At 42.7% G+C, this 60,948-nt stretch overlaps 4 protein-coding genes across 5 annotated transcripts; 2 read left to right on the top strand and 2 right to left on the bottom strand.

Annotated features, from left to right (window-relative positions):
- Positions 1 to 1,899: 1,899 nt before the first annotated feature.
- On the top strand, positions 1,900 to 18,728 carry FBXL3 (F-box and leucine rich repeat protein 3). Of its 2 annotated transcripts, XM_059492624.1 has the most exons (5): positions 1,900 to 2,128; positions 6,230 to 6,593; positions 8,618 to 8,740; positions 11,732 to 11,903; positions 16,816 to 18,728. In XM_059492624.1, the coding sequence occupies exons 2-5, from the start codon at positions 6,231 to 6,233 to the stop codon at positions 17,457 to 17,459; spliced, it is 1,302 nt and encodes a 433-aa protein (XP_059348607.1). In that variant the 5' UTR covers positions 1,900 to 2,128; position 6,230; the 3' UTR covers positions 17,460 to 18,728. The 2 variants fall into 2 exon arrangements, with proteins under 2 accessions (XP_059348607.1, XP_059348614.1); XM_059492631.1 differs by lacking the exon at positions 8,618 to 8,740.
- A 3,588-nt stretch (positions 18,729 to 22,316) lies between these two features.
- Positions 22,317 to 29,638, bottom strand: CLN5 (CLN5 intracellular trafficking protein). Its single transcript, XM_059492644.1, has 4 exons — positions 29,481 to 29,638; positions 26,672 to 26,837; positions 25,291 to 25,516; positions 22,317 to 23,509 (listed from the first exon to the last, which is right to left on the bottom strand). The coding sequence occupies exons 1-4, from the start codon at positions 29,606 to 29,608 to the stop codon at positions 22,998 to 23,000; spliced, it is 1,032 nt and encodes a 343-aa protein (XP_059348627.1). The 5' UTR covers positions 29,609 to 29,638; the 3' UTR covers positions 22,317 to 22,997.
- Positions 29,639 to 35,331: 5,693 nt separating this feature from the next.
- LOC132087535 (glutamine amidotransferase-like class 1 domain-containing protein 3, mitochondrial) lies at positions 35,332 to 41,396 on the top strand. Its single transcript, XM_059493867.1, has 4 exons — positions 35,332 to 35,579; positions 38,078 to 38,249; positions 40,033 to 40,237; positions 41,108 to 41,396. Exons 1-4 carry the CDS (start codon positions 35,472 to 35,474, stop codon positions 41,298 to 41,300), a joined length of 678 nt encoding a protein of 225 aa, XP_059349850.1. The 5' UTR covers positions 35,332 to 35,471; the 3' UTR covers positions 41,301 to 41,396.
- Positions 41,397 to 41,698: 302 nt separating this feature from the next.
- On the bottom strand, positions 41,699 to 49,863 carry ACOD1 (aconitate decarboxylase 1). Its single transcript, XM_059493866.1, has 5 exons — positions 49,809 to 49,863; positions 47,848 to 48,009; positions 46,673 to 46,762; positions 44,480 to 44,685; positions 41,699 to 43,915 (listed from the first exon to the last, which is right to left on the bottom strand). Exons 1-5 carry the CDS (start codon positions 49,818 to 49,820, stop codon positions 42,961 to 42,963), a joined length of 1,425 nt encoding a protein of 474 aa, XP_059349849.1. The 5' UTR covers positions 49,821 to 49,863; the 3' UTR covers positions 41,699 to 42,960.
- Positions 49,864 to 60,948: the final 11,085 nt, after the last annotated feature.

Raw genomic sequence — 60,948 nt, 5'->3', positions numbered from 1 at the left:
TATATTGGAGTGTACCACATGCACAAAGGACATATGATGACAAGGCATTTGCAGCCCATAGGAAATGTCACACATCACTTTGTCTTCTTGTTATGAATAAGAAGCTTGACTAGGCCAATATTCAAGCAGCAATCAATTTAGTATTTAATATGGTAAAGTATGAGCAATACAGCGCTGGGTACAGTGGGGGAAGTTTTCCCTCCAACTGCACACCAATAATTGATGGTTACAGGTATTTATAGGGGTACTTATCAGTTTTTTTCAGCAGTTTCTATTTCCAATTTTTTACTCATCAGCAATTTTTATTCCAAATTATTACATCACAATTCTATACACTATTGTGATTTTAATCTCTCAGGATGTATTTCAAAGGCGTATCCCCAGATGGTGACGGTCCAGTTTCCGAAAGAAGAAAGACAACTCCCATCTGGTGGGGTCCAGCTCCCCAGATGTGTGTTCACCTTTTAATTGCAGAGACTATAAATCTCATAACAGTGATGTCCAGTTTCCCTTTGGTCGAAAGCATAAATCCTTGAGGTGATGTTCATCTTCCTTTCTCAAGCTGTTTTTCTCTGCTTCAATAAGGCATGAGAGAAGCATATTTCCTTTATATATATTCCAAAGCTATAGTTTCAAGGATACAAGTAATATTCTACAATTACACTTCAAAAGGTTATTATTGCAGAGCTTTTTATGGATTAAATGCAAGCAAAAAAGCAACATCCTTAACACCTTAATTCCTATGCTCTTAAATTAACCAGGGTTAATTGCAAACAAAAGATAGGTTCAAAAGCCTTTTTCCACGCTTTATTTTCCTCAGTTATTATTAGAATTCACAGCTCTCCAATTGTCGGCGTCCACACACTTCGCATTCACAAGTACACACGTCGCCTGTTTGTACTTGACACGAAACACAGCTTTGCATCTCATATTCTCTGCCTGGCAAAATCCCAAGCACATCATTCCCAGTGCCCATCGGCCCCAGGACACTTTGGTGGTTTGCTTTCCCTCTTACATCTACTCCTAAGGCCATCCTCACGTAGGGCTTCCAGATCACAGGACACGACGGGCTGTACTGGTGATGAGGATCCAGCTCCATCGCTGGTAACACCCAGCGTGCCCAGGGGGCCGAGAAGGCAAAGCACAGCACACAGCCATGTCAGCCGTGGTGTGGCCACCAGGGCCAGGCAGGCATTGTCCCCGTGCTCGCACTGGGGAGGCCACACCGGGAGTGCTGTGTCCAGCTCAGGCCCCCACGCTGCAACAAACAAAGTAAGGGGCTGGAGTGTGTCCAGAGAAGGGCAACAGAACTGGGGAAGTGCTTGGAACCCAAGTCCTATGAGGAACAGCCGGGAGCTGGTGGTGTTTAGCGTGAAGACAAGGGAGGGTCTTGTGGGACCTCGTCACTTTCTACAGCTCCTGAAAGGAGCTTGTAGCCAGGTCGGGACCGGCATCTTGCCCCAGGTAACCAGTGACAGCACAAGATGGCATAGTCATAAACCGCACCAGGGAAGGTTACGGTTGGATATTAGGAGGAATTTCTTCACAGAAAGGGTGACTGAGCACTGGAACGGTGCTGGAGTCACTATCCCTGGAGGCATTTGAGGACAGACTGGACGCGGCACTGAGGAGGCACTGAGTTCAGTGCCATGGTGCAGCTGACATGGGGGCGTTCGATCATAGGTCGGACTCGAAGATCTCGGAGGACTTTTCCAACCTAACAGATTCTGGGATTAGCCCCGCTACGTCTCTAGACTGCACGGCTCCCTTCCTGCCCGAGGCGGGACGCGCCCAGCCCCGAACCGTGGCGCAGACGGGCGGGAGGAGGAGCCGGCGCCGGCCGTAGCTCCGAGGCGCCGCGGGCGGGGGCGCTGAGGGGAGGTGGGGCCGCCGCCCGCCGCCATTTTGGCTGGTTTGCGTCGCTTCCGCCGCTGGAAGTAAACAGAGAGCGAGGCCAGGGAAGGAGCGAAGCAGCGACGCGGGCGGGACGGGACGGAACGGAGCGGACGGTCGGGCGGCGGAGGCGGCGCTGGGGTCGGCTTTGGCGGAGAGAGCTGATGTGGCCGGAGCGGAGGCGCCAGCGCGGCCCGAGCCCCGGTTAATGCGAAGCGCAGCAGGGAGCCGCCAGGTGCTGGGGCGGAAACGGGCGGGCGGCGGCGCAGGGCACCATCCGCGGGGTCCCGGGCCCCAGGAGCGGGCTCCGAGCAGCGGGGGCGGCGCAGCTCTGGGCCTGCCGGGCTGTCGGAGCCCCGCGCCCCGGGCCGGGGCTGAGCCGGAAAGAGCTGACCCTGAGGGGAGCCTTCTCCAGGAGTAGCGAGAGATCCTTAAATTCTACTCGGTGTTTGGGGTCGCTGCCTCGCAGCTTTCCCCTGATTGCGGTAATCAGTCGTGGAAGCCTCGTTGTGTCCAGCGGAGCAGGTTGTTTGCGGCAGGGAGGGGTTGGGCTCGCCCCTTCTGTCAGCCCCTGCTGCCCTTCAGCGCATTCCTGGTGTTCCATGAACAGCGGGGCTGAGGCACAGCGAACTCGGTTGGACAGGCTCTCGGGAAAGCCTTATCAGTCGGGTGCAAACAGCTCTGCACAGTTTGTTTTGTTTGGTTTTGGGGTTGTTTTTTTTTTTTTTTTTAACTGCCGTTGTGTTCTGCTGGCTGCACCTTACTCGGCAATAAAAACAATGTTAAGCACGTGCTTTGCTCCTCCTCCTGCTGCTCGGCGGCTGAACTGTGTGATTAGGGTTGGACATGACTATTGCAAACAAGATAGCAGCCTGGGTTGCGCCCAGGTGCGGAGTTCAGAAAGGAGACCTTATAACAGGCGGAGAAATTTACTTGGAAAATCTTAGAGTCAGGCACTCACCCGGCTTTCACCCATCTCTCTGCCCCCATAGAGTTGGGTGGTTTTGGGGTTTGTTTTCCTTACTGGCAAAATCTTAGCTGCTAAAGCAAAGTTGGTTATAGCAGCAGTTTGAAAAACAGTGATATGTGTGTGTCCTAATTGTGCCAGAGAGAGTTAAAAGCAAGATTGATGGTTCCTGCGTTTCTAAGAAGTGATAAGCAATCATTCCTTGAAAAGTAGGTTTTACTCATACAGTAATTTGCTAGTATGGAATTTTGCATACATGTCTTCCTTGTTGAAAGTTGGCCTTGGGTTTCAAGTGGTCGGATCTTTAAATTACTGGATACATAAAGCAAAGTGAATTGAACTTCTAATTCCATTGCCTTCTTATGTTAAATGTCCAGAAAGGTTTACTCTCTTAAGCAGCCTTTTAAAAGTAAATATATTTTCAGATACCTCTGTAAACTTCTGCAGGCAAATATGCATTCTTTAAATTTCATATTTTTTATTGTTGGCATATGAAGAGGTTGAAAGCAGTTACATTTTTAAAAAAGTATTCTGATACTTTAAGTTCTAAAAGGAGAACTCAAAAAGTAGATTAACAAATTGGTTAAAAATCAAATGACAAAACAGTCACACAGTTCTTAAAATAATATTTTTTAGTCTTGAGCTTAGGCACTTTTTTCCTTTGGAAGAAGCTTGCCAAGGAAATACTTTTGAAAGGTTTCAAAAATCTTAATCTTGACCTCTTTAAATACAGTAACAAAAAAAGTTGTCTGGAAAGGTGGTTTTTTTCCCCCCCATCCCTTGCTTTAAGTAATGGCCTTTAGAACATGTAACTTCTTATTTTCTTGGAAGAAGAAAATATCAATATACCTCTAAGGACTGGCTGTTTGTCATTTTGGTTTTTAAGTTGGCTGTTTACAGAAATGTGGGACAGTATCCCACAACTTCCATGAGTGGGATTTGGTCTGTAACCAGCACATATTAACTACTTAGAGCTCATCCCAGGTGGCTCAGAGGTGCACAGTGAGAGCTGTCATTGACCTGATCCACTCCTATCAACACATCCCACAGGCTTTTTCCCAGAAGAAAAATGAATGCAGTTTTGTCAGTGGCAGCTCCCTCCTGGCCTTCTCTGAAAGGAAGACAAAAAAGAGGGGAAAAAACACCCAAACCCTACCTTAATGCAGTGGTAGAAGTAGCCTACCTAACTGGAACATTTATGCAGATTTACTGCCTTGCTAGCAAAAGATGAGACAGGATCTCTGCAAGGAGGACTTGGAGAGCCCAGTCTAACAGTACCTTCTGTAGCTTTTTCCAGATGGCTTTGGAAATACTTGCCCATCAAACAGGCAAGCCTGAATTTGGCAAGTTAATAGCTTGCCTGTGGTGAATGCTCCTTGTAACCTAGTTGTTTGGAATATCTGTTTAGCCTAAAGCTTAAACTAATGTTGCATTTCAGACTAGCTTATTATAAATATTATTCTTGCACTATGCTGAGTTATTATCTCTAACGGCAACACGACAGGCTTGCAGTGGATTTGCCAATTAATTCTTGATTAATTTTAAGTTGAATTCCATTTTCATGGTTGCAAAATCCAGTTCCTTTATATTTTTGTTAGTTGCAGATGGTTCTGAGTCACTGTGCAGTTTTCTTGCTTTTCTTCACTGATGAAGTGGCTCAGCAGCAGAGCTCTGGCTCTGGCAGAGAGCTTGTTCCAGCACAGGAATTGTGTTCTGCACAGTCCCATAGATGGGAACTGGATCACAGAAAACAGTTCTCAGGAAGCAAGTAGAGATGTTTGCCCAGCACTGTTTTCATCCTGTGCTTGCCTCCAAGTGTGCTGGGAGTAAAAATTGGAGCTGAAAAAAGGGAAGACAAATTTTCTTCATCAGTCTTTCGTGACCGTGTGTTCAGGTTTGTCTGCATCATCTTATGAGTGGCATTAGACCTTATGTGATAGCTTGCTTCTGTCATGTGAGTAGCTAGGATTAAAGCCTTTGAAAGGTAGGTAGGGAGGTGCTGCCTTTGAGAAAGTCATCTGTGATGCACTGGATTATGAACAGTATAATTTTTAGCTGGCATTTGTTTTAGGAAGTGCTTCCAGACTTAGTGGCAGTACATAGCAGGGAAATGTAACTTTCCAGATCCCAGTAGGGATCTGGGCATGTGATAACCCTAGACATATAATTGTGCTTGAATGTTAAACCAGGATGATTTTGCTGTGTATGAAGTCCTTTTTATCTTCTAGAAATCGAGGAGGCTGGGGATGCTTTATGTGTCAGGCTCACCCTGCCCCTGGATTCTCAGCTCTTTGGAGACTGGAATTGAGCACATTGTAGTTCAGTATGAGGCAGCAGAGCCCTTTAGGGCATGGTGTGCATCACACTGAAGCTTTTAAAAATAAATGATCAGATGCTGAGTTCACTTGTAAGGTGGCATGTACAAAAGAACATGTTTGGATTAAAACCCAGTGAGCCCTGGATGTGTTTCAGATATATGTAGTGATAAGGGTCTTTTTCTCTCCAATAATGTAATGTAAGGTAGAAGTTGTTTAAGTGATGTAATTATGGCAAAAGCATGTGCTACAACCTTTTGCTGCAGGCTTGCTGAATTTAATACAGTTTTGAAGAATTTTTTCTGGCCCTTCTCTAAATTTTTATTGCGGGTTGAAACTTCCAGGTTGTTACTGGAAATCTTCTGTGATGCCTATTTACTAGTTAGCTGGAAAAATGAAAGCACACGAATGGACTTGATGAAATATATTTTCAAGGATACTGATTTAAAAGAGATGCCTATTAAAGCAATGTATTTTAAATAAATAAATTTTAAAAGAAAATATTCTTCCTTTATGAGAAAAAAAATATTTGGTCTGATGCAACATTGCAATATGCAGTGCTTGCAAGCATACATTTAGTAATTATTTACTTCCTTGTCTGATTTTTATCTCCACAGTTTCAGGTGTAGTTCCTAATAAATAGGACTGGGCCAGGAATATTTATGTCAGTGTTCAAAAAATTGTTTAGAGGATTATCCTTCCATTAGTAGAACAGTAGAGTAATAATCAACAACACAGTAAAACAAATTAGGTTCAAAGTGTTCTGAAACACACAAATGAAACACTGAAAAGAGAGTGACTGTTATAAATGGGTTGGCACTGTAAATGATTAAAGAAGTAATAGTAAAGATATCAGTTTAGATGATAATGTTATTTCTGGACTGCCATTTTGGTTTGTTACTTGGGGTTTTTTCCTTTATATATGGCAGGAAAAAAAAACTCTGCCAAGGTGTTGTTGCATAAAATACCTTTTTCAACTCCACAGTTTCTAGTAATATTGTTCTCAGCTCTTTTACGTTTACAAAATAAATAATTTTTTTTATTACTTCTGTAGAATGAAACGAGGAAGGACAACTAATGAGGCCAACAGCAGTTCATCTGAAGACACAACTGAGAAGGAATCCAAGAGACACAAGATTGTAGAGAGGAAGAGCACAGTTGTGCAGAGTCCTGACTGGGCAAACCTGCTCCAAGACATTATCCTGCAGGTGTTCCAGTACTTGCCACTTCTGGATCGTGCTCATGCATCCCAGGTCTGCAGGAGCTGGAACCAAGTGTTTCATATGCCTGATCTCTGGAGGTGCTTTGAGTTTGAGCTGAATCAACCAGCCACGTCAAACCTGAGGACTACACACCCTGAACTAATCAAGCAGATAATAAAGAGGCATTCCAATCACCTGCAGTATGTTAGCTTCAAGGTAGTGTGTTTTATAGGCTTTTTAAAAGGGGCTTTTATTCTAAAAGAAAGAGGGCAGCTGTCAGTGTGGTAGGTGGCCTTGTTTTCAGGCTTAATAGATGGAGGAAGTGGATTCTCTAAATGAACATGTAGGCATGGAGGTTACCTCCCAATTAATTTGTTTGTGTATCTTTTGAGGACCAAAATTTGGAATAACAGTATTGAACATAACTTTTCATTGTCTTACTTCTGTTAGATGGGAATTTTTTTGACTGGTGCTGTGGTTTGTTTGGGGTTTCTTGTTTGTTTTTGTGAGTCCTTTGTTGGTATGTTTTTTGGGGTTTTTTGTGAGCTTTTTGTTTGGTTTCAGCTTTTTTGGTTTTTTGAGGGTTTTTTTAAGCAGTTCAGCTGCTTAAAATTCTGCTTCATAGAGTGGACTGAAATAGTTCTGATGTGACTGCATGTGTGGGTTACTGCCTCAGAATGAAGTTCAGCCAGGATGCCTAAGTTGAACGTTTCCCCATTTCATGTCCTGTAGGTACTTGGCTCTAGCATTCATGGTTAGAAAACATCTAATGCACACAGAGTGACTTCTGTACTGCCAGGCATCAGCTAGCAGCTTAGTCTTAAATTGTTTGGGATTGTCTGTACTCAGTGCAGCTGTGTTTCAGGGGACTGAGAAAGTATTTGTGGTTTGCATAGGATGGTGCATGTATTCACATTGTGGAATTATTTTCAGTACATGAAAACTTCTAATGTGGGCTTACATAGCAGTGTGTTTTGAAAGGGTGTTGTGAATCTCCTGGCTGCATATGCATCAGCTGTGTGAGAAATTTGGAAAGGAAGTGTGTTCTGCAGCAAGTTCAGCATACTTGTGTCTGAGATCAGGCAGTTCTAATGCTGGAATCATCAGCATGTGAGGAGCTGAGTCACCTCTAGCTGATCACATGTATTGCTACTGCTTGCTTGCAGTACCAGATACAAACTGGTGGTTTGCAGGGCCTTTATCAGCATCCAAATAAAGAAAACCTGGGGCTGTAGTGGAGTGACCTCCCAGTGTCTTATCTCCTGTCTGTGTTGCTTTACACCCAAGGAATTTTGGGTGCCCTTTGCTGGTAGGGTGATCCATCATTTCTTTCATGTGTCACTTCAGTTGTTCCAGTGCTGCAGAATGCACAAGGAAGTGGGTGTAACACTCACCTGTCCTCTGTAAAGGCTGAAAACAAGAGAGGTGTTTGCTGTAGGCAAAGAAGGATGAGATTGTTGAAAATCAGGGTTTTTCAGCTTGTGTTTGAGCAGAAAATGAATGTGCATTTAACTTAATCTGTTGCTGCCAAGGTAGCATGGCTTACAGTGGAGTTAAATTTGATTCCATGTGATCAAGCTTGATACGGTTCTGTAGGTCTGCAAAGCTGTCATGGCTGCTGTGCATTCAGAAAGCACATCTGAGTGTCAGGGGAGGTCCCCTGGAGACACTCTAAGTGATTTTGGTGGGCAGCAAGCTGACTAATGAAGGTTTTGGGATTTCTGTTGGTTTGCTTGGTTTGGTTTGGGTTTTTTAGAGTATCCATTGCATCTCTTGTGGTTTTAACCGTGAAGGGCCAGTCATTTGTGTACATATGATAATGCACTTAACTCTCCAGCAGCTCAGTTTTATGAGCTGAGCCACTGTAAAAAGAAGTGGCTTTTACACATAGTAAAAGATTTATAGAATTCTTGCATTTTGGTAAGGAGGAATGTAAAGAGGAAGTGGAATAGGCTCTGGACCCTCCACTTGCTTGTTGTTTGATATGGAATGAGTACCTTGGAACACACTGTTTAGCTAACCCCTCACCATGCTATATTTTACTAAAGTGTTTAGAAAAGTAGTAAATTTATAGCAAATAGTCTTGAATTTTTGATTCGTACTATTTTTGGGAATAAAGTATGATGGATTCACAATGAGAGGTTTTTTTTTTACATCACATTTCAGAAGGTAAAGTAAAAAAAAAGTTAAAAGAGTGTATTTGCAGTGCATTCTGAACACAAAATTCGTTTTGTTTTAAGGTGGACAGTAGCAAGGAATCTGCAGAAGCAGCTTGTGATATTTTATCACAGCTTGTGAATTGCTCTCTGAAAACACTTGGGCTAATTTCAACTGCCCGGCCAAGCTTCATGGATTTACCGAAGGTATTTTATTATGCATATTTTCTATTGCAAAGTATTGCAGTGTTTCATACAGTACTTCTGTAACTTTATGAAAAGCTCTATTGTAGGAATATGAATCTTGGATAAAGAAAAGTTTATTAGTGGTCTGGCCTGTAATAAATGGAGGAACTGATTTGAACAGTGATGGATGTATGAAATTCCATTCAGTCTGTGAATCATATGAGAGCGTAGGCCTTACCTTGTTCTTTCAAGTCCTCCTGTCTGTTGACCTCAATGTAGTGGTGAGCAGTGTGGTGCAGGTTAGACAGTTCAGGTCTGTGTAATTGTGTTGGGGGGTTTGTTTAGGAGACAGTTACAATCAAATGATTGGTAGAGTTTTATCCATGTGGACCTGACATAGGGCTTACAAATCTCTTCAGAAAGAAATAGGATCATGATTTGCAGGGCTTCACATGAGGCAGTCAAGCGTTAACATCCTTGGTGAAGTGCACTGTATTTCTGAAATTTCCAGTCAAGATTTTTGCCTTGCATGTTTACCAAAAATCAGATCTTGTTAGAAAGCATTTAATCTGGATGACAGATCTCTTACATGTGCTTCTAGAGAAACATTCCTGCTAGTGAGGTGGAACTGTAGTATTGCTGAGGAGCAGGGGAGTGGTTGTGAAGGGCCAGATACAAATAGACTGTTAGCTAGATCTCAGTGATGTCATGGCTGCTGATGGCAGTAAGGACAAGGAAGAACTAGAGACAGCCTTGGAAAGGGAACGAGGCTGCAGGTGAGGTTAGCTGCAGAAGGGTTATCAGTTATTATCCTTGCAGTGGTTACTGCCATGTCATGTAGCTCTCTTGAATATGTGTTTTTAACTGATAATTTTCAAAGAGGCTTTTCAGATATTTAACTAGTTTTGCTCTGATCTTTTTCCTTTCCTGATGTTCTTTGAGGTGTGATGATAAGAAAACCTGAATATAGTGAAAACAATCCAGTGTGTTAAAAATACTTTGTCCTTTCAGCCATTTCTTACTGCTTTCTTTATTAATCTGAGTGCTGCTTTAGATCTCTTAGTTTTCACTGGAGGGATATATTAGGGTCATGTCTAGCTTGCTGAGTAATTACTTGTAATTGTTCATGCTATGTTCTTATTCAGCTTCAAGGCTTATAAAGCACGGGCTTCCTTCTTTTGTTCTCAGTAAGTTCACATTTGGCCTTTAAAAAAATAGATTCAAAATAAGCCAAAATTAGCTCTAAGGATAAATTGCCTTTTGATGCTTACAACTTCAATAGTTTTGTCACTTGCAAAAGGGACAACTAGTGAAACTAAAGAATTTATTTTGGCCATGACTGAATTCTTGTGGGAAGCTGTTAGTGACAGGTCCATTTGATGAAAAGCAGAAAAAGATGAATTAATTTCGAAAGTGGTTAATACTTTGCTGTGGTTTGAGATTTTTTTTGGTGTGGTGGGGATTTTTATTGTTATCAAGACTGAACTACTTGGCATTATCTTCATCAGTGCTTTCTTGTTGTTAAGTGACCTGACATGTGGCAAATATCTCTGACTCATATTTAGAGTTGTGTTGCCTGTCTTTTCACTAAGTACATTGTAGGTGAGTAGAATCTTTAAAAAACAAGGAATCATACTGCAGACTACAGATGTGGCAATACTGAAAAGACCAACTTTTACATGTTGGGATATTGCCTGTTTCCTGTTAGCTCTTCAAACTAGAAGGTTCAAGTTGCCTTTTTAAATAAGTGTGGTTAACTTGCTTTGCCTTTCTATTTAACAGCCTCCTAAATACAGAGAATAAAAGCACAGTACTAACATTCTCATAAGAGAGAATTGAAATAATACTAAAGTATCTTTTCTGTACATAACACATATAAGCATACTGTCAGGATAGTTGCAGTGGTCCCTAAAGCCAAAGTGTGTAAAGATTCTGAGTTGAACTTCCTGTTTCCATGTGCATGAGCTGACTTTAAAAGTTTGTGTAAACATGAAAGCAGTAAGTCCTACTCTAAATCTAATTGTGTGTCAGTTTTATCAAAAATCACAAATATATCACCTAAAAACAAATACTGTTGCCAGGCCTTCTCTCATACAATTGTATTCAGGATATGTGCCCGTGGCTCAGAGTGAAACAGGCTTGAAATCCATGTAGCAGCTCAGTTTTTTAAAGATCCTTAATGTATCACACATAGAAAATACTTTTTTAAAGTCTTCTATTTGGTCAGTCTGATAAGAAATCAGAAGATGAACTAACTGTTCACTTCATACCACCAGTGGTTTTTACAATCAGTGCTGTATCTGCTCCTAGTCTGTTTCTCAAGTTCAGGTTCCCAGGGCTCTGTCTTTAAAGATAAGTTTCAGTGGTTATGCAAAAATGCTTAGCACTTGTCCTACCTTATCTATGCTGCTTATTCAGTAATTACTAGATTTCTTGTTCCTTGGCTCTGTTTGGACCACTCCAGTTAGCTTTCCAAGAAATCCATCCAAAACCTAAGTACTCCTATGTGGTTGTTTAGGCAGGCAGTGCAGTCTTTTGGCTTTGGATACAAACACTCCTGACTATGTTTGCATCTCACCAGTGCAGCACAACTTGCCATGAGGGAATTCCTCTTCTACAAGATGCTTCTTTTAGAGTGTGACCTGTCTCATCTGTTCAAAGGACATAAAAAAAATCCCCCTAAAATGAGGGCTTCTAGGCTTTCCCTTTGCTTGTGGTCTTTCTGCAGATTTAAATTTGTGCAGTGGATTGCCCAAGGTCAGGTTCTTGATTACCATCTAATGTTACACATTCTGATTTGCCAAATACATAAACAGATAGCAAAAAAATATTACACTTCCTTTACTAAAAATGTCAGGTTTAGTATAATTTTTAAATTATGCAATATCAAAAGAATGCTTTTTCAACAAATACTGTCAAGAACCAAAACCTAGGACTGTTGTGCACATTGTGAAACCATTGAGATTTTTACTTCACGTACTACTCTTTCATTTAAACTTCCTTTTTTTTCAGTCTCACTTTATTTCTGCACTGACAGTGGTGTTTGTGAACTCCAAATCCCTCTCTTCACTTAAGATTGATGACACACCCGTGGATGATCCATCTCTCAAGGTTCTGGTGGCTAACAACAGTGACACCCTCAAACTGCTGAAAATGAGCAGCTGTCCTCATGTTTCTCCAGCTGGTAAGCTGCTGTGGTTTTGGGGTTAGCCTCTTTGGGACTTTTTAGTGGGTTGATTGGGATTCTTTAATGCATGCATTAAATTCTATCTGAAACCAGTGCACCTCTGAATACATAGGAGTGGAGTAAGAGGGAAGATGAGTATGGTATTACCAGCAACTGTCCCTGAATAAAGTACTTTCAGCTGGTGGTCAGTCCATCTATCCTACCACTTCACAGTGACTACTGGGGTAATGATAAAATAATGCATGTCTCTTGTGGGCAAATAGTTAACCTCATGTGGAACTTAATGAGAACATACCAAATTGATTGTGCTCTATTTGTGCAATGACAGAGTATTCCAATATAAGGAAGTTTTTTTGGAATACAAGTTTCTTTTCCATACTTTGTTATGTGTGGGTTTTGACTGTTGCCATGCCATGGCTTAGGAAGATGTTGGTTTAGTAATTCTGATACAAAGTCATTGCTGGAGAGAAACTGCAGACAGCATCAAAAAGGGGAGATGAGACTGAACTGTGCAAAACTTCTACAGTCACCAAATGTACTTCTCTACCACTCTTAAGTGTGTCTGTTACAAAATGAAGCCAGCTCATACCAGAACAAAATCGTTCAAGATTTGTGGTAGACTTACACAACACACAGCAAATTTAAGATTTATTCACAGACCATCAGCTTAACACTTAGAGTTTTCTGAGAAAGAGAAGAGGAATTGTAAATGAAGTGCTGGCAACTTAGTGTGATTTCTCTTTTGAGGTTGAGTAGAAACTCTAGAAACCATAGCACCATAACTTTCTCCATGCAAATACATTGCAGCTGTAAATGCTAGATTTATTATCTGTCAAATTCACCAGCAGGATTCATACAAGGGAAAAGCACTACTGTTGCAGAGGGCGTGTTATTGTAGTGATAACAAACAAAACAAACTTAATACCTTTTGTAAGTGTAGCTCTCAGACAGAGCCTGGTGTTTGGCTTTGTATAAAGAAGTCCTGAAAATGCAGGAGTGGTGTTTTGCAGCAGCCTGGTCCAGCAAAGTGTTTGTGGAATTAACTGCATAATTGCCTCCTCCAAGCTTTCTAGTTGTAGATGGAGTTTGTTTAAATTGGCTTGAGGGAATGGCTTTCCCAACCTAAAATTGTTTTTTGAGAATCCTTGTGTCTGAGAAGTGCAAGAGCTGTAACAGCTGTGTCTGTTAAGAGGAAAAGGCTTCAGCAGTAATTTGTAGCTAGGCAGGGAGAGTCATTTCCTTGGACTTGGATTGAAGAGTTACCTGTCAGCTCTAGCAGAGTTGGCTGGATTGTGGATAATCCTTGCTAGAAGGCTTCATTGGAACATCATACACTTGATAATTTGGGAGGAGACATGGGTGTGTTCTGATTGATGTATCTTGCAGGGTTGTAAATTGAAGGAACAATGGGTAGGAAATGGTCGTGCCTGTTAAAGGACATGTTCCATTCTCCATGTTCTTCGTGGAGGATGAATAGACTCTGGGGTAAGATGCATTAGTAACAAAACCAGGGAGTGCTGAGCAAACAGTAGGGGAGTTTAATTGCTTAATTCAGATAAGGGTGTGCCTTGAGATGGAAAAAAAGGTGGATGCACTGGGTTTGCATGGCACTTGTTTTGTGGAGCAGTGAGGGGGCTACTGGAGTGGTTTCTGTGAAAACTGCCAGAAGCTTCCCCATGTCCAGCAGAGCCAAGGCCAAGCCCATCAGTGACAATGGTAGTGCCTCTGGGATAACCTGTTTAAGAAGGGGGAAAAGGTACTGCAGGAGACCAATTGCAGCTGGAGACAAGAGTGAGACTACATGAGAGAAACAACTCTGCAGACCCAAGGTCCATGAAGAAGGAGGGGCAGGAGCTGATCCAGGTGCCAGAACTGAGATTCCCCTCAGTCCATGGTGCCAACCATGGGGAGGCAGCTGTGCCCCTGCAGCCCGTGGAGGGCCACGGTGCAGCAGAGGTCCATCTGCAACCCATGGAGGACCTCATGTTGGAACAGGTGGGTGCTGGAAGGAGGCTGTGACCCTGTGGGGAGCCCATGCTGGAGCAGGTTAATGGCAGGAATTGACCCTGTGTGGAACACTGGAGTCTGTTCCTGAAGGACTGCATGCCATGGAACAGACCCATGCTGGAGCAGTTCGTGAAGAACTGCAGTCTGAGAAGGACTCCTGCTGGAGAAGTTCATGGGGGACTGCTGCCCTGTGAGGGACTCCATGCTAGAGCCAGGAAAGAGTGAGGGGTGGTCTCCCCCTGAGGAGGAAGGAGTGGCAGAGACAATGTCTGAAGAACTGACGACAGCCCTCATTCCCTGTACCTCTGTGCTGCTGGGAGGGAAGGAGGTAGAGAAAATCATGAGGAAGTTAAGCCTGGGAATAACAAAGGAGTGGGAGGAAGGTGTGTTAAGATTCTGTTTTATTTCTCATTACCCTACTCTGATTCAAGTGATAATATATTGATTTCCCCAAGCTGAGTCTGTCTTACCCATGATGGTAATTGGTGATCTCTCCCTGTCACCCTTATCTTCACTCTCGAGTTTTAAACTGAATTCTCTCTCCCCTGCCCAGCTGGGGAAGGGAGTGATTGCACAGCTTTGGTGGGCACCTGGTGTCCAGGGAGGGACGACCCACCAAGTGGAACAAAGAAAGAAAGAAGCTGGTATGTGGATAGCTGGCTTCAAGAGCAGGCAGGCTGCAAAAATGAGACTGTTGAAGGAAAAAGTGACCTGGATTTTTTTTTGTAATGGGGATATTGTAATTAGCAGGCTGCTATAAATATAGAAAAACTTTATGGAAACAAAAGGGCTGTGAGTTGCAAAACTAATTACTTATAGATGCAATTAAAATGTCTTCAGATTGGAGGAGGGGGGAATGTTCATTACTAGGTCAGTTCTCAAGAAATTTTTTAGTGAAGGACAGAGAAGGGTAATGAAAGTAGAGCAAGAGAGACTCCACTACTGCAGGGATAAAGGAAAAGGGTTGATATCAAATAGTGAATTGATTTAAGTTACTGTGTAAAGATAAAGAGGCACGTTTGAATTTGGGCTGGAGAAACAAAGGCAGTAATGTATTTCTAATCTTTGTGAGCTTCTCTGAAGTTACTTCTGTTTGTTGTTCCCACTCTGAAACACCAACTGTTGGAACAGAGGGAATGGAATGCACTTGAAAAATGCCAGTTTTAATATGGTGTTTTTCTTTGATTTAGATTAGTAGTATTGGACATAATCATATTTGATCTTAAAAAGCCAAGTGAAACCCCACCAAAATTGCATGTTTTGTTGCAGACTGTAGCATTCCTGTAAAGCATTACCTTCCTGTAAAGGTGGTATTTGTGCTGTGGCATGGGGTAGAAGGGCTGCTTCTCTTGGGGTGGGAGTTGGGAAGCAGAGCAGGTGTCAGGTGTGCCTTTATCAGAGACATCATGAGTCAGGGATATTTTTGATGCAACTCTGCAGTGAGATCAGAGAGCAGAGCTGTTTACCTCTCAGTGACACAGAGGTGTGGGCAGTGCCTAGGGGTGTTCTGTGAAATACATGGGCTCCAGGCAGGCGCTCCACTAGCTGTCTACACTGTATGCATTGTCAGCTCTTTATATAGGATGCATAGTTGCATTGACAGACCATGTATATCCAGTTCTAGACCCATAAAAATCACAGTTAGTTGTACCCCAGCTCTTCCCGTTTTGCATTGCACTGGTCCATAGTGTACCCCTAAAGTTAACAAAGATTTATGGAAGGATGGCAGCCAGGACAACAAGCTGTTTTTGGATGAGCAAATGTATCTTGAAACTGCCTAAAATACTATATATCTCAACAGACCTAGGTATTCTGAAGCAGCTTGTCTGTTTCCTTAGAGAGTGATCATAGTGACCCTTCTGATTCATGCAATGTTTTTGCAGTGATTTTTTTAAATGTTTCTATGCTCAGAATAGGCTTCCCTAAATTTAATAGCTGCACTTTAAAATAACTGCTGTTTTCTGAATTTCTTCCTGTTGCTTCAGTGCATTGAGCTCAGGTTTTTCAGTTTCATGTTAAATGCTATGTTCTCATCCCTTCTCTTAATGGAAAGGCCGTATCCTACATTTCAGGCAGTTTTCTGGGTCACATGAAATGCAGAGGACTGACTGCTGTTCTTAGTGCTTTTTTTCAGTATTGTTACCAGTATAATACCATTGCTTGTATCTACAAATAGTGTGAGTGGAAACCTTAGACTGACCCTGATTCTCTTTTTAATATTTTGTCTTCTGTGAGCTGCATTGAATATTGAATCATTAAAGAGAATCTGAAAATTGCTGTTTTGGAAATTACTGCTCCAAATTTCTACTGTTTTGCCTTTTTTTTGCTGTAGCTTTTCCAAATTTAAGCATTTATACTTTCCTAGAAAAAATAAATATGACAGCAGAAGCCTCTCTATTGAATTAAAATCTAACATTCATTTTACTTTTGCTTTACATTTGCTTTCTTCAGATGACAAATTTCACTCACGGTTGCTTTGTCAGCCACAGAGCACTCAGCAGTTCTTCCAAGCTGGCTAAGGAAATAGTTTTATCATGAGTAAGCACCTTTTACAAAAGTGAGATTGAGTATATGTAGTCTTACAACGGAACAGTCAGAATATGCTATTTATGTATTTGTCACTTCTGTTTATGTGTTTGTTCACTTCTTTCTGATTCCCAGCAAAACAGAGATGTAGTCACATCGTGTATGTCTGTCTCATATGTTGGTACAAAGAAGTCACAAGATCCTGCCTGTGAAAAAGATTAGTGTTCTGGTTGTCCAGTTTGGTTTTGATTTAAGGTCTTGGTTGCACGTTTGCCCATAGCACCCTCCTGCCACACATAAACAATTCCCTCCCACGTTATGTTCAGTCATCAGTGCCTTTATCTGTGTAACACTTGCCTGGTGCTGTCTCTCCCAGGAATCCTTTGTGTGGCTGACCAGTGCCACGGCTTGCGAGAGCTGGCGCTGAACTACCACCTGCTGAGCGACGAGCTGCTGCTGGCTCTGTCCTCGGAGAAGCACGTCAGGTTAGAACACTTGCGCATCGACGTGGTCAGCGAGAATCCCGGACAGACTCAGTTCCACACCATTCAGAAGAGCAGCTGGGACGCTTTCATCAAGCACTCTCCTAAAGTGAATTTAGTCATGTACTTTTTCTTGTACGAGGAGGAGTTTGACCCGTTCTTTCGGTACGAGATCCCCGTCACTCACCTGTACTTCGGCAGGTCGGTCAGCAAGGACGTGCTGGGCCGCGTGGGGATGACGTGCCCGCGCCTGGTGGAGCTGGTGGTGTGTGCCAATGGATTGCGGCCGCTGGACGAGGAGCTGATCTGCATCGCCGAGCGGTGCAAGTACCTGTCGGCCGTGGGCCTCGGGGAGTGTGAAGTCTCCTGCAGTGCCTTTGTGGAGTTCGTGAAGATGTGTGGCGGTCGCCTCTCACAGCTCTCTATTATGGAGGAAGTTCTGATTCCTGATCAGAAATACAGCTTAGAGCAGATCCATTGGGAGGTTTCAAAGCATCTTGGTAGAGTCTGGTTCCCAGACATGATGCCCACTTGGTAAAGTCCTTAAAAGACTCCAGGGCGAATGGAGTAGCACCTTAAACCCAAGCTTACCATATTGCAATTTCCTGTATAAGCTTATTTAATAATATAGATTTTGCTGCAAGTTAATTAACGTTTGATTAGAAAATTAATTTTTCTTTCAAAAATTTTTTTTGGAACTTGAGAACCAAAAGAGTTCACAGCTCCAAAACCTGTTTTCATCCAAACAAAATTCAGGTTTCTGTTTTATATTTAGTCTTTGTCATTAAAGGTGACTTTAAATATTTTTGGAAATAAAAATTATTTAAAATATTGAAATGCACTTGAAAAATGCCAGTTTTAATATGGTGTTTTTCTTTGATTTAGATTAGTAGTATTGGACATAATCATATTTGATCTTAAAAAGCCAAGTGAAACCCCACCAAAATTGCATGTTTTGTTGCAGACTGTAGCATTTCTAAATCCAGTCACCTCAATGACAAGATGACAATTATGAGGAGTGTTTAGTAGCCTGTGAACTACACACATTCTGTTAAGTCATAAAGGCAAGAGCAATATACCATAATAAATTTAGACAACTGAAGTAGTAAGTTTACCACCTTATTCAACAGATTATTAGATCCATCTAAAATGTGTTTAGAGAGCTAACAGCCAGTAGTGTGAGCTACCAAAAGCAGTGTGGGGTTTTTTCCACGCTCTATGCATTTTAATGTAGTTTGCTTATGGGGTCTCAGATCTGTGTCTAAACCTGTTTTAAGGTATTTTATGTCTAGCTCAGGAAGCGAAAGCATTCTGGGGAAAAATGTAGATACATTGTATTTAAAACCACACTGGAGTTAATGAGCTTTTCTTGCACGTTACCCAGTTTGGCAGCATACGGTGAGATGGAATAATGTATGGTTTGTGAAATGAACCCAGCAATGTTATTCTGATGACGTGGGTGTGAGCAGTGTGAGGTGAGAAAGGTAAAATTTCAATGTTGACCAAGAACCTTTTCACAAAACCTTAGACCTTTTGGCTGCTTTCAGTTTGACAGAAATGACATTGGAACAGTTGCTTAAGCTGTATAAACTAACTGTATACTGTAAATCTGTTTCAGAAATGTTTATGTATAAAGTGGATGTTTAATAGATGATAATTTTTGTATTCCTTTAATTGAGATAGTTCTGTCATTTCATAATATTTAACAATTCAAAAGGAGTAGACTTGGTGAAGTAGAGCAATAGGCAAAAATCTGTTTTGAACATTTGATAAATCAGTTTTAATAAAGAAAGTTCTTAGTTTGTAAGTGGTGTAGGCAAGACACTGCCTGTGATCTGGACGTGGCTTGTGGCTTCATTTCTTACTGCCAACAGTTATTTTCTCTTTGAGGTTGCTGATGGTAACACTGAAGTGTTGCCCAGACAGCTGCATGTTTGAGAGATGCTCAGCAAGGCAGAGCTGCCCCCGCGGGCTGGGTTGAGCTGCTTCTCACTTGAGCTGTACAGCTCCTTCTGTCGTAAGTAGATTTCCTTCATCTCTGATTTCAGTCATGTTTATCCGAATGTATAATTTAGTGTAATACACTTATGAGTGTATTTAAGTTCATAACTATATTTTGAGCAAACAGTGCTCAGCAGACTGGACATCTTTATAGGGGAGTTGTATGTTTCTGTAGAGCTTTGATTTAAAAATTGCATTTTATGAAATATGCGGTTTTTGTATTAGAATTTGTTAAATTAATGTAATACTATAATTTGCTTTTATTTGTACAAAAGTTGTCAATATATTTAGTCCGTAAAAGTAAAAAAGCTCTGTGTCTTTTATAACCCGACTCTCAGAACTGTCTGTATGAGAAAGGTCAAGTAACACTTGTAGTCTGGGGGACAGGATTTAGTTTTCACTAAATTAATATGAACTAATACCATTAGTAATGGAGCCAAAAGCTCTTTGGACCTCGACTGCAATGTCCCTATGCTGCAAGGTAAGTCACCAACATGTTGGCAGTGGGAATAACTGAAAGGTGAGGCACAGCCTCAGTACCAGATCCCACTCCTGGCAGTCACAGGAAACCCAGCGTGCTGCTGCTCACAGAGAGGCCTCTGTCAGACCCCGGTGTGAGGAATGTATTAGGAGCTGAAGGTGGCAGGATTGGCTGTAGCAGAACTGCTTCCCCAGCAAGGTAACTGGCTGGCTTTGAGAAGCCTGTGTTGTTGCACTGACTTCAAAAAGACCTTCCTGAATACCGGTTATTAAGATGTTCAGCACAGGAAAACTGCTTTAAAGCAGTTGTCTCTCTCTTCCATGGGAGGTCAGCAGTTTTTATACATTGAATCAATTACTGCATCCTTCATTCACAAAATCCAGCTATGACATAAACTTGCTAGGCAAGCCTACAGAGCTTTTTGAGCAAATTCTGTATGTCTTCTTTTGCTTTCTAGATGTTGAAACAATTCAAATATATAAAAATCATGGCACAAGTAGTAAAGAGTACCACAGACTCACAAAGTTTACTAGAAACAGGAACATCAGTGTCATAGATGTATCATTTCTCCTGAGCTCACCGTTATTATCAGAATAACAAAACTCAGGTGTTGGCTTGGTTGTCCAGTTTTGGGTAGGAGTTAATGTGTGCAGTGACAAATCTTACCTCTGAATCCAAGTGGTTACAAGTTAAGATACTGAAGGCAGCAGGTCTCCTAATCCAGGACGTCTAGGGGTGGGTTTGTGAGGGAGAAAGCAGAGAGCATTGCTACCAGTGACCTTCATTGCACGGTGCTTTGAGAAACAGGAGCAGCACACTCCATTTGACCTCGATGGATGATGAGCCAGGATCTGCTTTGCTGGAGAACCCTCATGGAATGAAGTGTGGCTTACAACCCTGAGCAGCCCACAGGTGTGGCACTGCAGCAGTTTTGCACAAGACCAGTGTGCAGACTTGGAAATCATGTAGTACAGAATGATTGTATATTTTTGCCCTCAAGTGCAATGTGCATCAGAGCAGGGAGCACAGCCAAGCAGAGTCTGAAGTGATGAACAAGTGCTGTATTCAAAGTGTGATTAAAGACTGAGTGACAGTGACACAATGCCAGGCTTATCCTTGAGCCTGGCAGTCCGGACAGTGCCCTGGTTCCTACTGTTGGGCAGGTGCTAATAGCATCTGGCTGTGAGTGAAATGAGGTGAGATCCTACCTCCTGCTTCCTGTGTGACTTTCAGGAGGCCATCCTTAAGTGTTTGAGATCATAGATGGTTTTCAGTCACAAGCAGATGATCAGGAGCACAGAAGCTGTGATATCTAATGCTTCCTTTTTAAGTTTTAAAAGTGTCATTTTTATGGATCTATTCTGGGCTTGTCTAAACTTTGCAGAATTAGCCTATTTATCATCTCTGGGTTTTTTGGATCTAACTCTGTGGGCCTAACTCAAGGATTGTGGATTCTACCTACAAGAGAATGCTACACTCAACAGTTTCAGCTCATTCCAGTGCAGTCATTCCAGTTTAACTAAAACAGCAGCACCTCCTTCAGGACTGCAGTTTGTACTGGTGTGGAGTTTATTCCCACCCAGCTGTGCATTCAGTCTGACCAATTAATTAACACACAAACCCCCCGCCCAGCTGAGAGAAGCCAAGAAAGTGAGAGGTCTCTCATAAACACTGGCCTCAGAAGGAACTCGTGTGTTTAATAAAGGACAGTTCCTGCATTGGCAATTAGTACCTTTAAAGTGAGGATAGTGTTTAAAGTGTGAATCTGATACATGTGACTGCATGAAGGAATCCCCACATCACTGGCAGTGTGATCTACAAGCCTGGTTCTGTGATCCTGTTTCCCCTTCAGAGCTTTGAACAGTGGTTTGTGATGTTGAGGCTTTTTCCTGGGAAGACAAAACTGGGTTTAACCACATTGAGGGTTTCAGACACATAAAAACATGCATCAGTGAGAGTGTAACTGCTGTAGATGGGCTTGCTGCAGCCCCTCTGACTTCCCTAGAGCCTCCTGGATTACCTTCCTGGTGGTGCTGGGTGCTGCTCTATTGCTGGCTGGGGTGAAACCAGGACAGTGTCTTAATCCAAAGCTGAGCTCAGTCACAAGGGCCTGTGGCTTGGGCTAAAAAGACTCAAGTCTTTCAGTCTGTGGTAAAAGATGAAGTTTCACCTACCAATGGAAGTAGCAGCTTGAAGAGAGGTGTGCTCATCCTCTCATTCTTCTCCCATTACCTCTCATGCTCATCCCATTACATGATAATGCAATTCAACTAATTAATTGTAGTGACTTTCTGAATACAAGGGTAATTTTCTGCCATTCTTATTTGAATCCAAGCACTGTGTAGTCTCCTCTCTGGCTGAAGCAGGGTATTAGCTTGGCTCAAGCCAAATGAAACTGCAGAGCTTTGTTCCTGTGTTCCTGCTTGGCCACAAGGCAGCAATAACCTCTGCAGGAGCACAATTCATCCCACAGCTAGTTTAAAAAAAACATCCAAGTGAGCAGTGAACACTTGGAGATGACTACATTGCTGCAGCTGTGGTTTTTCAGTGTGCAGGCACCTCAGTAGTTTGCAGAAAGCCAGTGTTCCTCTGGCTTTGGTCCCTTGGGTTTAAAGGGAACTAAGTAGTTGCCAAAGTGCTCTAAGCTGAGCCTGGAACAGGACTCAAGGACAGCACAGCTGGCACAGCACTACTGCAAACATCACTGCCAGCAAGAGGCTGCAGTCACATTTTAGAGGCAGCTCTGTGACAAGCATGGATTTTAACTCCAATGTTGATGCCCCACAAGCTGTCATTACCTCTTTCATATTAAGAGATTTCTATGCTTTTAAAAAACATTTGAAAAGAATATACACAAATTCTACAAAACTGACCCAACTGAAGCCTCAAGTAGACTTCAAGATCGTAGACTGGTAGAACACTGCAATTATGCATGAGTCAACATCAAGGCAGGCAGTTTGGCTTATATCTGTGGCACAGAACACACATGAAACTGAAGAAGAGCCATCTGTATGGTGTTTACAGTGCCGCTGAAGGAAGCAGAGTGGTGAAAAAGCATCACCCATACCATCCTCCAGTACATTCACTGCCCCAGGCCCCAGCTGAACAAACCAGAGAACTACAGGAACAGCAGTGTAAGGCACATGTTGAAGGAACTGGACACATCCAGACACTCATGCTGAGCGAGTTAGTCCTTGTAACTTGTGTCCCCCCTCTGCTGGTGGCCAGGTGCCATCTGCTGCCCCGTGGCCATGCATGTGAAGAGTCCCTGAGCCAAGAGCAGGCAGCTGCCCCCCCATTCCCCCTCTGGCACTGCAGAGCTCAGCCAGAGGAGCCACTGCAGTCTCCCCTCAGGCAGCAGGGGGCCATGCTTACACAGAAGCTGGCCAGGTCAGCGATGCTGAAGTGTTCATGAATGTGTTATACAGGATGTAAGAAAAAATTGCAGTCTTTAACTTGGTACAGCAAAGCCATCCCAACACAATTTTTACAGTCAGCAGTAAAACATACAACCCTTTCACATCATCATGGTAGCGCTCCAAAATCCTTAAGAATATTTTGCCATAAAGGCAAATTTTGTTCTTCAGTAGACAGTCATATACCAGAGGATGCTTTGCTGCCAACGGGCAAAGGGACCTCTTCATAAATTATTTTGAGATAAGGGGACTTCATAGGTAAAAACCAGTATTCCAAGTTGTAGAAGAGGTAAAACTGATGATTCAAGATAACACGATCAATTATTCTGAAAAGATCCACAAAAAACTCTCTGACACTCTGATGAGGTTTGAATGGATTGTAGAAGTCTCTTATGGCTGCTGCCAGTGTCTTGTTTCCTTGTGGTCCAAAAATAGATGTTTCATTCCCCAAATAAATAGGTTCTCCACTGAATAAAATTATGCTGGTGTAGTTTGTTTGTATCTTCTTAAATACAGCTCCTAAGTCAGCTAGCTTCTGGTAGGTTCTCAGTATAAACTTGGAGCACTCATAAGAGTCAAACCACACTGTTGACTTTTTGTCAGGACTTGCTTGAACTGTCCAGGTCTCGTAGTAAATGCCAGTCTCATTGTCGTATTTTACCCATTGTGCCATTTCATTAAACATGGTTCCTGTAAGAGATGAAAGTATTGCAGACATCAGGTAACAAATGCAGGATTCAAAATGTTTTCCATAGGTTCACCTGCCTCCACTGCAAAAGTTTACCTACACTACCTCACCATACAGAGACACAAGGTTTAGGTCAGAGGGGCAAGGGATAACCCACTGAATAAACTACATTTACATGCAGGTTATTTAAACTGTAATTCCTCTTCCTGTAACTATGCCAGAACATTCTAACACCAGAGAACTGTGACACTTCTCATTTTGCATTATCCATGCAGACAAACAGGGCAGAGGTAATACAGTCTACAAGAGATGCTGGCAAAATGCTCACCAGACCAATAGACATTTCTGCACTTAAAGTTTTAATTAAATTCAAAAATTCAGAGCAGATATTTTCATGTTTCTTCACAAAAGGGACACAGACTGAGACATCCTGCTGATTTAGCACAGCTGGCAAAGCTGAATTGAGCCAAATTATGGGTGGGATGTAAGACCACTACAATGGGATGCTTTTTGCCAGCTCTCTGAAGGGAGCAAGATCAGCTCATGATGCTGTTCATCTGTGCTTGCATCCGCTCACCCTCTTTGGGTAGAAATCTGACAGTTATTGTGAAATTCAGACAACTGAAAACTCTCAGAGATGCTTCTTCCTTGAAAGTTTCATGGAAATAGAAAGCAAGAAAGGTGAGGAAGACTGTAGCTATGCCTCCATGAGGCACCAGTGTAGCCTCACCTTTCTTGAGCATCAAATAATCCACAGGGAGAGGAAGCATGACAAGTTCCCCAAATGTATGAAAAATTTTAACTTGGTATTCATACAAGAGAATCCAACTGTATCAGGCATCAAATACTTCAGTCATGAACTACAAACTCACAGGAAAGCAGCTCCACTTTACTTCCTTGTTTAAAGAACTGCCTAGAATTTCTTAGCAGCACTGGATAGATGATGCAGAGACTGAGGCCAGCAAAGCTGCTAAAGGTGGAAGTGGGCACACACAAAGCACCACATCACAAGAACTGTAAGCTGACTGTCCACTGTGTCTTTCACACTGCACCGAGTTCAGAAACTAAGCAGTCTTCATCACACAAAATGTAACTCTCCAAGTCCTCAGTGAACTTTTTTTTGTAAGTCATTCACTCTACTGCTAGAGCAATCAATCAGATTTATGAGAATGACCTTTTTATTTTAGGATTGCAGTGATCAGTATACAGCAGGAAACTCCTCTGGTGATCACCTATGTATTTTGAAGTGTAAGGCCTAGGTTTGTTCTACAACATATGACAGAGACCTATTACTGGGGACATTTTCACAGCTTTTAGGACACATAATGAGGGGGACAGAAACAGAGATTAATAGTTGTATATCTTTGAGATTGTTTCTAAATATGCCTTATTTGTTTGCTCAATAATGAACATGTTTTCAAGAGTTTTTCTATCTCAGCAGTCATCTGCCACTTCACAATAGAAGATTTTGTTTTGGTGAAGCCATGTGAAAAGAGCCCATAATGACTCTGTTTAAACTGTTTTGCTATTTTTACACTCAAGAGACTCAAGTGTTTTTGTACAGCAACACCAAATGACTCTCACTTAACAACTCTCCAGTGTGAATTGTTCAAAAGGCAGCAGCCTCATGCCACTTTCTGTATTCAACAGAATGTCTGAAATTAGCATCATTGACTAATGCTGCAAATAACCTACAGAACATAAATTAAAAGATACAGCTTTACAGAAGACAAGGCTGACTCTACATTTTGTATTAACATTATCCAAAGCATCTCAAATGTACCTGATATTGTGGTCACAAGAACTAAAGTTCCATTTGCCTTCCAGTGTGCATCATCTATTCCTTCATAAAAGCAGGCAGCTCCCTGGTTACACCAGAACGGTGCATCCATGCCAGGCCGCAGGTGTGGAAATGTGCAGTTCCCAAGCTGGAAGAGCTCATACCACTCCATTGTGTAGTTTTTGCCTGTTAGAGAGCTCCTGAAACCCACAGCATCATGCATAATTTTCTGGAAAATAAAAAAAAAACAGAACCAAACCACCAAAACATTGATTTCATAACAACTTCAGCTTGACCTGTACAGAAGGTAAGATGCTCAGAAGCTGTTCTGTAACAGGGTGAGAAGAGGGGAGGGAGTTCCTATAACATCTTGAATTCTGTAACACTGAAGCACAACACACCAGATTGCATGACACACACACCACTATTCACAGCATCATGCTGTCTCAGTGGTTGTCTATCCATCCATTGTAAATTCTGTCATTTGGAAGAAGATACTCAGTGGGAGCTCATCATCAAGACTCAAGCTGTCTTTTGAATCCTTAACTTCATGGGGGTATCAGGGAAATAAAAGCAGAACCAAGTTACCAAAACCAGATCTTTCTAATAAATGCTATAAAACTAATGAGATAAATACTTCATTTAAAAGCTGTACAGTAAAAACATAAATCCAAACTTAGTTAACAATTGAGATAACAATATTTGAATCTATTCCTATTTTTAACTCTTTGTGCTTGGTTTTGATTCACTAACATTTCTTTACTAATTAGGAATCATGCTTTGAAGATTAATTTTGCTACTGCTACAACTATAAATATTACTAAAGCTAAGACTTCATGTTTGCATGATTCTATGAATGGAGACTTCAATTCCATACTCATCATAACACTCAAGAAAGAACTGTAAAAGCAACCAACTTCTCATGATCCACCGTTCTGACCAGCTGGCTGTCTGCTGACAGATACAAATGTCCAAGCAAATATGTGAGTTTTTAACAAGAGAAAAATTAATACACTAAGCAACTATTTTACCTGATATAAGAGGACAAATAAAAGTATTTTCTTGATGTGATTATAGCACAGAAGAAAAGACATACAAGACTTAATGGTGTGTGTATACAAAGCACTTATGCAGCTATAGAGGGGAACGTGTTCAAACCTACCAATGACGCTGGTCCTGCTCTTGTCTTTAGCTGAGCTGAATCCTGTACACTTTGTTTGAAACTTTGTGTTCTTTGAATATCCACCCTACAGATAGCCCAGCTCTGTGTGCTCTAATATTCTTCCATACAAGCCTATCCCAACCTTACAGCTCCCACTCTTAACACCTGCTGTTAAACTCAGCTGAATTTGTCACTCTAACTTTGTTAAAAATGTCACCTTACCAAATGTCCTAGCAGGTCCCCATACTTGAACTCCCACACTGGAGCCTGTAGTCGATACACCTCAATGACATCCTCTTCCTTCATAAGCGGGATGGCAGAGCCAGTGGGACAGAAGGTGTAACGAGCTTGGCAGTAAGGATCGGTTTTGGGACGGAAATCAAAGCGCCTGCATTGAGAAAGAGAAGCACACGGAATGACAAGCACAGCTGGAGTACCCGTCATGGCTGCCTGAGGGGGACAGCTGATGTGTCCAGCACCCCACAAGACAGATTCTGTGACCCAGACACTGCAACACTTGGACTACTCCAGTTCATAAGGCTGCTGGGGTGCACATCTACAGAAACAAGACTTCAGGCTCACAAATGGAAGTCATATTGTACTGATCGTGAAGGAGTGGAAATAATGTGGATTACAAAGGGTGACATACTCACCAGATCAGAGATAGTTTGGATATCTGCCTCAAAAGGATAGTTTGAGATCTGCCTCAAAAACATTCTCCTGGCAATTTATTTACACAGGGACTGACCAATTTGTTCTTGCTATTCTATAGTAAGAGGTCCCCAGAGCAGCTATTTTGACTCTACAATACTGCGAAGTCCAGAAAAATAATTAATCCCTCTATGCTAATTTAGATAAAGACGTCATTGGTATCGTTGCTTCTATTTGATTCCTATCAAACCTCAAAAACTGAAGACCCAATCCACTTCCTTATCACACTACATTCAAACAGCAAAGAACCTTTTTGACAAGTGTAGGGGGGAGTGTGCAGCCAGGTTTTGGAAGCAGGGTGGCTACAGGGGTGGTTTCTGTGAGAAGCCACCAGAAGGTTGCTCCATGTCAGGCAAAGCCAGCTCCAGGATCGACCCTACACTGGGCAGGGCTGAGACAATCAGGAATGACAGCAAGACCTTTGTGATAATAAATTTAAGAAGTAAAAAAAAAGTTACCGCACTGATGTAATTGCAGCCAGAGAAGAGCAGGCTTAGAATATGTACGTGGCACAGCCCTGCAGATGCCACAGTCAGTGAAGAAGGAGGAGCAGGAGCTGTTCCCTCCAAGAGCTGGAGCTGAGATTCCCCTGCAGCCTGTGGAACAAACCCACATTGGGGCAGGTGGATCCCTTAAAGAATGCTTTGACCCCACAGAGCAGGCTGCAGACCTTTGGAGAGAGGAGCCCGTGCAGGAGCAGGCTTCCTGGAAGGACTGGTGACCTTCTGGGGGACCCGCGTTGGAGCAGACGGTGCCTGAAGGATTGCATGGAAGAGTGACCCCTGCTGGAGCAGGTAATGAAGAAGTGCTGCCTGTGGGAGGGACTCAGGCTGGAGGAGTTCATGGAAAACTGTCTCCTGTGGAGGGGACCCCACACTGGAGTAGGGGAAGGACTCCTGTCCCTGCAGGAACAGCATCTGATGAAATGAGCCAGACCCCCATTCCCCATCTCCCTGCAGCACTAGGGGGAGGAGGCAGAACCTGGGAAGGAGAGAGGGGTGGGGCAAAGGTGTTTTTAAGATTCATTCTACTTCTTATTATTCTGGTCTGATTTTGTTAGCAATACATTCAATTAATATCCCAAAGGTGAGTCTGTTTTGCCTTGTGATGGTATTTGGTTAGTGATCTCTCCCTGTCCTTAACTCAAGAACCCTCAAAATACCTTGCTGTATTTTCCTTCCGCTCGTCCACTTGTGGAGGGGAATAATGGAGTGACTTTGGTGAGCACCTGGCATCCAGCCAGGATCAACCCACTGCAACAAGTCTTCCTGTTCCAAGTTCCTTTAGAGTCATTCCTGTATTTCCCTTAAAACAACACTCCTATATTCCTGATACCATGACAAATTGGCATGCACGGCTTGTCCAGATTTTGTCTGGTTAGCTGGGGGGGGGAAAAAAGAAAAAGAAGGGAAAACAATCCCCAAACCCTAACGAGTATGTCTGAAAAAAACACACAGAAAACAAAAACTTAGGCCAATCACACATTCAAGTGCTATTTCTAGCTTACATACCTTACATTTTCAAGTACCCCTTGCACTGCATGTGACAAGAAGGTAACAAGCATGTTAAGAAGCACTGAAACCCCACATTTCTGAGCATCTCACACCAATAGGATTGTTCTCCAAATCTGACCATCCCAAGACCCAGTCCTGCAATTCCTGAACTTGCTGGAAAATCCCAACAACTCCTGACTGCAAGACCAGCTCCTTCAGGCAACACCTGACACAAATTTAACTGCTGGGAATTGCACAACAAGCTCTCAAAATTTCAGGTGTGCATTATTAAGCTGCAGTTAAACATTGATAACTACTCCCTTTACAAACAGCAAACCCGCACAAAATACACAATCAAGCATAGTGCTTCTTCTGGAGGGGCTCATTTCCTCGGCACGGCCAAATCTATCGCTATTTTCACAGCACAACGTGCAGTCTCCTGCTGTCCCCGACACCAGCAGGAATTCTGGAGGTCAGGCAGCTCTGGAGCAGCGAAGGGGATTTTGCCGTTTCATTTGTCACGAAGCATGACGCTAAGTTTAATTTTAAAAGCAAAAAAAACCCGTACCCTGATTTCCTCACCACGACCTTTCCTGCGGGCATTAAGGAGCGTGTTTAAAGCGGGCAGTCATTCCCGGGGAACCAACCCCTCCCGCTGCAGAGACCAGGGGCAGCTCTCGGCCTGGCATGGCACCACGGTTCCCACGCCAAACACCGTGTCAGTGACCATCACCCCGAGATCAGAAAGGGGAAGCTTCCCACGGCCTCTCAGTCTAAGGCACAGAGAGGCAGGAGCAGCGCGGCAGAGGCCCTGGGGTGGCACTCACCTGTAGGGCACCGGCCAGCGCCGCCGCGCCGAGCGGGGCTCCCCCGACACATGCAGGCCCCACGGCGCCAGGAGCAGCAGCAGCAGCAGCGGCGGCAGCAGCAGCCGGGAGCAGCGAGCGGCGCCCATGGCGGAGCCGGGCCCGGAGCTGCCGGGGAAGCGGCGGGGCCGGAGGAGGCCGGGCGGGAAGGGGCCGCCCCCGCGCCCGCCCACGGGGCCGGGGAGGCCGGAGGTGCCCGCCGAGCCCGGGCTGCGGGCAGGGCCTGGCCGAGCGGGGCTGCTTTTCCTCCTCCTCCTCCTCCCGAGGGAAGCCAGCCGGGTGCAGAATCATCCCTGAGAAACGTCACCCAGCCGAACTGCGACTGAGTTTTCTGGAGGTCCAAGGAACTCCACGTCGCTGTCGTTCAGATGGAGCAGGGATCCCCTGAACGTTGTCGTTTCACGCATTGCTTTGGAGACGCGCCAAGGCTGGTGGAGGGTCTGGAGCGCAAGTCTTACGAGGAGCAGCTGAGGGAATTGGGGGCAGTTCGCCTAAAAGAAAAATAGGCTTATGGGGAACTTTATCACTTTCTACGGCTCCCTGAAAAGAAATTGTAGGCCGGGGTCTGTCTCTGGCCCCAGGTAATCAGTGACAAGATGAGAGGACATAGTTTTAAGCAGCACCAGGGGAGATTTAGGTTGGACATCAAGAAGAATTTTCTTGACAGAAATGGTAATTGGATATTGGAATGGACTGCCCAGAGAGGTGGTGGAGTTACTGTCCCTGAAGGTATTTAAGGACAGACTGAATGCAGTACTGAGGAGGCACTGAGTGCCGTGCTGTAGGTGACATGGGGTGTTCAATCATAGGTTGGACTTGATAATCTCAGAGGTTTTTTCCAACCTCATAGATTCAGTGATTCTGTAAAAGGCACATCAAGTGCCCATCCTCACACTCAGAACCTACTGAGGGGGTGACCTCTGGGCCTGGCCCAGATGATGATGTGAGGCCTCACCAAATGGCAGAGAGGCTTTTGCTGTGATAAACCCTGTAACCCTGAGCCTCTTCAGACTGCCCAGAAGTCTTGTCTGAAACTTTTCAGGGCTTCAAGCTAAGTCTGTATATCCATCATCCATTTCAGAATGCTTTTTCAAATTGTAACACTTTACTTTACAGGAATCATATAGCAGTTTATTCTCTCATCTTTATGGTAATGGTGAGAGCTATCTTGCAGATAAGAACTTCTATCTTGCAGATGAACTGAGAGAAACTGTAAAGACAGGTTTTTCAGCAGCATCCCTGCAGAAAACACAGCTTTTTCCAGCTCAGTAGAGTTCAAAACTGGCTATGCTGGCATCTGAGTCCAGAGGGCTAAGTTTAGTAGTTGGCATGCAGAGTGAAAACACTGGTGTATGCTACTCACTGGGTAAATAATAACTGTGCTGTGGACTTTTGACTATCAGGAACCAGAAAAACATCCCTGCTCATTTCTTGTGAGCCCCTGAAGCACAATCAGTTCTCTAGTCAGCACTGTGCTAGGCTATATAGTCAAACAAAACTGCAGGTGGAAAACCCTGCCTCCTTCATAAAAATGCAGGATAGGCTGCTGAATATCAGTTTCAGTAATGCTGGGGGTACTAAAGATGTTCAGAAAAACTTAACTTTTTTTAACTTAAAACTTTTAATTTCAGGAACATTTTCTTATCTCACTTCCCTGCTGTCACATTCCATAGTGTTTATTTTTAAAATCCCATGCTATTCAGCACTATACATTAATTTAATGCATGCTTACATAATCAATACATACTTATTTTAATCTCATGTATGTTAATTGTGTCTGATTTATAAAATCTCTGGGTTTATTTGTTAGAAAATAAAGAGTGCCAGTAATCATGTGTGTTTCATAGCTTGAGTGTAGTATAATATACCAGCTCTTATATCTGTTCAAAAAGATATGTGTTTGTTTGGAATATTGCCATAATTCCTAGTGCTAGAGATTTAGATGTGTAACTCTGGAAGTGCTTTATGAAATGAAGGAAGGCTAATTTATCCCTTCTTTGAAATCAGGATGCAAGGAAGTGAAAAGGAATAATGAAGGTGCCATAACTGCTCACTAGCCAAACTAGAAATGCAGTATGAACAGGTTCTTAGACCTCACTCAGCATATGTTTGCAGTGTGGACTATTAAATCTCCACTATGTAGATGGTGAAGGGGTTGATTTTTTTAAATAGCATTTTTATATCTCACTTCATCACATCCCACAGGAAACTTTTGCAGCGAGGTACTGGTTTGTTTTTTTCTCATGCAACCTAAATTATGCTGAAATAGAAAATAAACCACTAAAATATTTATGAATAAATATACTTGAGCTAAAAAGACATTGTCTAGTTTATTATGCAGAAACCTGTCAAATTCCCCATTATAAACCCACAGAGATGATCTGCATCTTTGTCCAGTAACAGGCTTTGAGTAAATACTGAAACTGGCTACAAAGACCAAATTTTAGACCTGACAGGATTCCTAAATTTTTGTCATTTCCCAGAATATTTTCTTCTTTGATTAGTGAAAACAACACACAGCAGATAAAGCTAAAGCTATCTGCTGAAAACACAGCAGATAAAGCTACACATCTGGCAGTTTTACTGATCACAGGGTTTTTTTCCCCCACTCACACTGGCATATGTCAGCTATTGAGTCAGCTGGACACATACTGAGAAATACAAACATCACCTGAAATCATGCTGAAGCTGCTCTGAAAGACAGGAGTTCATCAGTCAGAGGCACAATCTCTGCTTTTGAGGGGTAAGGAAGGAATTTTGAGAAAAGGAGCCAGAAACAGGGCTCCTGTGCCCCTACACTTTGCTACATAGCCTGAGATGCCACCTGAGCTGTGAGCTGGGCTGGGAGAAAGCAATGTCTTGTTTTACAGGAGATGGGAATGACTGGGCTTTGTAAGATACTGCTAAGAGTTCCCCTCAGGATCTCCTCGACCCTGGCAGCTAGAGTGAGAGCTGTGCTTGGGGCAGACGTGCAGTTCAGCAAGCATTTGGGATTGCAGGGCAGCTCCTCCTTTGTCCACCAGCTTAGGGGGCAGGTGATGGAAATTATTTATTTCCAAGATGAAATTCTGGGGGGGGCAGGGCTCTGCTGAAGCCTGAGAGATAGGATGAGGGTTGGGATAAGGATGCACAGGAAGTTCATCATGAGTTTTAAACTGAGATGAACCCTCTGGGATTTGCTGCAGGGTAGGGATAAGTGAATTGATGAGTCAGCTGGGTGCCTGTGAAATACAAAGAGTTGTCCAAGTCAAATTTAAGCTAACAGCCATTGTCAGGCAACTAAGGCACCTCAAAGCAGGATTTCCACCAGAGAAAACATATATCTCAAATCCTGGGCAGCACGAAAAAGTCTGCAGTCTAGGGCAGAGCTGTAATTCAATCCCTTGAAGCCTGGAGGGGTCAGTACCTGCTCTCTTCCCTTCAGGGTGTGCAGCTTGTTGGTCAAGGTCTGATAAAAACTTGTGAGGAAAGTCAGAAACTGCTTCTGCTCTGCTGAGACACCTCAGAAGGGGTTCCCTGCTCCTTTCCTGGCAAGCTGCTTTCAAGCCAAAGCTCCTGCCTCCCACCTGAGCTACAGTGCAGCCACACCTGGACCCAGCTGTGTACCCCACTGATGCAGACCCAGTACATTGGTCATTCCAGCCTTGCATTTGCCTCACCACCATGGATTTTTCTAGTGATCAGACTCGAGGTGGAACCTCACTGCTGTTTCTGGAAGGGAACAGACCCATAGTAGTGGCTGGATCCAGCAGCAGCCCCAGGTACAGCAGCTTAGAGGCTGGGATTACACCACTTGTGTTAAGGCCAGTTCACAGGATGTGCAGGAAGAGTGACCCACAGAGGATGGGGAAGAGTCCTCTTAGGGTTACTTTATGGTGACAGAGAGCTAGGGCAAGGCCATGGATGAAAACATGGACCTAAGACACAGAGGGCCATGACAAGGTCACACAGTCAGGGCAGGCACACAGCACGAGCAAGCTGGAGCTAGATCTGGGAACAGAGCTGGCACAGAGGTGCGACATAAAGAACCTGAAGTGGGATAGGACTATCATATCCCAGCCAAGTCTAGGGACAATCCAGGAAAAAGGACCACCTATAACATGAATCTGAGATCCATCTAAAAGACAGGGCCAGAAACAAGACTGGAGATAAGGTTACGGACAATTCAGGTCCAGGATCCATCCAGAAAGACTAGCCAGTAAGTCAGGTCAGAAAGGAGCAGGGAATTGTAGTCCTGAGGGTGCTCGCTTCCCTAGCTCTAACATTAACCCTAGCCCTAACAGCAGATCTTAGGACTACACTCATTTCTCTGAAAATGCATTGAGCTTTGTTGCCTTATATATCAAGAGTTCTATTATCATTAGAGTGCAAGGATTCCATATTGCCAGAGTTTCATACCTCCTTGATGTGTCTCATAGGCAGCTCCTCTAAGCACGGACTCTTCCTGCTCCTTGCAGTAGTCATCTAACTCCAGATCCCACCAATCCACTCCTTATTGGCTATACCACTGTTCGTATTGGCTACAGGTGTGGCCTGTTAAGATCCGGTCTGCTCCTAATCTTTAGTAATTGGTTCAGCTGCAACTGTTTGGGGGATCAGATTACATTCTATACCACCTTCATACTGTATCCCCCTACAGAGCTTCAACTCCTTCCAGGCAGAAGCTGCAGAGAACTCCTTCTCAAGCATAAAGATGACTCCAGTGGGATTCCAGCTCTGCAGACTCTCAGTGGAGCTATGCTGTAATGCTCAATCCTAAGAGGCAGAGTGTGGGCTGTGGTGTAGGCTGAGCTGAAGCCCTACACCCATTTGGAGTAAACACTGCCCAGCAGACAGGAGTCTGCCCTTCAGCAGGGAATTTCTCTATCCTGGCCCTGCCCTGTTCCAGAATCTCCCTGTCCACCATGCCACACAGACTCCCAACCAATCAGTATTCAACTGAATGCATTTTGCTGCAGGAAAAGGCTCTGCTTTCAAATGTTGTTTTTGTTCTGCCCAGACTGCTCACTCTCATGTCCTCTGCAGAAAACCCATACTCCAAATTTTTGGAAGACACTCTAATTTTTCTACAAGATCTAGCTTTTCAGTCCTCTGGTTCAGTAGAAGAGTAAGTTTTCATTATTAAACACAAGCTTCTTCTTATAAGAGAGGCAGCTCTTGAAAAACAAAGGACCAAGAGCTGAGAGATCTTTGTGAAATTCAATGCAGGTGATGCCTGGTGTGGCATTCGTGTGCACAGTCCTAAAGAGGAGACATGGGATGTATTCTTTCCTTTTTGGTTCACTAAAGCAATGCCCTAAGGGAATAAGTGGAAAGAAAGTTTCGTTTGCTAAAATAGCTCAGTTTTCCCTGATAAAGTGGAGCAGCTCCTTAAAACCAGGCATGAGGTTGAGGGAGAAAAAAGGCTTAGGTGGGGTCACTGAAACAAACAGCATCAGGACCCAGCAGTACCGCAGGCCCCTTACTGAACTCTACTTTTTTTCTTTGGCTTTCAAAGCAATTTGGAAGCCGATTTGCATTACACAATTATAGCCCTACGTGCAAAACAAACCCAGCAAACAAAGCCCACCTCACAGGCACCCCCTGAGGCTCAGCGAGGCCCCAGCACTTTCGGGACCAGCGACAGGGTTCTGCAGCGCACCGAGGTCACCGTGCGGCACCCGCCCGTCACTGCCCTGCTGCAGGGCGCAGGCTAGGCCAGCCGTGGGGCCGAAAATATGTCTGAGCTCTAAAATGTGTTCTGTTTAAAACTAGAGACACATGCCCTTTCCTCTCTAGACTTCCTCATTTATTTGCCGCCCGGCCCGCCCGTATGCCGGCGGAAGGTGGAGACGGCGGCGCAGGCGCGGCAGGAGGAGGAGGAGAAAGACCAGGGACCGGACCGGGACCGTGGTGCCAGGCCCGGGCCCGCCGCCTGGCGCAGCTCCTTGCCGGGCCTGAGGGGCGGCTGCCATGGGCAAGCGGGTGGCGCTGGTGCTCGCCGGCTGCGGCGTCTTCGATGGCAGCGAGATTCACGAGGCCTCGGCGGCGCTGGTGCACCTGAGCCGCGGCGGCGCGGAGGTAGCGGGGGCGGCGGGGTGTGGGGGTGTGTGTATGTGTCTGTCTGTGTCTGTGTGTCTGTCTGTGTGTGTGCATGCGACACAGCAGCCGAGAGTCCCCTCTCCGTGGGACAGGAGCCCCTCCCGGTTTGCGGTGCTCCCTGCGCCGCCCCTGCACCCTACAAAGCCCATTCAGCCATAACCTCTCTCTTTATGTTGCCCCCCTCCTCCTGTTTTATTCATTCCCCTCTGTGAAAAACGCCAGTCACTTGTGTTTAAATTTTTAAAAGTTTGTTAATAATAAAATGGTTATAAAAATAGCGACATAATTAAAGTAATAATAATTTGGACGATTTGGATTAGGACAATATGAGACAATAAAAACAAACAGTTACGGACGTCCGGGTACCTATTTCTGGGCAAAATAACACCCGGTAGATACCCACTCGTTAACAGAGGATTAACCCTTAAAAACAACAGCCTATTGCATATTCATACACTTCATACATGATGCATGAATTCCATTCAAACAGGATTCTGTCTGGTCAGTGTCAGCTTCTTCTTCTTAATCCTAACGGCGTCTTCAGGCCTGAGCGAGATGGGAAAAAGTTCGTTTCTTCTGATAAGGGAGCAGTAAATTATTTTTCTCTGAAAGATTTAGGTGTCTTGTGGCTGCTATCTTGGTGCGAGTCCTTTCTTTAAAAAAAGTATCTTAGTTTCTTTTATAACATCATGTTATTACCTAAAACTATATTTAACACACTACTTAAGAAAATTAGAACAGCATAACTTTCTAACATAACACATATAATACTCATTTTAATATTTGCAAAAAGCCAGTCATAAAATACGCATTTTTCAAATTTTCAAACCCTCCAAAGGCCTGCCTGGCTCCCTGACAGGAGTTCAGGTTGCACAAGCAGCTGGACACAAGACTGAAAAGGGGTTTCATTGATACAATTAAGTTACTATACTAAGAGTCAAAGACAGCCCTGCCCAGGTGAGGGCTGTTCCCCTGAGCCTGTGTAGAAGTTAACTGGAGATACAAAACTTGTTTGGCTGTGATCAACCAATTGTAAAAGAGGGGCTTCATGTGGAGAGTTCTCTGAATTTCCCTGTATAGACAATGGCACAAAAGCTCCAGTGGGTGTGCTTGATTTGTGGAATACCACCGAACACCCAGGCTTGCATGACTCTGAAATAAATGATCAATGTCTCTCTTGATGTGTAATTATTTGCTTGTCACACACCAGGTAATGAATCCAATTTTGTGGGCAACAGTGCCAGACTCTTTTTAATGGTGCCCAGTGACAGGAGAAGGAGCAATGGCCATAAACTAAACCACAAGGAGTTTCATCTCAACATGAGGAGGAACTTCTTTACATTGAGGGTGGCAGAGCATGGGAACAGGCTGCCCAGGGAAGCTGTGGAGTCTCTGTCTGTGAAAATATCCAAAACCCACCTGGATGCATTCTTGTGGAGCCTGTTCTAGGTAACCCTGCCTGGTCAGGGGGCTTGGACTGGGTGATCTCCAGAAGTCCCTTCCAGCCCTTAGAATTCTTTGATCCTGTGAAGCCAGGAGCAAGGAGAAGCTGGAGACCTGTCCTTCTCTTCTGGGCACAGGGAGATGAGGATGGGTTAAAAGTCTTTATCTTCCTTCTGATTGCTTTTGCAGCCCTCACTGGGGATTACCTGCTTGCTTTCTGCTCACAGTTTCTGGGCTCTCTTTGGTAAGCTGGGACTTGTCAGAGAAGCCTGGGCCAGGACGTAGTGGTGTGCTTTGGTCCCATCTGTGGCTTCAGGTGGCAGAAGCTGGTCACTGTCTGTGTGTAGCTGTGCTCAGGTGTCTGATGGTAACAACAGCACCCTCATATTTAGCACAAAATTGTCGTCTCGGAGAAGTCTGCAAAGGAAGCTTCAAAACAGACACCGTGGTGCAGCCCCTGTGGTACCCCTGTCACAGGGCTTTGTGTTCTGATGCACTGTCCACCTTTTGTGTCTAACCAAAATCGGTTCTCCTGTGTTTTGGTCTTGCTTTCTGCTGCTGGTGTTTTAGGACAGCTGGTAACTCTTAATGTTTGCTCTAGAAATGCTTGTAAAATTTGCATCTTTAACTTTTTTATGTCAAACGTTTGTAGCACTTCCATCCCATAACAGTTAAGAGCAACCTTTCTTCAAAGTCAGCTGCATGTCCAGTTGGGCTGCTGGTATAAATTGCGGTGTCCTGCTTGTCCTTGGGTTTATCTGCCTTGGCAAAATCAGTAAGCTTGATATTGGCATAAGAATACTCTCCTGTCAGAATGCTGCAGTAATAGGATGGGAATAATGCCTGTGTTTACCCATCCTAATATATCATATGTTGCTTTAGATATTTAATGTGCTAGATTCATCCTGTGGAATTTGCTTGACTTAGATAAGAGGCTTCAGGGACAAAACCTATTTTCATTAAATGATCTTTATTGTGACAAATATGTATGAGTTTTATTTACATTCACAAAATTGCTTCATCTCTCTTCCTAGGTGAAGATATTTGCCCCCAATATTGAGCAAAGGGATGTAGTCAATCACCTAAAAGGAAGTCCAGCAGAAGAGAAGAGAAATGTGTTAGTTGAAAGTGCCAGGTTGGCAAGGGGAAACATTCAGGATTTGGCTGAACTGAAAGCTAGTGAATTTGATGCTGTCATTTTCCCTGGTAGGTATCACAAAATCACAAAATACTCTGTGTTGGAAGGCCCACAAGGATCATTGAGTCCAACTCTTAAGTGAATGGCCCACACAGGGGTTGAGCCCACAACCTTGGTGTTATTAGCACCATGCTCTGACCAGCTGAGCTCATCTTTCAAAAGAAAATTGTGATTTTTTTAACTCAATATATTTATTGATGCATAGTTCACTTAAGTTAAAATGCCAGAGTGTTCTCTTGGTATTAAGTTATGCATCCCACCATTCCTTCTTACTGAATATTGTGAAAACTTCACTACTTATGTATGGACAAGAATTCTGACCAGAGTACAAAAATAGGGTCAGAACTCAGTTACAGGGCAATGCCTTAATTTCAGGGCCTCTGAAAATGTTGGCAGAATAGCAGGTTTCCAAATAGATGATGTTCCATGTCAGATGGGAGTACATTCTGTTTTAATTATGTATCCACTCAGCTGCTGATCGAGTTGTACTAAACATGTTTATGGATAATTTTTCATTTAGAGACCACAAAATTTCATTCCAGACAGAGGTAATTGTAATCATTTTTAGAAATGAAGAAGCTGGAGCATCACGAGAAAATCATGATTTGCTGAAGATCTGTTTCCAGAATATTCATAGTACTGTTAAATACTGCCTTCATGATTGGGCCTGTTAATTTTGGAGTTTTCACACTGCTGTAAGGCCAGCAGAGGGAGCGTGTGTATAACACAGAGAAACAATTCTGCCTGCACTGTGAGCAGTTGATGTCAGGGCTGATCAGGAGCAAATAGAGGCTCACAGATGTTTTCCACATTAATTTCATGCTGTTATAACCCAGGCCCGGGGGGATTGCTGTAGTAACTGTTAGAGGGAAATAAACCCTATTTAGTTTGAAAATTAAAATCTTACCTCAGAGATTTCAGATAACACTTGAAAGTGAGCAAACCGGGAAAGGAAAAATATTAAAAATGCAAAGCTTCTTGATGTCTGCCCAAGTACTTGTGGAAATTTCTTTATGCTTATTGGAGAAAAGTTGATGCTGTGCACATTCCATGTGGAATAACCTTACTTTGAGTATTCTGATGGTTATAAATCCAGCAGACAAAGGAGCTGTAAAATACAATCTGCTTATGCAATTAAATGACGATTAAATGTATATAAAGAATTGTTAAAACTAATTTATAGAAAGACAAATCAGCACTATTTTTAATAGGAAATTATGTTATCATTTACAAGGTTTTTTGTCTTAGAATACCATATGTTATAATGTCTATTTTATGTAAAATCCCTAATGGTTTTTTTATTGTGTTAATGTTTTCAACTTTTTTAAGTTGAAAAGTAGTTCTAGGGAAGAAGAACAGCTCTTCTATAATTGCTTAAGCATAAAAATAAAACTTGAGAGTTCATTACTATAGAGGGTCAAATCACTGTTTGCATTACTTCCATACTTGTGCTTTTAACTAGTAGTCCCTCTTCTTTATTGAGTGCAGGAGAATGTGACGTTTCCTCTTTGTCTAGTTGTTACTTTTTGAAACAAGGTTAAGCTTTCTGGCATGCATATAACCTGCATGGTATAAAAGAGTGCACAGCTAAACTTTTAACATTGTAAATCCATTGTTTACAGGTTACAGTGACATTGTAAGCCTTTCAGTACAGTGACTTAACAGTCCCACTGATACCAAGATTATGTTGTAAAAAAGAGCTTCTGTTTGGTGTGTGCTACATCAAATTTAATAGCTTTTAGCAGTGCCTTATATTTGAGCTTTTTGGTTTTGGTTTGTTTTCTTCCTTAGGTGGTTTTGGTGTAGCAAAGAATCTGTGTTCCTGGGCTGTAGATGGCAAGAACTGTACTGTCAACGAGCATGTGAACTCCACACTCCAGGCCTTCCACAGTGCTAAAAAGCCCATTGGTTTGTGCTGCATATCACCAGTTCTGGCAGCCAAAGTCTTTCCTGGCTGTGAGGTTACAGTTGGTCAGGATAAAAACGTAGATGGAAGGTAAGAAGGAAATGGATGGAGATGATTTTCATTGGAATTAAGATTAGCAAATGGATAGGCTTCTGAGCAAAAGTTTCTTTAGTTACTTTTTAGAAAAATTAGTGACAGTTTTCAGGAGAATAATAGTAGTAGGCGCAGAACTCTCAGGGCAGACAGAGTGAATCCTTGAGGTCAGGTGACTTGTGATGCTACAACCAGGTATACACTGATCTGAGATACCATAGAATTGTTTAGGTTGGAAAAGTCCTCTAGGATGGGTGAGTCCAACTGCTAAAACAGGGATTTTTAATAAAGTTTTTCTGGTGGTAGTGGTTTGGGGCCACTTTAGGGGAGGGAGATGAGAACAAGGCCTGGCAGAAAGCAGTACTGCTTCAAGAACTGTCAACTCCCAATAAAACTTCTGAATTAAATTTATCAGCAGCCATAGTGGGAGATTCTGTTCAGAACAGATTGCATCTGTTTCTTCCTTATCAGAAGGGGGGAAAAATCAAAATCTCTGGAGATCCCAGAGGAACACCTTGCATGGAGGGGTTGGAAAAGGTTGCAAGTTCAGCTGGCTTCTCTCAACCTTTTAAAGATCAGTTATGGCTGCACTTGGTATCATCTTCCAAACTTATGGAAAGATTATTAAAAAGTATTGTACCTCCTGACATATTGTGTCTCCATATTTCAGACCTTGTTTTCAAAGGTATTAGATCACTTGATGTGTCCATAGGGGATAGGAAAATCTGATCATAGCAGCCTCTAACTCCCTTGTCATCATCAGTTAAAGACTCATGCAGATATTGTAGTTCTCTCATTCAAGTTACGTGTGCAGAATTTTATGGCTGTATCATTCCTTTATGTTAATTAAAGTCTTTTTGTTTACAGATTTCCTGACGCTGAAACGGCATCTGCTATAGCAGAGCTTGGATGTAAGCACATTTGCAAAAATGTAAATGAATCCCATGTGGATAAAGCCAATAAAATAGTTACTACCTGTGCTTTCATGTGCAAAGCTCCTCTGCATGAAATCTTTGACGGAATTGGAACAATGGTACAAGAAGTCCTGAAGCTTGCCTGACTAGGAGTGTACAGACTTCTCCAAGAAAATCAGTGTAGCTAAGCATGAACATTTAGCTTCCTTAGATTGAATAAATAAAATGATGCAACTGCTAAACTTCACAGTTCCTGGTTTGTTTGGTGGGGTGTTTTTTAATATTTAATACATCAGATAGTTACTGCTGAATTTAACCTATTTATTTCTCTTTTAAAATAGAAACCATATATTGAAGGTGATGGGGGAGTTCCTTTGGGTTTTTTTTTTTTTGTTAATGAATCCAAATGTATTCAGCTGCAATAGCAATTGCAATGTACCCAGCTGCAATTACAAGTGAAGTAGCTGTAAATGAGTCTGTTTACCATCACTATAGGTGAATAATTCAATTCTGATTTCTAATCAGAGGAGAATAATAAAAGAATGTGGTTATTTGGGTTCTTTTTTCCCCTTGCAAGTCTTTAAGCAGGTATTACTGATGGACTTCCAAAATTTTTGCAGAGCCCCTAGGTAAACGAACTTTATAAACCAAGATGCAGCACAAATGAATGCATTGCATGTGCAAAATACACAAGTTTTGCGCCAATAAATGAAGGAATTTCCGATTTATTTAGTAAAATTAATGAGATTTATTTTGAAATTTTTTTTCTTGCATACATTGTTTATTGCCCTGAGGAAGACAGTTTTATATGTATTAGAAACCATGCTTTGATCTTCTAAATGTGAAGAAAGGCTTGACAGCTTCTCTTAGATGATCAGTCTGGCAAGGCTTTCTAGTCCTGGAGGAACAAAAAATTCCCAGAATTCATGGTCTGGGTTCACTGTGGACACTGAGTTTTCTCTGAGTTGGTAAGAAGTGCTCTGGTGCTCACAGGTCTGTCACTCCTGCCCATTGTGGTGCAGCCCACACTCTGCTGGGCCTGAAATAACCTACACTGACATCACCTGCTCAGCGTCTCGTGTAACGGGCAGGAATGAAACAGGAACAGACCTGCACCACAGAGCAGCCAGCAGGTGGAACAGGGCAAGAATGCCTTTATGGTGAGGAGCGTGGAGCTGTCCCTCGAGCTCAGCATTCGTGTGATCAGGCTGGGCCCAGGCCTTTGCTGCCTCAGTGCCAGAGCAATGGCTACAGTGACACATGACATGCTGCAGAGTAGGGAGTGCTACCCCTCCCTACATCTGCTGGGTTATTTTAGCATAAATGTCAACACTCAGCCATAACAGATTCCCTCTTCAAGGAGCTTGTAGAGATAAATCTACAGAAATAATTATGAAAAGGTTTTCATTCTCTACTTCTAACCATGATGATTTTCACAGACAGAGGACTTCCCTACTCTTCCAGAGTTTGGATTTCCTGTTGGAGATATTTAGGAGAAGCAGAAAACAGATTTTTGGCAGAGGAGCAGGGAGATTTTTGTGCTGTGAGCAAGCAGTGAGTGCTCTGCCTCTAGAGGTACAAAGATAGCTGGGGTCAGCTGTGCCAACACAGGATCTTCTGTTCAGCCTGGCTAAGCTGGGCACATAAACACCAAATTATTTACCTAATCAAAACCCACAGCATTGAACTGAATATGGTTCTTGTGTTACAGGAGTCTTATTTAAAAGTGCTTGAGTCACTAAGTAAGAGTTTGTCCTGAATTTTGCATTGGCTTTGTGAAGAGCACGTAGCTGTTGGCCAGAACGCTCAGAGGAAGCGCAGCTTCTCTGGAAGTGCTCTAGCAGACTGTCCTGATAGAAATGTACTTAATACAGAACAGTCCTCTACTTTTTCCAGGTTGTACACAGTCTCTATAATGCCTTCCATGGCTTCTGTGGGCAGGATGTTGAGCACATTGGATTGAAACTTTTTCTCCAAGTCTTCCTTTTCCAGAGGTTTCCTCCAGTGCCCGTAGAAGGTAGCGCAGCGGTCGCTGATGGTGCTGCCGCCCCGAAGCGTGACGCTCACTTGGCAGTACAGGCTGTCAAAGCTGGGTGTGTTGTCAGGGGGGTGCTCCAGCTGCGTTTTGCAGAGGAGCTCCCTCAAGGCCGGCCGGTGAATGTTCTCACTGCTGAAGGACTGGACTGACATGCTGCCATCCAGCAAAGCTGAGCACGCAACAAACTGGAAGGAGTGTCGTGCTTCGTGCTCTGAGGCTGGGCTGGGTCTGTTCACGTATTTGACCTCAGGGACTTTGAGAATGACTTTCTCGATTTTATCAATGGGGAGCGAACTCTCACTGCTCTCCACGAGCTTCCTCCTAACAGAAGACGCTGCATCAGCCACCCAGTGTGTTGCGAGATGAGCAGGAAAGCGTTTGATGGCCACATCTTGCTGGTCCAAGAGCCATGGGTAGGACTGCAAGGTTGGCAGAGTCTGTGGGTTGTAATCTGTATAGAAGGCACCCATCCCTGACTCCATGTCCAAGATCTCTTTGTTTCCTTGAAGGCCCTGTAAAGCTAAGCAAGCTGCTTCCAGTCCATTCTTGGCAGCATTCCCAATATGGAGGGGTTTTATTTGGGTTGCTGCATTAGCCAGTGGGGCACCTGCATAGGAGGCAGCAATAGCCAAGGCATTTTTACATTCCAGCTGGTCAAGAGCTAGCAGTTTAGCACAAGCTGCTGCGCTCCCCATCGTACCAACCACAGCCGGTGGGTGAAACCTGAAAAACAAAAGTGTCTTCATTACCAGATCTCAAAAACTCACCCAAATTCACTATCTAGAAAAGCTTTTCATTCATTGCCATGGGAACTGGATTGGACCATAAAGAAACATACATTCAGCATTCACATGTGGGCCTAACTGAGAGTTATCACATTTCCCCAGGAAAAAGTAAAACTGGAATAGTGTTGCTTGCAGTAAGTCCTTCCCAGAAACTGATGGAAACATTAGTGCTGCTCATAGTTTAAAGCAAATTTATAGTCAATTATAAAGTTATATTTATTATTATTTAAATTTATATATTATTCTAAATCTATAAAAATTCAAAGTAGGGAGATCATTGCCTCATTCTGAATTAGTCAATGCTTTTAAAAAAAAATCTATTAGGTACAGAGTTAGGAATCAAATGTATTTATGTGTAAGATGAGCCTTCCCAAAATTTCCAACCAACAGCTTAGGAAATATGAATAACTGTGCCACCTGTATATTAATTGACATTTAATTATGTATATTAGCACTGATAAAAAAAACACCTCCATTTTCTACTTTAAACCTTTCTATGTACCTTCTTGGAATATTCCTGGCTTCTCTGGAGAAGTGCAGCAACCTGCCTTGCACTTCGATTCCCACATTGAAAGCTAAGAGCAGATCAAGACCTGAGATTTTTTTCTTCTGAGGGAAGGCCTCTGAGAGTGCAATCAATGCAGGGAGCACAGCCCCAGATGGGTGTGTGGCTGGATGCCAGGTGTCATCAAAGTCCATTGAGTGCACCTAATGGAAAGAGAAGCATTGGTATGTTAGAAATAAACTCTGACTTTGCAAGGTTGCCTCAGTCAAATGAAACTACTGCAACTGGTATTAAAAAGTTCCAGAGAACTAGATCTTTCTTAGAAAGCAAAAATTTCAAAAGTCTTTTAAAGAGCTTTACTCCCAACATGGCTGTCTGAGAAGTGGCAATGCAGCAGAGATCTTTCCTCAGAGAAGAATAATTCTAATTCAGCTTGTACCAGCCTGAAACTGGTGTGACAGTGATTCCTTTTTTCTGCAGTTTCTGCTTTCATTCGACTGGTATAATTAAAGCAGCTGTTCTAGGTCCACCATGTGAACAATGAATTTTCTCTTTCCCCAAAACATAATGAAATATAAACACAATGAAATTCCTTCCCCGGTGCTGGAACTGATGCTGCCATTAGGACTTGCACCATAAAACTGTAGCAGCTAAATACTGCTAAATGGAATTTATATCATCAGAACTATTTTTCTGCTGGAACCATCTACTGTAAAGAGGCACAAGCCTGAAAATGTACAGGAGGCTTTATTTTGTGAATTTTAAGCACACTGAAACAAGACCTGTCACACAAGAAACCAGATATCCTGGAGTTGCTGGGAGTAGGAGAAAGCTACAGTGTGAATGTGGAATGAGCTGCTTGGCTCAAGAGAGTGTCCCAAGACGTGCCTTCTCTTTCTCATGCCCAGAGGCCAGCTGCTCAGGAAGGTTTTAGGTGTTCCCAGCATGGCATATGGCTGCTGATCTGGCAGCAGATTGTCCCCAAAAGTGCAGTCAGTGTCTGTAATGCACACCTTGTCACACACATTCCTTCGTCCTGTGAAGTTTTGAGAACCCCCAAAGACCTGAGAGCATCAGGGACAGCATTTTTTTTATTTAGCATACTAAAACACCTCAAAAACCTGAACTTTCACATCTGCTCACCCTCAGAGCAAACTGGGAAGGTGGTCAGGCTCCCCAGCAGTCAGGTTTTGCCCTGTTATACTGTGATTCTGCATTTTTGAGGACTGTTTCTAAACAGATAGAAGAAAACACAATGTTTGCCTTGAAAACCTTTGATGCCATCTGGGAAGATGCCCTGCAGTGCAGGATAAGGGAAGTTGTGGCCAATACCCTGTAAGCTGTGGTTCTGGTGTCTTCAGTAAGTGCTTAAATTGACCTGTGACCAAGAGACAAACCGATCATATATATGCTAACAGCCAGATCTGAATATCGTAAGGGCTGCTAGGAGCTGAGCAGTACCAGATCTCATTTCCAAGGTAATTTTCTCTACATTGGAAATGAGCTGTTAAATTGGACCTCTGATATTGTTGTCACACTAATTTAAATAGGCTTAATATTACCATTTCCTTGGTTGGTCACCTTTCCTAGTTTTGCATAATTGCCAAATTTGTCTACCCCACCTCTTGTGCATCTTTCAATTTCAAATGGTTTCAGCCTCAATCTGAATTTAGACAAATGTCTGGGGAGTCAGTTATTGCTTTAATGACAAAGTGCATGTCCAAAATATATCACTGGCTTTTGGAAACTGTGTAACTGAAGATTAAGTTGCCTTGTGATATTATGTCTGTATGTATCTATATGTGCATCTGTGTTTTTCTGTAACTGTACTTTGCCAGTTGGCAAGAAATTCAGATCCCAGTGAAATGAACTAGAGGGTGCGTTTTTAAGCAGCTACAGCAAGGTTGTCGCCTTGCTACAAGATTGCCAGGTTGTAAGATGTAGAGTTCTGACACTTGACAACAGCCCCAGGTCCCACATTAAATGTAAGGGATGCTGTTGAGCTGGATCATACATATATTATACCTTAAGTTCATTGGAAGCAAGTTGAATCACATTAGGAGAATAATCTAGAAAAGTTTTGTAGCAGGCTTCAGAATAAGCTATCATTTTTGGGACATTCTGTTCTCTATAGAGCAAGAATGGCATCAATTTGTATGATTTCAGAGCAAATAAAAGAGCATCCCTTACAGCTACTCCATTCACAAAAGCTGCATACAGAGGAGGCAGTCGGAAATCCAAGTGGCCCCAGATGGTACTGGATAAATCTGAGCTGTAGATCTGAAACAAATTGACATAAATTAATTCAAAGTCCTGAACTTAAGGATAAATGTGCATTGTATCTCTGATGTAACTGAGAGTAGACCATGTCCTCTGGGGACATAACTGCTCCCTTTTATGAGAAAAATATTGTTTTTTCAGAAAGTCTGAAAAGGAAGTCAGTTTTATGTTGGCTTATGTCCTATTCCACCCAACAGAGCTCGGGGGCAGACCAACACCACCCACCTGGCACTCAGTACCTTCACACTCTGGCCACTGAATGCCCCTTCTAACCACCCATTGACAGCATCACAGAATCAGCTGGGTTGGAAAAAACCCCTGAGATCATCAAGTCCAACCTAAATTATATGGGACTGTCATAATCTTGTTGGAGAAGATGTCTCATTAAAGGGTTTTGTTTTCTGTGTGTCAGTAAGAGCCTGAGTAAATGATAGATGGCCTCCTGGTGCTGCAAACTGAATAAAAGGGCATAAATTACCCTGTTTTGGAAGGGGGAATTCTCTGTGGGAAGAGACTAACTGGCACACAGAGCTCTGGAGCACAAGTCCACCCAGGCAGGTCTGAATGATAAAACAGTGGGAAGAACTCCTCATTGATGCACTCCTGTGCTGGGAAAGGCTTATTTTCAGGGTCAATTACTCTGCTAGTTTGAGGAGAGCAAGACTGGAGGAGAAGCACAGCTAATGCACCTCAGACAATTATGTTTTATGGACTGCAAGTAACCCACTCCTAGCTCCCCATCTCATTAACAGTTCCTTGATTTGAAGGGCTGGTGATAAGTGATGCTTACTTTGTTGATGTTTTTAATAAGATATCATAGGTGAAAGAAAGGAAGGGGTTCTCAGCTGACTGTGTTTGTAAGGGGGATCTTAGCATACAGAGTGATACACAGGCTTTTGCCCATCCAGAGTGGAAAGTAATTTGAGCACTGAAGTTTCACTGTCTCCAGTGGGAAGAACACAATTTCTCTCTTTCCATCCATGAAAGAATTTCACCATGGCAAAATTTCCTTTTCATTGCCCAAGTTTTCCCTTGCTTTCTTAAAGCTAAACCTTAGGGTGTGCCATGAATGCCAGACAGCTTACCTTGCTGTACTGTGCCACTTTGTGGAAGACCTCAGTGCTGGTACCCAGAAGCCCCACTCCAAGAGTATCCAGAATCATTCGCTTACTTCTCTGAATTACTTCATCTGTCAACTGATTTGCATTCAAACCATGAATCACCTTAGCAAAATTTCCTGTAACTGTCTGGGAAGGGAAGAAATAAAGAAAAAGAAGAAGTAGATATTTCTCTATATTTAAAGTAAACACTATTTTCTTTCCTCTTTTTTTTTTTTTTTCTTTCCTCTTTTTTTATCCTTTCAGTTTTTGGGCTATTGTCTAGCACACTGGCCATTTCTACCCCTGCTTACATGAATTGCATCAGCAAAGCCAAGGTTTGAATTCTTCCTCTTTTTAATCCGAGAAATGACACTTATTTATAATTTACTTATGCTTTCATCATTATCCTTTTCTGGTCTCTATTTCTTCTGTTCTCCCCAAGCCCTTGAGAGTATGCACTGCAGGTGCTATAACTATGCAAGATTATCGTCTCTATCTCATCTCCATCTCTAATGACTATTCACACACACACATCCCCCAAACAGAAGTAAAAACATCTGTCTTTCCCATGGCACCTACTTGTTGGTATTGAAATCAGTGGGAGAGTAGCATTTCAAGCCAGTGCACCCACTACCACACAAGAAGGCAAGATTTAATCTCCCTGACTGGTAGCCTTACTATCCCAAATCTTGCTGAGCTTGGAGCTCAGTAGAAGGCAGGAGTTGGCAGCCCTACCTTGCACATACTGCTCATAGCTCCCAGCTCCCATTGAATTTACTCTCAGCTGGAGTCCCAGCTTTTCTCCCAGACAAGATCTTGCCTCTTTGAAAAGCAGCGGCTCCTTGTTCCTGGATCCTGCTGATCTGGGAATTATATATATTTATTTTGCTCTCCTATTGAGCAATGACCCATTATGCAAATTCAACCTGCTTCTTGGCTGTGAGCTGCTGTTAGTATCTGTTTCAGAAAATGATCTCAAACTTCCCTTCCTGGACCATTAGAAATGTCCCACTTCCTGGATCATTAGAAATAATATGTAGAGGTACACATTATTTACAACCTAAAAAAGAAACAATTTCTTTTTTATACTGGCAGTAGTGAATATTTATCTTCTCTCTCTTTGGAAATTATCTCCTTTCATTTCCCCTCTTCATTGCCCTTCCTTTACTCCCCTGTACATATCTACACAGAGTGTTGATGTTGCCTTTTGGCCTTCATTTAGCTGAGGTAAACAAACCAAACTCTGCTGTTGTCTCCTCTGCAATATGGACTCAGCCCTACCATGCTCATATATTTTCATTGCACTGTTCACACTGCATTCCTCTTTCTCTAGCAATAGTGACCTGCCATGGATATATTTTATGAAAAATCTTTTTGATAGGATCTTTTATCCTGAGAAGCTGAGAAGCATCAGAAATGAAATGTAAACAATAATTATCTGCTGCTGTAGAATGCAACAGGTTCATCTTTGATTGGTCTTATGTGGTTGTTTTTAATTAATGGTCAGTCACAGTCCGGCTGTCTCAGACTCTCTGGTCAGTCACAAGATTTTATTATCATTCTATTCCTTTCTTTTGCTAGCTTTCAGATGTATTTTTTCTCTTTTCTCTTAGTATAATTTTAGTACACAATTTTCTTTTAACATAATATATATCATAAAATAATAAATCAGCCTTCTGAAACATGGAGTCAAGATTCTCATCTCTTCCTTTGTCCTGGGACCGCTGCAAACACCACCACAGTGATCAGAATTGTACCCACCATTACAAACAAGTTCTCACTCACACTTGCAGTGAAGCATTAAGATTGTCCCAAGGAAGAATTACAAGCAGTTTAAAGCAGGTGGACCCCATTTCCCATGGTGTGGTGGTCACCAACTGCAGCATTTGGAGTAAGGATACAAAAGCTTAAAGAGAGAATTACAGTGCAAGGAAACAAGACAGTACCTTTGCCCACATCCTGCAGGGGTGATGCACGTCCCAGAGAGATGCAGCAAATGAGTGGTGGCCAGTGAGCAGGGGAACTCACTCTCTCACTATTTATGTGTGTCTGCCTTAGTTGGGGGAAGGAATATTAGGCCTTTCCACTTCTGCATCTTGTCCTATTTCCTCTTCTGCCTATAAATGTTCTGTTTTGTTTCACTTTCAATTTTCCTCTGACTAATTACACTATAAACCTCTGGGACACATGTGATAGGACTTAGCCAGTCATGTTTACATGTTGTGTAAGTTAATACATGTAATACTTCATTACCAGATAGGAGCTGATTCATCTGGCAGCATGGAGACCTGTGTGGAACCACAGTAATACACGGCTGGAAAAGTCCAGTACTAGACTAGAGGATGGCAAAGGCTGTTTTAGCTTAAACAACCTGTTGTTTATTTGTTTTTTTTTTTTTTTTCTTCTTTTGCTATATGTCCCCTCTCTAACACATACAATTCAGACTTGGGAAATGTGTGCCATAAGAATTTCAGACCATAAATTGGATTAAGACAGTTCTTGGCACTTAGCAGTGTTTTAACAGCATGAATCACTGTGTGTTAGCAATAGATAGTGAGTGAGAAATCCCTGCCTAGCCCATCAGGAAGGGAGCAGACCCCACAGGAGCATGACTAGGGGCCACTGAATAATTCTGAAGTAAATAAATAACCATGTCTGAAGTATGGAAATCGCCTGGGTTAGGGAACAAAGCATCAAATCTCAGAATTGCAGCCTTGCACTTACATAATAAATGCTGCCTAAAACAGTCTATGAACCTCAGCCCTTTACTGAGAGTAGCTCCAAATAATTTTGTAAAGCCTTATCTAACTCCTGAGTGCTTCCAGGTAGATAACAACATGAGTCTAGAGGTGAAGCTAAACATCAATTTGAGTGGTTCTAACCACAACTGAAAGGTCCTATTTCAGGCTGTGTCCTTCCCCCTCTCCTGTCCCTGGGTACATGGTCCTCTCCTCCCTGGGCCAGCCCTGATGCAGAACAGACCCATTTCTGAGCTGCTCCAGCCTGTCTCTGTGATTCTCAACAGTCAGGCATAACTGAGTTTCATTCCCTTGGAAATGCAAAATTAAATCTTGCAACACAAGTGTGGCATTCACATTCTCTGAAAAATCCATTTGCCCAGGATTTTTCTCCTGGGAAGCTGAGAAGCCTCAGAGAAAAGGGAAACAATTCTTATCTCATTTGCTTCTCCTGTGTTTTGCTCCTTTGGAATGTGTTTGGAGATTGTTTACCAACAGGTGGTTGTTTCATTGGTTTCATGTGAATTGTTTTGACTCATTGGCCAAACAGTGCCAAGCTGTGTCAGGACTCTGGAGAGAGTCCCGAGTTTTCATTATTATCTTTTTAGCATCTGTAAGTATCCTTTCAGTATTCTTTAGTATAGTTTAGTATAGCATTCTTTAATATAATATAGTATCATAAAATAATAAATTAGCCTTCTGAGAACATGGAGTCAGATTCATCAATCCTTCCTCTATCGGGCACCCTGCAAATACAATAGCACAAGCAGAGGGAGGGAGGAGTAGGGCTAGCAGTATTCTGTGAAATTTTGGGAGAGCATGGACAGGGAACATGAGAGAAAGAGGGAATCAGCTGTTCCCCAGCAAGCTCTAAGCAAGACATTTGCCTATTTTGCCCATGCTTTTAGCCAGTTCTGCTTTTGGGTATCATCTGCTGGTGCCTAACTTGATGCTGAAAATTGCACTGGGTAACAAAGGGCCTTCAATGACAGAAACAGGGATGAGTCAGTGCATGGATACAGCCAAAGGCCTGGGACTCCTAAAACCCAGCCCCACAAACACAAACATAATTTTGTACAGGCTAACCTGCATCATGTGAATGTTGCATTTAAACCCTTGTCCTGTCTTTCTTTTAAATATGAGCAGCTGTTCAGCATGGCTACTAAACCTATTCCCACACTTTTCTCTATGAGTATGACAGAGTTTCCTCACCCATGCAGGTATAACTTGCATCTACATAAAACATGCCAGCACATGTCCTAGGTCCTGGGTTTGTTTTGCCAAATCCTGACTCCATAGGGATAGAATGTGCATCTGTGCTTCTTCCTTGCCCCCCATATTTCCCCACTGAGGAAAACCTCAGAGGTAGCCTGAAGAACTATCTTTGGTGCTGACAAAATCCAACTGACATATTGGGATTGCTCAGGTTGACAAGGTTGGCAGTGGTTAGAAAGGTTCATAGAAGTTAATGCTATTGGGCTGATAAAAGGAAAGATTTTGTTTACTTTCACTTCTGTTCTTTCAGCTCATTCTTCTCTCAGAAAACTGTACGAAAATATTTAAATTTCAGAACCATACAATCACAGACTGGCTGCAGTTGGAAGGGAGCTCCAGACACCATCTTGTCCAGCCTCTAACAAGGCTACCCGGAGCAGGCTATGTTCAGTTAGGTTCTGAATATCTCAGAGGACAGAGACTACACAGCCACCCTGGGCAACCACAAAAAAAATTAAATATATTCAAAACCCTAAAGCTCACCATCTTTCCCAAAACCTTTGGGATATAATTTATAAACCCATTCTGTTTCTCATTTCTTTCTCCTCCTCAAGGGAGACACAAGTTCCACTGCCTTAATCCCATGATGAGACTCCAAAGTGAATTTGGATGGGACCCAGACCTTGTGATGTGCCTTGCAGTGTGCTGTGCAGTCACATGCTGCTGGCTGATCTCAGATATGTGGTCACTTCCTTCTGTCATCCTGATTGCAGGATGGACTGTCCCATGCATTGCAATAATTACATTAGTAATATTTATGGACTGAACTGAGATACTACAAGAAAGTGACTTTTTTTTTAAAAAAGAATGAAGTGAAACAGTACTTTTGTTTGGGAAACCAATTTCCCAACTGTGGTCTGCAGACCTCAGGCTCAGGTGTACACTGTGGACTGTGAGGGAAAAGAAAGCAATATGATTATCACTGCAGGGGGAACAGGCATCTATACAAAGTCCTGTACCTGCACAGCAGAATTCCTAGGGGTCTGAACAGAAGAAGGCTGGAAATCAGTGACTGAGAGTTTGGTACAGCCTGTGCACCCTGACAAAGGGAGTCTGCTGCTTTCCTCTTCTTTGACACAATACTTATGGTTCAGCAATTTGGGCAGACAATTTGTTAACTAGCAAGTGTGGTGGAAAGACAAAATGTGTTCATCCAAATGTCATTTGCAACATTGCACGCAGCTACAGTAATGAGCTGTGTTGATTACAGAACAAGGCTTTAGAAAACCAGTGCCCCACAGAGTCTATTTTCTCCTGCTGACATCACATTTTTAAGCTGGTTTTTTTCCTTCTTTTGCCTCCAGTTATTTTAGGCTAAACTCTGCCCACACCTGCAAACTGTATGTTTGCAACTGAAAGCAATTTTGGCCCTAGCCTTATGCTCCTTTTGTTCTAGGGAAATATTAAAAATTATGACAAAATACAGAGCCCAGGCTTCCTATTTTCCAAGCCAGCTTTTAAGAAGTAACTTTGTTCATGGCCTGTGCTTAGATGAGAAAACAGGAGACAGGTGCCAGCCAGTGTGTTGTGTTTACAGAGACTGTGCTGTTGCTGACTGTCTGAAAACAAGTTACAAGTTCAGAACTTTCTCCTTTTCCCTCTACTGGGATATTTAATTACAGTGAAAAGGTGAGAATCTTAGCACTAACACACAGCAAATGCAATAGGCAATGATTGCACCATGAAATGTATCATCCTGGAAATTTCCAGCCTACAGTAGTTCTCTTATTCACTTACTTGCGCAACTAGTGGCAGTGGCAGTGAAATATCTGAGAAGTTATCACCCTTGTTTGTTTTTTTCAAAGTTCCCACAACAAATCTTGGAAGTTCCAGGCCATGTTCTGGTAAAGGTTGCTAGGAGTCAATAGTAGTGTGCTGGTCAGTGCACTACATTACACTGCCCTTCTTGCCTTCCTAAATTAGCAGTGCTATTCTAAAGGCAAGACCTCAAGGCTCATTTTAACTTGTAATGTAGATGCTGGTTTGCTTAAATGAGCTGTGAGATAGAGGCACCAGACAAACCTGGGATATTCCCTCAGGATCACATTCAAGACACATCATTTCTGGAGCAGTGTGAAGAGACCTGGTCTGTAACAATGTGAGAAGACACTGCAGCTCCATGACATTCCTGTTGAACCAATTCAGCTCTCACCAGTGCTACAAGCTTTACCTGTTTTACTGGTGCCAGCACTCAGTTTTACCCTGTTTTCTGCAGCACCCTCAGGCCCTGCTGCAACACTGTGGATCACATGCAGTCCTTCAGTGGAGGGACTAGGAAATGAGTCTGGGGGTGCTTTGGGGGGTCTTTGATAGTTTATGGCACCTTCTAAGATAGCACAGCTGCATCTCATGTAGCTGAGCCAGTTATCCCCCATCAGAAGGGATAAATACTTTCAGGCCTGCATGTGAATGTGATCTTCCCCGAGGTGTGGGGATTTACATCTAAGTCAGAAGTGTAAGGGAGGACAATTGATGTGACAAAAACCACCATCTCCCCTCCACAGCGCCTGCTTCTTATCGACCTTCTATCTTATCTGGCTCAAACCCCAGAATCTCTGGTGGTGGATGTTCTCCCCCTCTGTCTAATTTGGATCAGAGGTTTTGCCACCAACATACCCCCAAACTCATCTCCTCCCCTTGGTGGGTGCAATCCCTGCCCCAGCACAGTGCCCTGCTGCCTCTGCAAATAGCCAGATGTTTGATGATCTCCAATGATCTCCAGTATGAATAATAGCAGTGGGTGTGGGACATCACATAGGTGTTGTATACCTGCAGTTCCCATAACTACTTTTTGTTTTTGGCAGCCTGTGGCAGCCTGTAGCACACTCTGCTCTCTTAATCAAAGAGCAGCTCATGATGTCTACATTATGTGACCAAGATTCAGCCAGATGTCATTGCATGACTTGTGCTATTTGGGGAGAAGATAAAACTTGACTAGCATAAATTCAGAGTTTCATGAGCAGAGACCAAACTGGTGAGAGCACATGTGAGGGATGTGGCAATTTTAATTAAATTACCAGCAGAACTCCAGTGGTGCAAATGAGGCATTACCCACTGTGCTAGGCTGTGCATCATACACAGAAAGGCACCAAGAAAATTGATGCTTCTGGTCACTTCAGAGATGTGAGGACATAATGGGCCCCAGCAAGGCTGTGGTGGTGGTCCAGTGGGGAGATACAGTATCAAGACCTAGTATACAACAAGTTTAATCATTGATTAAGGGATAAAAGACCCTCTCTGCATCTATAGTAGTTATCAGGGATTTGGAATCCCTAAGAAATTATCCAAGATTGATTACAAAATTTGTATGCACTGAAAGGGCTAAAATAACACCTATAGAATATACAGCAAAATCAGAAGGAAAAATAAAGCAGCATTCTTCTAACAGAAACAAGTTTTGGGCCAAAAAAAAAAAATCACCTAATTTTGTGTGAGTCCATAATTTACCTGACAGCAGCTGCAGAAGGCTTGAGACAGGTGCTGGAAGATGCTGTGTGAGTTAACAGAATTGTTCCTCCAACTTTCAGAGCAGATGCTTTCTCTCTTCCTCCCAGCTTTGTCCCTCCCAAACACAGCCCCTCCTGGAAAGATTTAAACAATGAGTCATGTTACAAAATCCACACACAGAGTACTTGTTGCTAATGGAGTGCCCACTGTTCAAGCTCTTGCCATGAGTTAATTTCCACCCTTCCCTCCTAGCTGCTGGACAGAACCACCTGTTCAGACATCATGTTTTCACTGAGATCCCCAAGGCAGCCTGGATAGCCCATGAGTGACAAGTATGTCCCTGCTCTTTTGGAGCACTCCAACAACTGCAAAAAACAGCTTTTTCCTCATCTGTGGCTGTACCCAGCTAGATTATGCATTTTCCACCCCGATATACTTCTAAAAGTGCCAAGAAATATTGCAAAACAGCCTGAAATTACACTTTAAAATGCAGCAGTCTCTGATTTATGGTGCAATTATAAAACATGTCATGGTAGTTATTAGCTCTGAGATTGAGTATCACATATTTCAGACTGTAAAACATACTGAGGAATTTCTAGCTGTGATTGTGTATTCACCTCTAAAGAGGAAATGGGCTTAATTACACCAACATTTATAAAAGGGAGAAATAACAGCAAAAATGGAAGAAAGGTTAAATTTGAACACAAGAGCTGTGAATACATAAAACATTTATATTATTGCACTTGTAATTGAGCATCTAAGCAGAAGCTAATGATTTGATTTAAATTGGTCCTTTTTACATAAGTAGCATTTGAAGAATTTTGGGTTTTAGAATTTATAATGACACTATTTTTTTCCCTATGATTACTCATCTTCAGCATAGTAGATTCAACCAGATGCAGAAAGAATTAAAAATCAAGAAAAATAACTACTTTCACAAAATGATAGGAATGATCAACCATGTTGATGCTTCAGTCTTGGCAGTGTTTAAAACTATTCACCTAAAAATGAAACCTACTGTCAGATGCAGAGGACAGTATTTTATTTACCTTTTCCCTCCCTGCAATAGCTGGAAGATGTCCCTCCTTGTATGGCCTTGAATTATTGCAGGAGCCCTAGGGTTAGCTGTAAAGTAAATAATGTGATGTTCGAGTCTTGCATTTATTTATTGAAAAAGGTCATATTCAGTGAGAATAGATGGTGGTAGTGGTGCCACCAGCTCACACAGCTGATCCTCCTGACTCTGGTAACTTATTTGCATGCCACAATGCCATCACTATGACTTGGGGGTTTATATAATACGGAAACAAACCATTCTTACTTCTCCTTTCCACAATCAGAAGATTTTTCTATTTCTGCAATCTCGCTATTGCCACTCTATCAAATTGGGCAGATTTGAAGTCTGTTTTGAAGTCTATGCTTTCTTTGGGCATTTATTTTTCTTTTTCTTTCCTTGATTTGGTATGATATTTTATTAAACTCAAGGAGGGGTGGCTGAGGGAGTCCAAAAAGACAGGAGGTACATTTTTTCCCCCACTGAATTAAATGAGTCTCAAATGAAGGAGCAGTGAAATGTTATGGCCCATCGTGGGCTGCCAGCACAATTGCAGTGGGCTGTAAATCACCCTGCCACCAGCCAGCCACCGGGCAGAGCCAATGCAATTCTGTTTCACCACAAAACAAAAGCAGGAAGCTGCCTTTGGCAGCAGCTTTTAGGAGATAGTTTGGTGCCCATGTTGCCTGTGAAAGAAAAGATAAATCAGAGTGGCTTTTAGCCCGACCTACCCATTGCTGCTTTGTGCTTCTGTTGTGTTCAGCTGCTGCTGCCAAAGGAAGGGTTCCTAGGGAGGAAGGCAATGACTGATGCAGAGAAGTAGATTTTCCCCACAGCTTCCAGCTGTCTCACCCTACTACCCTTGGCAAAAGGACTTTCCCCACCTGCCTAGCCCAGCTGAGCTCTGCACTGCCTCTTTTCTTCCTGTGTTAGCAAGGGCCAGGCATATTTCCCCATGCTTGTCTGCTCTGTGCAGGTTTGGGAAGCCTCTCCAGTCAAAGTCAATTAGTGAAGATGGATGGAGACAGTGTAGGAGGAGAGAAAAGAGAAGATATATGACTGTGTGGGAATAAAACATGACATGTCTCACAAGGACACTGGAAAAGCACAATTTTGTGGGGCAGGGAAGAGGAGTAAAGGAAAGAAAAGGAAGAAAAAGAAAGATACCCCAAACCCTTAAATATTCCCATCCAGTAAAGTCCCCTGATTCCTCATAGGTCTTCTCTTCCCAGGCCCCAGCAACATTCCTGTGTTCTGACAGAGTAAAATATGTGGTGAGCTTGCTCCTGAGTCCAGGTGAACAAAACTGGTAGGTCTCTGTCCACCCTCAGCATGTCCTTCCATCCTTCCTTCCTTCCTTGCTCCCTCCCTCACTCCCTCCCTCTGTCCCTCGCATCCTGAGAAATTCCTGTAAGGCTATGGAAAGATGGCTTCAAAAGCTCACTGAGGTCTCACCAGAGGGTGGGCAGCACATGAAGGTGAGCGGGATTCCTTCCTCCATGTCACTACACCACAAAGAAGCCTGTAGGGGAAGAGCTTGCCCAAAGGCCCCACATCACCTCTGGGCCTGCAGGGCAGTGTATCCACCCTGCCCATGGGCTTTGGTCACTCCTGCACTCTGAGAGCCACACGAGAGCCTTGACAGGAAGGACAGGAAAGCCTGGCAATCCTCAGCTTCAGATCAGGCATTTGGAATGTTTCTGAACAATCTGGCTCATCTCAGACCAGACCTGGTAACAAATGAGGGAGCAGCACACAGGTTACCAGAGCCTGTGGTGGGATACAAGTCAGCGATGGAACCACCATTGCTGCACCTGCTTTACGGTGTGGGTTTCACCCACGGCACTCTCTAGCACAAACTCCAGCCTCACAGTTGTTAACAATTGGTGAGATTTATAAGGCTGCATATATTTGGGGCTTTTTCTGCTTTAACTTTGCTGTTGCTGTATCCTCAGGCTTCCCATTTTTCCAGTGATAACAGTGAGAAACTGTTAGAGTAAAAACTTAAATTCTCAGTTGACTACATGGCTTCAGGTGGTGATGGCTTTAAAAGAAAAAAAATTCTTCAAGAGTCTAGATCATGTGTTCAGAGAAATATATGAATGTAAATCAAGAGTTAATCTATACTGGGAAATATACATTATTTATAAAAATCTAAATTTATAAATATCTAAAAGAATACAGCAAATCTTAACATCTTATTCCTTTAGAGTGCCACAAAATTATACTTGCATGAAGCCATTAACCCCAAAAGAGTTCTGATTAGAGGAAAGACTGAGAATCTGTCATATGCCTACTCTCAATGTAGGTCAGTGTACACACAGAGCAAAACAGAAGGAAACTTGAGGAAAATTATCTATCCCATCTAGAGAAACTCTTGCTTAAGGTTCTTCTGGAATTTAGATGATGTCTTAAGTTAAAATGGAACATGATAAGATGGCCATATGAGCAGTGACCACATAGGGAAAGGTGCAGATTGGAATGACTGCACTGAATTTAAGAAATTGGAATTTCTTAAATTGAAAAAGCTCGGAACAGGGTGACACACTTGTGTTTATCCATCCATCTTGTGAGAACAATTATTACACAGGCAGGCAAAGTCATGGTAACAGCACACACAAATTAGGGCAGAAGAGCACATGAGGAACAACTGATCTCTTTTATGCTTCTGATGGCTGGCTCATTCACAACTGGATCATACATTTTAAATATTCTTTGGATAAAGAAATACATTAAATATACAATTTATGAAAAAGATTCAGAAAAATTGTAATTATTCAGAGCAGCCTAAGAAAAATAACAGCCTTGGAAATAATGGTCCGTGAAAGAGGTATGAGGAGGTTTATTTATCCCAGAAAAGGGAAAATATTCCATTTCACATCAATCACAGCTAAGCAGGTCCAACCACTGGCACTTGCCTGATGCCCTCCCTCGGGCTTAATCCAGTAAACTAAATTGCTAGGAAACAAATTTTATTATTTATTTGAATGCTTCTCCACTTTATCCTCTGAACTGGCTCATCACAATCACATGAGGGCTGGCTGAATGGGGAAAAATGTAGGGTGGTTCATTTTGCAGCATCTGACCTTCAGATTGGCATAGCTTTAATGTGGAAGTGTACTTCTGTACACAATACAAAAAATACAGTCTGTATATTTTAGAAGTACAGAGTGTTGAACAACTTTGCTCTATCTGCTAAAATAGAAAAAAAAAGGAATCTGTTAAATATTTATCAGATTCTTGACTGATGCGATAAAACCCCTTTATAACAGGAAGGGTATTAAAATATTGTACATAAGAATTTTGTGGAATTTCCTTTACTGGAATCATTGCCAATGTATTACCCAAATCTGCCAAGATTAGTTTGAGGTTACTTTTTCTGCCTTAGTGCAGATGTGGATTTTGAGAATGATCTCTTGAGATTCATTCTATCCCTCTTTTTTCAGACTTCACAATCTGCCAAGTTCACCCATCCTGCCTGAGTTAGCTCTAACTGAACTCAATAGTACTTGGAAAAATGTCTTTAACAAGAACAGTGCCAGATTCTAATATTGCTGTTTGACTTATATTTTGTTGAAGACCAGAGAAGTATCTGTGAATATGCTGTTCATGGACACATTACGAGACACTCTGCTCATGACCTGCTTTGCACTCTGGAAAACTTCCTGGGCTGGCACAGCTGGTCTCTAAATACACCATGAAAATAAACCCATAAAAACAAGTCACACACCAGAGGTGATTTCCAGGTTAAAGGTTTGTACTGCACATGGGGTTGCAGCACTTGCAAGTAGCTGCTGAAGCGCAATGGAAATCCAATTGCAAATAGGGGAAGCAGGGTCACCAGCAGGGAAATGTGTATGCTGAGATATACAAATTCATTAATATATCAGAAGAAAAGTATAGCAAACAGTAAAGCTTTGTTGAAATATAACTGGTGTTCACATTTAAAATATAGTGCAGAAATGGGAAATTGGAGATCAAATGAGGAAGAGAGGGGCTGTATTAGGGACTTTTTTTTTTCCTTTGGAAATCTTTTCCAGAAATGACAGGCTGCAAGATCAATATACACAGACTTGGAAAATACTGAAATGCATTTAACCTTCTGTCTCCTCAGTCAGTAAATGTCATTATTAATGATGTTCTCTAATGAGGTGTTTTATGGACAAAATAAACAATGCAGCTTTCTTGTACAAAATTCTCTACTCACTTTACTGCAAGTAAGTTCTGGGAAAAGTCTTGTAGGTAGGACAAAAAAGAAAAAGTAGAGGCATTTTTAAAGAAAATGTAACAATCACTTTAATTAAGAAAACCTTATTATTTAAAGAAGTAGACAAAACTAGCTCGAATGCAGGAAGCCTGTGGATTCCCCTGGTCTTTCTGGGGGAAGGATCAAGTAAGAAAAATGCTTTACCAAGTGTCTTTTCAAGTCTTTGGAAGTCCTGTCAAAGGGAGAGGATCAATACTAATGGAGGGAGAGCACATAAACCCTTCAAAGCCACCTGAGCGCAGGAGTTACTGTGTAACCACTCCCACCCTGCCAAGCTGGGCAGCCTCACAGGGGAGCCACCACTG

This window comes from Ammospiza nelsoni, chromosome 2 (genome assembly GCF_027579445.1).
Source record: "Ammospiza nelsoni isolate bAmmNel1 chromosome 2, bAmmNel1.pri, whole genome shotgun sequence".
Classification (NCBI taxonomy): domain Eukaryota; kingdom Metazoa; phylum Chordata; class Aves; order Passeriformes; family Passerellidae; genus Ammospiza; species Ammospiza nelsoni.
The sequence above is the reverse complement of the archived record's forward strand: the minus strand, read 5'-3'. Positions and strand labels throughout refer to the sequence as shown.

Bases quoted from the DNA above. Each gene is read 5' to 3' on its own strand.
- FBXL3 (XM_059492624.1), top strand. From the start codon at position 6,231: ATGAAACGAGGAAGGACAACTAATGAGGCCAACAGCAGTTCATCTGAA. The intron at 6,594-8,617 runs GTAGTGTGTTTT...TTTTGTTTTAAG, and splicing joins TGCAGTATGTTAGCTTCAAG to GTGGACAGTAGCAAGGAATC. The intron at 11,904-16,815 runs GTAAGCTGCTGT...TGTCTCTCCCAG, and splicing joins TCCTCATGTTTCTCCAGCTG to GAATCCTTTGTGTGGCTGAC.
- CLN5 (XM_059492644.1), bottom strand. From the start codon at position 29,608: ATGGGCGCCGCTCGCTGCTCCCGGCTGCTGCTGCCGCCGCTGCTGCTG. The intron at 25,517-26,671 runs GTAAGGTGACAT...TTTATTTTCCAG, and splicing joins GGGACCTGCTAGGACATTTG to AAAATTATGCATGATGCTGT. The intron at 23,510-25,290 runs GTACATTTGAGA...CATCTCTTACAG, and splicing joins TCTTGTGACCACAATATCAG to GAACCATGTTTAATGAAATG.
- LOC132087535 (XM_059493867.1), top strand. From the start codon at position 35,472: ATGGGCAAGCGGGTGGCGCTGGTGCTCGCCGGCTGCGGCGTCTTCGAT. The intron at 38,250-40,032 runs GTAGGTATCACA...TTTCTTCCTTAG, and splicing joins TGATGCTGTCATTTTCCCTG to GTGGTTTTGGTGTAGCAAAG. The intron at 40,238-41,107 runs GTAAGAAGGAAA...TTTTGTTTACAG, and splicing joins GATAAAAACGTAGATGGAAG to ATTTCCTGACGCTGAAACGG.
- ACOD1 (XM_059493866.1), bottom strand. The intron at 46,763-47,847 runs GTAAGCTGTCTG...AATTTGTTTCAG, and splicing joins AAGTGGCACAGTACAGCAAG to ATCTACAGCTCAGATTTATC. The intron at 44,686-46,672 runs GTAAGGGATGCT...TCTTTCCATTAG, and splicing joins CTTTTGTGAATGGAGTAGCT to GTGCACTCAATGGACTTTGA.